At 36.2% G+C, this 72,089-nt stretch overlaps 2 protein-coding genes and 1 long non-coding RNA gene across 3 annotated transcripts; all 3 read right to left on the bottom strand.

Annotated features, from left to right (window-relative positions):
- Window positions 1–23,393: 23,393 nt before the first annotated feature.
- LOC145803061 (uncharacterized) lies at window positions 23,394–24,253 on the bottom strand. Its single transcript, XR_014345163.1, has 2 exons — window positions 24,122–24,253; window positions 23,394–23,976 (listed from the first exon to the last, which is right to left on the bottom strand). It is a non-coding gene; the product is annotated as an uncharacterized LOC145803061 (long non-coding RNA).
- A 9,625-nt stretch (window positions 24,254–33,878) lies between these two features.
- Window positions 33,879–37,396, bottom strand: LOC114303757 (putative pentatricopeptide repeat-containing protein At5g08310, mitochondrial). The gene has a single exon (XM_028248904.2). The coding sequence runs from the start codon at window positions 37,269–37,271 to the stop codon at window positions 34,716–34,718; it is 2,556 nt and encodes an 851-aa protein (XP_028104705.2). The 5' UTR covers window positions 37,272–37,396; the 3' UTR covers window positions 33,879–34,715.
- Window positions 37,397–38,942: 1,546 nt separating this feature from the next.
- LOC145801840 (pentatricopeptide repeat-containing protein At5g66520-like) lies at window positions 38,943–43,020 on the bottom strand. The gene is made up of 2 exons (XM_082893539.1): window positions 41,436–43,020; window positions 38,943–40,503 (listed from the first exon to the last, which is right to left on the bottom strand). Exons 1-2 carry the CDS (start codon window positions 43,004–43,006, stop codon window positions 39,996–39,998), a joined length of 2,079 nt encoding a protein of 692 aa, XP_082749665.1. The 5' UTR covers window positions 43,007–43,020; the 3' UTR covers window positions 38,943–39,995.
- Window positions 43,021–72,089: the final 29,069 nt, after the last annotated feature.

The following is a 72,089-nucleotide window of genomic DNA, read 5'->3' as shown; positions in this document are numbered from 1 at the left end:
AATTTTCGGATAACTATACCATAAAATCACATTAATTATGAGGATCATAAAACATCAATCAATTCCCGGTTCGGCCGCCGATAATGCCTCCAATTAGCAGTTTGAACATAAAACATGAACAAATCAAATAAACAATCAAACAGATAGAATACAAATTAACGTACATACTCAGTCAATTCAGTTCCAGTTTTCAGTCAGTCAGTTCAGTACTTTAATCAGTTCAAGTATCAGTTCAGTTCAATGGTAATCAGTGTCTATCGGTAGGCAGTGGTGAGGGTTATTACACAATTCCACATTTGGCCCAACCTGGCCTACTGATAGAATGTAGTCACTCGGACTGTATACCTCCTTAGCAAAACTCCCAGATTCCTTAGATTCTGACTCAATAATTCCATTCTCCCCTGAAATCTCCCCTGTTCTGTCTTCGGCGGTCACCACCATTGGTTCAGGTTGGGTTCTGGAGATGTCTAACATGCACAAGTCAGTGCAGTCAGGAAGGAGCACCTCCGGCTTGGGTAGGTGAGACGGGGTGATATATATGCTAGGATCGTAAGACACGACCCCAGTTTGGATAAAGTTGATACGTTTGGGGAGTGGAGCTTGGTTGTGCGGTGGGAGAGGGTTTTTTGTGACACTGGGTTTTTCTGGAGGCACAATCACCTGCTTGTCAATGAGATCTTGAATCTAATGACGCAATCTAAAACATTGGTCAGTGTCATGACCATGTTGTTGGTGATATGCGCAGTATTTTGCTGGGTTATGAGATGGAGGGAGTGGATTTGGCAATGGCCTCGACTCCAGGGGCTTTAAGTGCCCTTTCCTAATTAATACCCCCAGAGCCTTGGACAGGGGCATATATAATGGGGTGAAGGTTCTCTGGTCTCGAGGTTGGTATTTGGTGGTTTGTGTGTTGCTTCCGGACGCGCCGGAGAAAGGTGTAGCTGCCATGGGTCTTAGAGGGGGAATGGTGGTGACCATGCTTACTTCTGAAGCTCTAGCATTTGCGGCATTGATGGTGCCTATATTGTTGTTACGGTTGAAGGTTCTTCGAGGTTGCTCTCTGTCATTATCAATCAAGCCCTGCTTCAAGGCATCCTCAATCTGTACTCCCATCTCATATAAATCTGAAAAGGTAGGGAAAGGGAGCACGATCATTTTCTACATCAGCTTGGGCTGGAGATTGCGCACAATCATCCGGTTTTGATCTTTATCAGTAGGCCTTAGGGTCATCATTGAGGCCTTTGCCCTCCACCTGGCTACGAACTCTGAAAAGCTCTCCTTAGGCTCCTGCCTTGTTGTCTCAAGATCACGGGTTGTAATATCGATTTACGTGTTATAGGAGTACTGTGTAATGAAAGCCTCGGCCATCTCATCTCAGTTCCGCTTAACATCGTCTTCTAACTTTGTCTACCAGATAGTGGCCACACCCGACAGGGTCTGACCGAATAATGAAAGCTTCTGCGGTCTGGTGAGGCCCATCGGCCGTAGTATATTTGAGAACAACCGGAGATGCACCATGGGATCCCCAGATCCGTTAAAGCGGTCGATTTGTGGCATTTTGAACCTATCTGGCAGCGTCACAGCTATGTCAGTGTACCCATCCTCAATGTCTGGGATGGACTTTACCCCTTGGGATTTCTTGAACAACTTCTCAAGCTTGCTCAATTTCAATGCTGTAGGGTCGACCTCGAATTCGAAGGGAGAGTCCGGTAGGTTGGTAGCTGTTTTGGATAGCTGGGGTAAGATTAGGTGCGGAGCCGGCCCTATCGGAATGTCCGTACCCTCCTGGACATTTGGTGTTTCCCCGGGTGTCTGAACCCCTGGTGGTGGAGGAGCTTGATGCGAAGCAGATGCTCCGTTTTGCTGTTACAACTTGGTGATTAGCTCAGCCTGCTGGGCCATGATTGCAGCCTGTTGCTTGGCAAATTTCGTTTGGTGAACGGCGTCCTGCTGCATAAGTTTCATACTTTCTTGGAGTTGACGCATCATTGCCTCCATCCCTGACGTGTTCTGCTGATTCATTTGACCGACTGGTATATCTATCTCTATGGCAACAATTGAGACCTCAGCCCGACTGTCCACTGATGGGGTAGACCACTGCTTTGGCAACCTCTGCTCAGATACACTGCGTTTTCTCGGCCTCCGTCTGATAACCGGGGGTAGAGAGTGGAACACTAGTTGTCCGTCGACCAGATCCTCAGATCGATTGAGTCGGCGACCTCTTGTCCAGAGTGCTTAGGGAATATCTGCTTGGTCTGAAGCAATTGTGCTAAACTACCTAGCAAAAAGATAAATAAAGCAATAATAAGGAAATAAACAACCAGACAAACGGGCAGCATAACGGCTTTAAATAAATACACAACACACAGTCGATAAGCTGAAAATACTGTTCTCAAACACTGATCATTATCCCCAAATCACTGCTCCCAAAAACTGAATCTGATACCCGCAGATAATTGAATTCCAAAATACTGAATTGGTGCCCGCAGGTATGATGCCCAAACTTGCAAACTGATACATGCATTCCTGTAGAGACACACTCTAAAAGCACATAACAAGCAAGTGAGAGCCAAAAACACCCCTATATTGGGGTAGGGTTTCCCTGTCTTATTTTGTCAGGAGCTAAGGTTTCACTATGCACGCAACGGTTTCAAACAACCTATAATCGGGTAAGTAACCTGTCATAGCTTGGAATAGTCACTATGGATTCCGAATATGCACTAGGTTGAATGGTCAAAAAGGGTGCCCCAGTAAAACTGGGGTTTGTGTTCCCGTCATGCAGAGCCCGCAACTGGTCAGCCTTATCACACGCTTCGCAAAGCGAGCCTCCGGCAAACCGTTCAGGAATAGCATATGGCAAACACGGTGTCCTAGGCGCACCAATGCAAATGCAATGCAAAGAAACACATAAGTGTAATCAAAACAAGATATCATGAGTTCGAGTCAAGTTCTCTAATTCCCAACAGAGTCGCCAGAAACTGTAGACGTCCCCGAACGTCCCGGGAGGGAAATCCCGTTTTGTTCGTTGGGCTCACTACAGTTCGGACTCAAAAGTCACGGTCCTGTATCTAATCTCGCAGAGTGCAATACAAGACCGATGAATCATCAAAGAGTCCAAATCTGGCAAATCGTTTTGGAAAATAGATTTTTAGAAAGAAGTGCCAAACATGGACTGTTTTGCCAGATACAGAGTCGCCACCTAAATATTTTATTTCGGGGAAATTTCGGAAACCCTGACTCGTGCCGAAGGCCACGTGTCCGTCATCACCAAAGTTGCCTCGGCTCGGGAACTTGGGTACGATTGGGGAAGGTCACTTCGTGAGCACCCCCGCTCACCCGATCAAAGATCGGCCTCTACTAACCATGATATCGAGTTTTGAAAACATTATGCATTCTTATTCCGGTTATTAGCCTAGATTTATTACGTGATACGCGCAGCATACAAGTATAGATTGGATCGCCTAAATTGGAACAACACATCTCATGTTTGTTTATTTTGAAAATGGTTTGATGGTACTACCCGCAAGTAGTCTAAGACGTGGATTTTCCACCATCGGGTGGGCTTAGAAAACGTGATAGTTTGCCACTCTCAAGTGGGCTTAAAACTCACAGTCAATGCATTATTCCAATTCAGATAATCCAACCTTGACCCACAGGCATTCAGGCAGGTATATCACATAAGCAGATAGCCTCATGGTAAGCATGCTATCATGGCAGTCACTCACACACATGCAAGGATGCTAAAGCATAAACACTTACCGAGTACTCCAAGCCAAAACAGAAGCTATGTTAGAAATCCATACATGATCCTAACTATGCTGAAATGCCTAATGCAAAACATGTAGGAATGCAACTACGATAGGCTCGGCTATTCTAAAGATGGCATGTGAAATGCTATAACTAACAAGTATTTAACTCGGAATTGAAATACAATGCAGTTAACATGATGCGCCGAGCCTGGTGCGTGCAAGACAGATGAATGAATGCAAACATGCTATCATAAGTATGCTAATTGAAACATGCCCTAAACTAACCATCATAAGCTGGTAAATAAAAGGGAGAAAGACGTGGGGTTAGAAGACATACATCACACACACGCACACTTATTACAACAATTGGCCCTCTCTCGGAGAGTCTGAAAGAATATTACACAACCAAAATAAATAATGAATTATTACACAATACTAATTGCTTAACAAATGAATTAGGTAAGCAAAGTAAACTAGCATGCTATGCTACGTGCAATGGACTGCCTGAGCTCCGTTCCGAATGATGAAGGATGCATGCATACTCGGGTCGCCTTGTCGGGAAATTCCATCGCGACGCCTCGCCTCACCTTTGTTTGCAATTGACCTCAGAAACTTGCACAAAGCTCCAGAAGGCTGAAACTCCACCTTGGGAAGGCCACTGACTAGTTACTAGCATGGGAGACCACCTGCCGACCACCCTTTGTGGTGGAGACCAAAGAGGGTGGTCGGCCTACCAGAAAATCTGGTCGACCGACTAGTTTCCACCTCTGGTTTCTGGTTTTTCTGCAACAAAGGCAAGACAGAGAAAAGGCAATGTATTTTTAACAAATATGTGCATGACCATTCTCCCCGTCCTTGCACAAGCTCAAGGGAGTGTAACCCTTGATCCTTGTACCACTAATCACGTATCTCAATACATGATGGCCGAGAAGTCGAATTGCACGACTCGATGTGAAATAAATGCACATATAAGCAAGTAAAGCCAACAACTCTATCATGGACAGTCAAGAGTGTCGGCGATCGAGAATTGAGGCACGTTTTGTCACTTGGAGTACGAAACGTCCCTCATTTCCCGTGTTTGGACTAAACCCTATTCCAAACACAAAGCAATGAGATGGCATACACAATGCGACTAACATGCAACCTAGCATACGCAATGCTATGGCCTAAAATGGCATACACAATGCACGTGACATAACATGGCATACGCAATGCACTTACGAAGACTATCATGCGCACATGAACTAAATGGCATATACAAATGCAAGATGGACTTATACCAATATGAGTAGACCTCAGTCACACTCACATTAGTGGCCATATGATGGAAATGAGACAACCGAAATATATGCAAACATGCACGGATGCAAAGGACCGATCCTAAGGCACAACATGCAACTCTAACTAAGCATGGCAAAGGATGAAGTATGGCATGCAAAAACACATTTTTCAACTCTGAAACATAATGTACAATGGTCCCGAATCATGCAAATATGTCACACAATACATGCAAGATGGCTCGAATACCGAAACTAGTGAAGCGGGTTACACTAGAGGTACACAAAGCAATGTATAAATAGCAAAACCAGCCCCAAACAGACCCTAGGCAGGTCTGAAACAGTGGAAAAATGACCCAAAATGATTACTCAACATGCAAAGAAACGAAGCTCATGCAATGGTCCGAAAACGAGACATTTATGCACAACTCTCAAACATGTTTAAAGAGTGGAAATCATGGAAATATGGCATTCATATAAGCTCTGAAATATGATGTATAATGACCCCAAAGCATGAAAACACCTCAGTATATGCATGCAATAGACCTCAAATCTCAAAGCAAGGCATGGATATTGAACTACAAGCATGCAAAACAAGCATCATTCGACCATGAGACCCAAAAATAGAGTTAAGGAAGTCCAAAACATGCACAAAATCAGTTTAAGGCATGGCCAAAAAGTGCTAACATGAAGGGCCAAAACAACATGCAACATAAGCTAGTAAGCATGGTTTACACTGCATGTATATGAAGCACATGAGGGGCCACCAAACTAGCCAAAAACAGAAACATGGCATGCCAAAATATGACTAAAACTCAGTCAACACATGTTAGAATGAAGTATTCCTTTGAAAGGCCAATGAGAGGGTTGTTCTACACATGTATGATGGACGCACAAAATGGCCAAACTACCTCTGGACAGAGGTTATGAGGGCCCTAAAACTCACTGAAAAGGGCCTGAAATGAGTCTAAGAAGCATGTAAGTAAAGGCCCCTTTGGAAGGCCTTGAAGAGGATTACTCTACACATGCATAATAGACATTCAACATGGCAAAAAGGGCTCTGGACAGAGCCTATGTAGGTCACAAAACTCACAAAAAGTGGCCTGAAACATGGCTTTGAAACATGCAAATAGGGGTTCCTTTGTAAGGCCAACAAAGCTAGTAAACAAAAGAAGGGGTGAGAGGGTCCCCCCTCTCTGATTTTAAGGCTCAAAAACACATGTTAGCCACTGAAAATCCGTTGGATTTCAGTGGCTAAGAGGTCAAATGAAGGCCAATGCAAAGGCCTAGATGCATGGCTCACAACAAAGTCAAAACAAGCATGCAAGGGGGAAAATGACCCCCAACAGAAAAATGGTCTTAAACAAACTTCAAAAGGAGCTTAAAATAAGACTTTTTTTAGTTTATGACAAATCCCAAATATGCTTTCAAGTATAGCTAAAAGATGAAGCAAAATAAGGACCAAAAGAGAGAATAAGAGTGTTACCCTTGTAGCCAAGAACTCAAGCAGCTTCTGGACCAAAGATGCAACCCCTTAGCCTCTGAAAACAACCTCCAAGAACCTCCAAGCAATGGTGGAAGGGTTAGGCTATGGAGTTGTATGCAAAAAGGGCAAGAACTTCACACTTTAGGGCTCAAAGTAGAGAGATACAAAGAGAGATATGGTGTATGCCTCTCAACAATTTTTGAACCCTTGCAAAGGAAGGGAGGCCCTTCCTCTATAGAGAAGAGAGGCCAAAGCTTCTCTTGGAAGCTTAAAATCAAGATTAAACATCCTCCATACACGTGTATGGAGGATGCAGCAAATGCCTCTCAGCTGGCACAGTTAGAACACACTTACTGTGACAAATTTGCAGAGAGCTGGCCGACCAGTTCAAGTGGTCGGCCGACCACTCCCCCTGGTCGGCCGACTAGGTTCAAAAGGGTCATGCTTGAAAGGTGGTCGGCCAGCCCATATTGGTGGTCTCCCAGGTGAATGCAACTCAGTGGTGGTATGGGAGACCAGAAATTGTGGCTCAAAAGTGAGGGAGACCACTTACCTGTCAAGAAAAATCAGCCGACCGGGGAAAGGTGGTCTCCAAGGAGAGAAGGTGGTCTCTCACCCTACTACCACCTTCCTAACAATGAAACTAGGGTCCATGCCAAAGATGAACCCACACCGATGCGAAACGAAGGTTCAGGGGCCAATACGCACAGCGGGGGGCCCTGAAAACTGACTATTAAGCATCGAAAGTGGCGTGCGACCACGAAGGTGGTCTCCTGGGCCACAGTGTCCCTCTAAGGAGAGGAAACAAGGTGTGTACCAAAAATCGGAGCAAACGGAGGTAGTTAAGCGGTCCCGAACCGAGGCACACGACCGACGACTCCAAAAACCAAAAACTGGTCTCCAAACGGGAAAAATGGCCTACGACCACGAAACGTAGCCTACGGCCACTGAGAGATAGTCTACAAGACCTCTCCCTCCCTTCAGGAAGAGAAAATAGAGAAAATAGGACCTGTTTCGCAAACCGAGGCAAGGCACAAAAAGGTTCCGAAGCCCGGAGGCAAGGCTCTCAGCCGAGACTTTGCAACCTTAGAACGAGTACAATATGCAACATCACCAAGCGCTCAGTTGGTGACGTTTGAGTCTTAAGGTCGGTCAAAAATGGGGTGTCTACACCCTCTGATTAGTCACTTTGTGACCCTCTATTTTGTCATGAATGTACTGACACTCTGATTTCTAGTGTGGAACAAAGAGTTGTGCGGAGCTAAGTGCTACACTATTGTGGGAGCTACCTTTAGAGTTCGTACAAGCCACCTCTTGAGTCCATACATTTGTTCTGTTCCGTTCATTTTTGTACCGTGGTTATGATTATTTTGTTTATATGATTTCTGTATTATGTGTCAAATGATTTCCGTATTATATATTCTGTATCTTAATATCAAACTCTGTTTAGCCAATAATTATCCATGGTGAATTTTATGCCCTTGTGCTCTTAGTATAATATTTCTCACTCTACCACATGTTTATAGCTGTTTACCACTTTTCAGAAAATAATGCAATTCAGAAATAGCTTTTAGAGAGTCTTAGACGCGAGACTATGGAATAGACATACACAGCACTTTTATAGTATTTATAATTCTATTCTTCATATGTAAATATCGGCCTTTTTGGTCAATAAATTTTGTTATAAAAATAAGAGCTCCAATGATTATTTTGGTACCCTCACTTAAATATTTTTCCACTCGCATTTAGTAACTTGTTTAAGAATTGGCTGAAGGTAACTTCAGTTACTGGCCATCACGATATTTAACCCTTGGGTACGAGGAGCGAGTCGTGACAGCATGAGTCATCCTTGTCCATACTGAGAATAGGGACAACCTTTAACTTGTCATATAATCTCTGCACCTCCATTTTCCCAAGCTAGCAAATTTCTTCTAAACTATATCTGCTAATCCCTTGAAGAACCCCTTATATGATGATAAAATATAAGTGGACCATCTTTTTCTACAAATAAATAATACAATCTAGAGAACTCCTTCTTCAAGTAACTATTGTTAAGCCATTTGTCATTCCAAAATTGGATCTTTATGCCATCCCCTATTGTTAATTTAAACTTGCTCAAATAAAAATGAACCAAGGTAGGACAAGTTGAAGCTAACATCAAAACATCGTTTCACAATTTGGACATAACACCCTCATATGAAGATGGTGCCCAACTGCCTCCAACCTTGCCATACTTACTGCATACAACCTATTTCCACAAAGCTTTATCATCTCTCCTATATTTTCACCACATTTTAATAACAGACATTCATTTACTTCTCTTAAATTTCTCACTCCCAGCCTTTTTGGTTCCTTGTAACAACCTCGAACTCCGATTAACGCTAATTTATGATTAATTATGCCTAACAGTAATTAAGAAGGGATTCTGAATTAATTTGCATGAGTGTGTGTTACATTATCTGTGTTTGTATCTATTTAGCATAGAAAGATCTGTTCATATTTTAGTTTCGGTTTGCAAATTGAGGGCCTTATCGCCATCCAATTCAGAAATTGACTTGACTTATGTGTTAATTGAGAACTTTAGAATTTTATGGTAAGTTTAATTGAAATCTGATTTGGAACGATTAAATTAGATTAAATTTATGTCATTTGATTAGTTTTGTTTACCTATCACTTAATGCGCCTTTTTGACCCCATTAACTCATTTCCTTGCATTCAATCCCCACACTCTTGAGCTCTCACACATACAAACGTGAGAAAGAGAGAGTAGAGGGAAATTGAGCTCAAACAAAGATTTGGCTAGGAAATTGAAGACAATTTGAGGCCCTGGAATAGAATCACACTTGAATTCAACCTTAGGTGGGAACTATACTCTTAAACTTTGTATTTATGATAATAAGTATGTGAATTCAAGAGGGTTAGGTGTGCAATTAAGCTAAGATTAAAGAATTAAAGCTCAATACATACATGCATATGTAATTCATGGAATTTGAGGTTGTTTGTCCAAAGGATTCTTGCATGCATGTCATGATCCTAGCTTTGTTTTGGAAATCCTTCATGTTCTATGTCATTTTGTCATAGTTGATCATGTTTTAAGAAGCTTTGGTTCAAAGAATTGCATGTAAGACATGTTCATGTATTATTCTTGAGTCTCAAGTTGAAATTTTGCACAAATGGCAAGCCTTTGAGCTATGGTTCTTGAATTAATCTTTGAAACATGTTGTTTTATGAGTCTCTATGAGTTTTGTAAAGTTTTGGCCCATAAAAATTGCGTTTGATGTCTTGGAGGTTGAATTTGAACTTGTGGATCAAATTTGGAAATTCTAGAAATTTGATCCACGCTTGAGCGGGGGACTTCACGCTCGAGCGAGCACTCTGAGTGCGTGCACTTCCGCTCGAGCAACGTGAGTCACGCTCGAGCGTGAAATGCATGTACCCAAAAGTTCATGTGTTTTACAGTCCACTCGAGCGAGGGTCTGAGTCTCACGCTCGAGCGGGTATCAAGCGTCCGTCGACCGAGAAAAACATACATCCAGTACTTTTGTCAAGTTTGCAGTCCGCTCGAGCGAGTAAATCCACGCTCGAGCGAACCTTCACTTTCTGCATGTCCGCTCGAGCGTAAAAAGCCACGCTCGAGCGTGGACCCCATTTTCAACAAAAATTTGAGAAATGTTTTCAAGTGCATTATGGCATCCTCTTTCTATCCTAGGCATTCGTAGGCCATATTTAAGACACTATAATGAGGTTAAAGACTAGAAACACACCCAGAACAAATAAAACAAGTTACGCATAATTTGAGCGTGTGATTCAAGTGTGAATTTGTATGTAGGTTCGTGTAGGTCGCGTGCCTCGAACCATTTGATTAATCTGCTCTGTTTGTCTGCACCTAAAGCCAACTGTGAGTAATAACTCTGTAAAGTTATGTTCAATTACAAGTATTTTCTGATTAATATGATACAATCTGTTTTCCGAAATGCTATTTACGAATTACGAATGAATGTCCATTTTTCTGATATGTATTTATATTTATATTTATATTTATGACACCCATAGTTCATGTGGCCCTCGCCCGGGGATAACAATACCGTGGCCAATCTGCACATGGCCCTCGCCTAGGGGTAACAATACTGTGGCCTATGTTCATGTAGCCCTTGCCCGGGAGTAACAATACTGAGGCCTATATTCACGTGGCCCTTGGTTGAGGGTAACAATACCATGGCTACTTGTGCAAGATATAGACCTTTGTGGTCGTCGGTACCAACTATACATGTGGGTCGTAGGACCAAGTTGATATGACGGTTAATGGATGTACCACGCATGATCCTATGGAAAGTCTGAATATGAATATGAGTGTGTATCCGAATTCAACTCTGATTGACAATTGAAATATGCTTATGACTCTGTTTCCGGCATAAATACGTTGTGATATAAACTCTAAAATCTAACTTTCTGCTAGACATCATTCATTAAAACTCTTTACCTAGTTATTATTCACTAGGCTCTAGCTCACTGTATTATTTATATATATGTAGGTGAGCAGGCACATGACTAGGCCTAAGGTGCCGTCTAGTGAGTTTTGGTATCAGCCAGCTATCATGCCGCCCGTGGAGGTTCCCTTTTGAGATCTACCCGAGTTTATTGTCTATGGGATTTTTGTATTTCTGAAATGTTTATGTCTGGCCTGAACACGTAGTAATCTTGTATATGTGGCTTGGATGATGTAAGACTACTGTATTTAAATGCCTTATATGTATGTATGCAAACATATATATGAAAAGTTTCAAATATTCTGTCCCATATATGTCTGCACAACACTATGGACTATGTAACTTTGTATATTTGCTTCCTCAGCCCCTGTTATATATATTATTCTGTTTAGAGGCCTTCGGTAATCTAAGGATTACTGGCCGGTTACGATGCTGAACCCTTAGGGGCAGGTTTGGGTTGTGACATTCCTGTTCAAAGTTACCTCATCCTATTTCACCATAAGTACTTTTCTCTTTAGGTCAAAATCACGTCATAAGAAAGTAGCTTGCAACTTGTCTATCATCTTTGCCACACCCACAAGCATTTTAAAGATGGATAGAAAGTAAATTGGCAGACTTGACACCACGGATCTTATGAGTATTAATCTACCTACAAATGACAACAATTTCCTCTCCCATAAACCTAGTTTCTTCTTAACCTTACCCACCACTAGCTGCCATGTATTTACCTTTCTAGGATTTACTTCGGTAATAGAATTTTTTTTTTACTAAGATAATTGAGTTTAATAGCAAACTCCTTTAGTAAATCTTTTTGCACTCCAACGTCACACACCATACTCTTGTGAAAGTTTATCTTCAGCCTTGACATTACCTCGAAACATCTTAGAACTCTCTTAATGGTTGTAATTTCCTCTCAATCAGCTTCACAGAAGGTGATGGTATCATCTACAAACTATACATGAGAGAGTCACAATTCATTTTGACCAACAACAGCTCATTTTATCAGTCTAATCTCCTTAGCCCTTTTTAGTGGTAAATTCAATCCTTTAGCCACAATATTGAATAGGAAATGTGATAATGGATCACCTTGTCTTAGCCCTTTCTAAGGTGAGAACTCTGTCGTGGGAGATCCATTCACCAACACAGATACCTTAGTTGAAGATAGACATGATTTTATCCAGCACATCCATTTTTCTACAAAATCAAAGTTCATAATTGAAAGCAAGAATTCCCAATTAGGGGTGTGCACGGTGCAGTTCGGGCGGTGTGAGAGTAAAATTACAAACCGAATGGCGGGTTAGCGGATTGACGGATTGACAAATTGTAGTTTGGACGGTTTTTGGGGAATTGACAGATTGAAGAATATTCTAACTAATTATCATACATTTGCATAATATATAACACTAATTTGTATAATATTTTTTAGATATATAATACAAAGTAATTTTACATAATATGTTTCATATATATAACCACTAATTTGTAATAAATTTCATATTTTAAATCTTTTTCACACTCATTTTTACATTGATATTTCATTGAAAGTTAAAAAATTTATATGTATTAACTTTAGCGGAGCGGAGCGGTGCGGTGCGGTTCGGTTGGCGGATTATAAATTTTAAAGTTTAAACCGCGGTTAGCGGTTAGAGTGGTGCGGATTGATGTGGATCGGTGCGGTTTTAGTGGATTGGGTGGTATTTTGCACAGCCCTATTCCCAATTAAGTGAGTCATACGCTTTCTCAAAATCCAACTTAAGGATGGTTCTTTTTTTTTTTTTTTTTTTTTGTTGGTTCTTTTCCACCATTCTACTATTTTATTGGCAATTAACACCCCATCAAGTATGTACCTTCCACCCAAAAATGTTGTCTGTACTTCACTAATGATGGTGGGGTAGTATCTTCTTCAATCTTTTGGAAAGGACTTTGGCTAGTATCTTATAAGCTGAATTCACCAAGCTTATAAGGTCTATTATCAATTAACTCAATAGGGTTCTCTTTTTTTGGGATCAAAGTGATGAAGAAAGAATTAAGACCTTTGACTAAGATGGAAGAAGTGAGAAGAACACCTTAACTTTCAAATCATATGAGGTGGGTAATGGATGGTTGTATGAGAGTATAATAGTGAAACTCAAAGCATCATGTCCCTTAAATGATTTTAACAAGGAGTTTTTGATGAGAGACAAAGGAAGTGGTAGTTAGAGAAGGGGGAGGCAGAGTAGCTGTGATAACATTCCACCACCTTTTCTCACCATCTCCTCACTTAATCACTGATGTACCCATTACACAACCATCATAAACTACACAAACAAATCAAATTCTACCAACCCACAAATTTGCAAACATCAAACCTATATCCATCCACAAAATCATGAAAAATGAATTATACATATAAATCAAACTCACACCATAGATATAATCAAACTTAATTTTTTAAAGAACAAAGCAAGGCTAGTTGGAACATTTTATCAAACACCTTGTAAGCATTTTTGTAGTTGTAAAACTAGCTTCTCATCAAATTGAAAACCAATATCAATACCGAGCAACTCAATTATGGAAACATAAGAGAACCCATGATAATGATTCATGAATTATTCAACAAAGTAGGAATTTATGTTGAATTCAGAAATAGCGAAAACATTTAACTACAAATCATATTTCTTGAGGGGGAGAGGCATATTATAAAATTAAAAAAAAAAAGTACAAATAATCTGAACTATCACGTTGTAATATATACATATACACACACATTTATCCATTAGACATTTCGGGTTGTATTAGTGTAGCTCCCAATGTTTGAATTACTAATCTTTGTTTAGTGCTTCAATTTTTCTGGTAGAAAGCCATTTGTTATGATTACAAATGAAATTAAATCAAATCAAATAACAGGTTTTTTTTTATATTTCTTTATAGAACGAATTGCTTTGTGAATTATGTTTGGATTGAGTGACTTGGAGAGAAAAGAAAAGAAATGGAGAGATATGTATTTCTCTTACTTGTTTGGATAACTTAAGTGGAGAAAAATAGAGAGAAACAGAGAGAAACTCATTTCTCTTATAACCCTGATTTTCAATCTTTCCAAAAGTGGAGAGATTGAGAGAGGGAAAAAATCAATATTTTTATAATACCAATTTTGTCCTATAAAAATAAAAGAGATAAAATGATTGAAAATATAAAAAGGTTATTTTAATAATCTAATTTCAAATAATTTCTTTTCTTTTCTCTTATGAAATCTAACCAAACAAGAAGAAGAGAAATCATAATCATTTTTTTTTTCTTTTATTTCTTACTTATCCAAATAAGAATGAGAGAAATCACAATTATTTTTTTTCTCTTATAATTTAAGTAATCTTTTCTTTTTCTTTTTTCTCCTAGGTTCTGAAACATAGTGTACAAGTTCTACTTTAGTTGTTCAAATCAAATAATAGTTCCTTATAAAAATGGCCCAAAAAGAATTGATTGGCTACCTATTTTGCCTCTTCTTCTACATCAGTGAATCGGTTCAGTGGTATGGATGGTAGCTGGAATTTGATTGGGGTTGGTCCAGTCTGGGCTATTGTAGTGGCAGCGCTAATGGGTTGCGTTGGGAGGGATGGGTGTGTGGTGGATGGGTCATTGTGGTTGCGATAGTATGGTTGGATAGCTAAAACAGTGATGGTTGTTGATCACCGTTCTGTATGGGGAAAAAAAAGAAAAAAAGAAAAGAAAATGGAGATGAGAGAAAAGAAAGAAACAGAGAGAAAAATACTATTAAGCTATGTTTTGCATGTCGGTATGGATCTATTTTAGTCACAAAAAGATAGAATAGGTTAAAAAGTTAAAAAGATAAAATGTTATATTCAAATCATAATCTTTTTATTTTTTCTCTTACAAAAGTCAAAAAAATTAAAAAACTTATCTTAAATGAGATTTTTAACTCTAAATTAAAATAGTTAAAAAAATTAAAAAACTAACCCATATGCTAAACGAAGGCTTAATATAGAAATATATAATAGTATAAAATAACATGGGTATAGCAGTAATGTTGCCATGTCATATAACTTTGTCAACTGATACGGGGAAGTGAGTGTAATTGAGAGATTTAGGATGGCATCAATGTGATTTCATAAGGACAGAGGGGTGTCAGTGTAATTTACCCTTATAATTAAGACTTGTATTGTGGAATACGACATGAAAAATAAATAAATAATTTTTTTTGAAAAATGAATTCTAGTAAATCTTGCCGATTCATTTATTTCCTAGAGGCTATATTTGGCATGGTATTTATTATTATTATTATTATTATTATTATTTTAGTCATAAAAAGATAAAATAAGTTAAAAAGTTAAGAACACAAAGGCCTTGTTTGGTTTGTTTCTTAGAAAAATTTTTGAGAAAAATTCTCTACAAACAAATTTTTAAAAGTAATCAAACCAAACAAATTTTTTCAAAAAAAATCTCAAAATTTTGTTTGGTTACCTACTTTCCAAAATCATTCTCTCTCATATACATCAAATCAATCTTTTTTTTTTAAAACTCTCTTTCCAAAACAATTTTCCAAAACCATTTCTGAAAAAAAACAAACCAAACAAGTTTTCGTATTTTTTATCTCAAAAACTACTCTACAAACACAAACCAAACACACCCAAAATGTTACATTTAAATTATAATTATTTTATTTTTTTTTACAAAAATCAAAAAAGTTAAAAACTTATCCCAAATGAGATTTTTTAATCTCAGATTAAAATAATTAAAAAGTCAAAAAGTCAACTTACATTCCAAACGAAGGCTTAGTGGGTGCTTTGAAAGTTGGTTATTTTAGTTTTTGATTATTTTAGTAGGATAAAATAGTTATGTTTGGAAAAAAAATTAATTTTTTTTATAATTGGATATAATGTTTGTGAGAAAAAAAAAGTGAAATGATTATAGGTTAAATGTGATATTTTATTTTATTGACTATTTTGCCTGTAGTACTATGTTAGTCAAAAAATCAAAAAATTCATTTCCCAAACAAGGTAATTAATGAGAGGTAAGAGATTTAAGAGTATAATAGTTTAAGATCAGCTTATTATATGAATCCGGATCTTCGGTCGCCTTCCCCTGTCGCCTTCTCCTGTCGCCCCCAAAACGACGTCGTTTTGGGGGCGAATTTTCAAAAAAAAAAAAAACGCAGAAGAGGGAGAAAGGAGAGGAAGAGGGAGGGAGGAGGGAGGAGGAGGAGGAGGGCCGGCCGGACTGGAGGGGGCCATAAATACAGGGAAGGAGGAGGAGGAGGTGGAGACGGGTCGGAGGCGGAGCTCGACGGCGGTCGCAGGTGCTGCGACGAGGTGGAGCTGCTGCAACGGCTGCGACGGTGGCTGCAACGGCGACGAGGGACGACGGCGGCAGCCTCCTCCTCCTCCTCCTCCCTCCTTCCTCCCTCTCCCTCTTCCTCCCTCTCCCTCTTCCTCTCCTTCCTCCCTCTTCTCTGCGTCTCTTCTCTGCGTTTTTTTTGTTTTTGAAAATTCGCCCCCAAAACGATGTCGTTTTGGGGGCGACAGGGGAAGGCAACAGGGGAAGGCGACGGGTGATCCGGATTCCTTATTATATAGGGGCATTTCCCTAAATAAGTTAAATTATCAATTCAATTTTCAAATTAAGCCTAGTTTTGAAAGAATTTTCAAAATAGGCTAAAATGTGGTTCACAATCACGCTTTTAACGTTTGTGTGTCTGTCCCGTGTGAAAATTGAGAAATTTTAAAAATGTGGTTACAAATCACACTTTTAATTAAGAAAGTGTGGTTACAAATCACGCTTTTAATTTTTTTTTTCTTCTAAAAGCGTGATTGTGAACCACGCTTTTCACTGAAACTTTTTTTTTTTTTTTTTGAAAACGTGATTATGAACCAAGTTTTTAACCAAAACATAAAAACATGTTTTGAAAACACGTTTTCAACACAAAACCACGCTCAGCTTTCAATTCAACAAACACACTCTCTCCCTCCCTTTGACAACCCCACGCACAAACATCACTCACACTCAATATATATATATATATATATATTAATATATATTTGTAATTTAATATATATATAAATTTTATTTCATAAAATTGAAACTAATGTTAAATATATATAATAATAATTTATAATAATAAATAATAATCAATTATATAAAATAATTATTTTTTTATTTTAATTCTTAATTTTTTTTTTAATTTTACTATTTAGGAATAAAATTTATTTATTTTTATTTTAGGGTTTAAGATTTATAAAAAAAATAAATTTTAAGAATTAAATTCTAAACCCTGAATTCTAAACTCTAAAATAAAAATAAATAAATTTTAAGAATTAAACCCTAAACCTTAAAATAAAAAATAAATAAATTTTATCCCTAAATACTAAGGTAGCGTTTGGTAACATTTATGTTTTTTATTTATGTTTACAAAAATTTTATAAATTGGTTTCTGTTTATTTTTAGAAAAACATAAATTACAAACGTGTTTGGTTTGAACAAAATGTTTAAAAAAAATTTAAAACATAAACTAAAAATATGTTTGTTCAAGTCCAAAATATTTATATTTATACTTATTATTTATGACAGTGGGATCACACATATTATAATTGAAAAAAAACGTGGTTTGTAAAAATTAATTGGAAAAAACGTGGCTTGTAAAAATTATTAAAAAAAAATTGAAAAAAAAATTATTTGAAAAAAACGAAAAAAAATAATTAATTAAAAAAATAATTGAAAAAAAAATTAATTAAAAAAAATTATTTTTCAAAAAAATTTATTTGAAAATTTTTTTTGAAAACTGAAACCGTAAACTCATTTTTTGAGTTTATGTTTTTTCCTCAAATAATTTTTTTCAATTAAATTTTTTCCAATTAAATTTTTTGTCAATAATTTTTACAAACCACGTTTTTTCTAATTAATTTTTTTTTAATAATTTTTACAAACCACATTTTTTTCAATTAATTTTTTTTCAATTATTTTTTTAATTAATGTTTTTCAATTATAATATGTGTGATCCCACTGTCATAAATAATAAGTATAAATATAAATATTTTAGGCTTGAACAAACATATTTTTAGTTTATGTTTTAAATTTTTTTTAAACATTTTGTTCAAACCAAACACGTTTGTAATTTATGTTTTTCTAAAAATAAAAAGAAACCAGTTTATAAAATTTTTGTAAACATAAACCAAAAACGTAAATGTTACCAAACGCTACCTTAGTGTTTAGGAATAAAATTTTTATTTTTTTTATTTTAAGGTTTAGGGTTTAATTCTTAAAATTTATTTATTTTTATTTTAGAGTTTAGAATTTAGGGTTTAAAATTTAGAATTTAATTCTTAAAATTTATTTTTTTATAAATCCTAAACCCTAAAATAAAAATAAATAAATTTTAAGAATTAAACCTTAAACCTTAAAATAAAAAATAAAAAAATTTATCCCTGAATAGTAAAATTAAAAAAAATTAAGAATTAAAATGCAAAAATAATTATTATATATAGTTGATTATTTTTTATTATTATAAATTATTATTATTATATATATTTAACATTGATTTCAATTTTATGAAATAAAATTTATATATATATTAAATTATAAATATATATTAATATATATATATATATATATACTAGCGTATGCCCGTGCCTGAAGACACGGTACAATTAATTATGAGATTAAAATATAAACGAATGTATATTATAGAGGAATGTATTCAAATTTTTTGTTTATGGGATGAAAGTTTAAAAATCTGATGAAAGTTCAAATATTTAAACTGATAAAAAAAAATCTAAAACTAACCCAACACATTGAAAAATAATGGAAAGTTTGAAAAATTTTAAATCTAAAATCTGATGGAAGTTTAAGTATTCATGGGATGAAAGTGTTCATGGCAAAAATTTTATCAAATAAAAGTTTCTGCACCAAGTGCAGCAAGGAAGTGCAGCAAGGAAAAAACCCAAGTAAAACTATCAAATATTCCACAAATGGCATAGAAAACCTAAATAAAACTAACCCAAATAAAACTAACCCAACACATTGAAAATACAATGGAACGCAGCCATCATCAAATGCACAACCAATTTCCCCCACTTTCTTTCCAACCAAACAGGATATAATTTTTTTGGTACAAACTAGTTTATGGCTTGATAAAAATATGATGAAACTACTGATTTATGAGCCGATTTATGGTGGATTTTCAACATATTTATGGGATAAAAGTTTAAAAATCTAATGAAATTTTAAATATTTGAACTGATAAAGAAACCTAAAACTAACCCAACACATTGAAAAAACAATGGAAAGTTTGAAAAATCTAAAATCTAAAATCTGATGGAAGTTTAAGTATTCATGGGATGAAAGTATTCATGGCAGAATCTTTTATTCAATTTGGTCTGATTTTGATAACAAAAATACAACAATAATTTCATGACTTTTCATAAATATTCATAGAAAGCAAAATAAGAGAGAGACATAGAGAGAGCATACCATTTCTGCTCACAAATTCATATGTTTATAGATTCATATATCTATACACATTTCTAGGAGAGATAGAGAGAGTAAACTCACGGGGATGTGCCGGAAAGCACCGAAGCTAGAAAACTTGTTCCCGAGGATGATGTCTCAAGCGAAACGACTTCGAATTTCTGCGGATTTCTGCAAATAAAACCCATCAAATCCATTTCAAATTTCAGAAATCAAAACCCATCAAACTTTTTTGGTACAAACTACTAATTTATGGGTTGATAAAAATATGATGAAACTACTGATTTATGGGCCGATTTATGGTGGAATACTCGACATATTTATGGGATGAAAGTTAAAAAATCTGATGAAATTTTAAATATTTGAACTGATAAAGAAACCTAAAACTAACCTAACACATTGAAAAAACAACGGAAAGTTTGAAAAATCTAAAATCTAAAATCTAATGGAAGTTTAAGTATTCATGGCAGAATCTTTTGTTCAATTTGGTCTGATTTTGATAACAAAAATACAACAATAATTTCATGGCTTTTTATAGATATCCATAGAAAGCAAAATAAGAGAGAGCATACCATTTCTGCTCACAAATTCACATGTTTATATATTCATATATCTATAAACATTTCTAGGAGAGATAGAGAGAGTAAACTCATGGGGATGTGCCGGAAAGCGCCGAAGCCGGAAAACTTGTTCCCGGGGGTGATGTCTCAAGCAAAACGACTTCGAATTTCTACGGATTTCTGCAAATAAAACCCATCAAATCCATTTCAAATTTCAGAAATTAAAACCCATCAAACCCCAACAAATTAAAATAGTTTACACCAAAATCATGAACTTTATAGCAAAACCTGGAGAGTATTTGTGTATTTTTTCCTAATGTAAGAGTTTTGGTTATTCCTACACTCTTCTAACTCATTGAGGGTATTGTTCAATGGAAACCCAAAAAAAGGAATGTGAGACATGTATTTCATAGAAAAGAAAAGTTACATTATTAATTGGAACATGATTAAACAACGTTATAATGGATAAGAATTTTTTAAGATTGTAAACCGACACATAATTAAATTCAAAAAACAATCAAAGTTTACCTTGTGTTTAATATTCATTTTTGGATGAATATGTTGCTTTGAGTTCCCATCAAGAAAACAAACCAGTTGGAAACATTGTTAATTATAAAGGTTAAAAAATATAAAATAAATATAAATGATAAAAATAAAAATAAAAAAATAATATAATATTTTGATTCAGATCCAAAAATATACATGATCCCCTAGCCAGAAAATTCAAATCATATTAAATAAAACCTCCAACGAAGCTCAATAATTAAATCATGAATTTACCTTTATAACTATAACTCATGCCTCAATCTGGAAGAGTTCACACTGGCAAATAAAAAAATTACAAACTTCAATCAATGTGAATTTTTCCAAAGAAAATGAGCATCAAAACTAATATCCTAAAAAGCAATATATTAAGGACATGGAAAGAATTTCAAAACAACAAATATGAAGGTCGAAAGAGCTTAACAATTCAATAAATCCTAGTTCTGCTACATCAATGGAAAGAGTGTCTCGACTCCATACGATATAATATTAACACCTAAGCTCAATCCCGTTCAGTCAGTCAATTTTATTTACTTTTAACAAAAAAAATAAAATAAATAAAACAAAGAAGACCATGAATTACTCTACTCAAGAAAATAACATAACATCCACACAAAGATAAAGAATTACATGCCTAGAATCAAACCATGACAAATTGGACTTTCAGCATGTTTAACTAATAAAGACAAAAACACATTAGCATGTTTTGTAGACCAAAAGAGAAATAGTTGTATAACCTAATCAGCATAATCCACAAATCTAAAAGTAAATATTTGAAATCCAATACATAAACTGAAGGAAAAAAAGAAAAAGAAATCTCTCTTAAATTAGCAAAAACTTTAGTCTTCCCTGGGGATCGATTAGTGCCCTGTTGATTTCTTATAATTTATTTTTTAAACTCTTGCTAGACCTTTAATTCCACAACACTGTTCAGATTTCATAAAAAAAAAAAAAAAAAAGGAATATGATGCTTTATCGATCATGACTCACATCAACTTATAACTTTTGCGTATATCACTTGCATAAGAACTGAAGAACTGAAGAAATAAAATACCTCTCATATTGGGAGGGTGGGAGCCGAAGGAGGGTGGACAGTCACGGAGCTTGATGTTGATCAATGGCGAGACCACCGTTTCTGTTGCAGAGAAAAGGGAAAATTGGAAACCACAACCAGAATATAAAATTATTAAATCAAAATGTAATTTATTAAATTCATTGCTAAAAATTTGAGGTTAAAATATAATTGTTAGTTTCGATTTTTAAATGAATTTTGTAAAATTATTAGGCCATAAATGCACCCCAATAAAATTAAAGTAAAAACTGGAAAAGATAATTTATTGTAAGAATATGTCCCGTGGACTTTGTCACCGATATGGATAACAAAGTTTTGTTAAAAAAAAAAAAAATCCTTTTCCCAGTCTTTAAACAAATAAAATCACCCCTATTATCTCTCTTCTCTCTCTCTCTTTTTCACTTGCCTTGTGAAAAGATTACATTTAATAGTAAAATATAAACTACTTTGATTACTATTTTTTTTTTAATAGAACTCAATTCAAATTTTGAGTTTAAATTTGTCCACCAAAAAAAAAAAAAAACATTTCCAAAAAACAATTTCACATGCCCTTTGCCTCCAAATCCTTCCCTACTTTCTTTTTACCTTTCCTATACTAACTACAAAAACACATAAATATAGGGCATGCTATTCACTTTAAGAAGTCCCATAAAACCCATAAAAAAGAAGGACCAATTTTACACTTAAAAAGCCATCAACTCATACCATACACTTTCTTTAGGAAGTCCCCTTTTCAAGACACTCCTCCATCTACCCCCACTCACTTTATATAGAATAGAATGAATTTATATATAAATACTGGTAAAGATATAGAATACTGATAAATTAAATGTGACAATACAAATTTTTTTTATTTTTTGTTTTTAGCTCACCAACATATTCAAAATTACATCCCAACTAATCTTGAGATGTATGTATTTCGCATATACCAAGTAATTTCCGTCATTTTCATAAAATCTTAAAAAAAACTAACAACCATATATTGTAGTCAAATATTTTTCCAAATCATTTTTTTTAAGCTCTTTAATTTCTAAAAAAAATAAATCATAAAAATTGTAACAATATATTCAATAGAAATCAAAACCTAAATATTCAATAGAAGTAACCAAACACCAAATATATTCAAAAAAACATACATACAGATGTATGTATGTTTCTACAATTTAAGTAGTATTCAAAAGCATACCCACCTTCCCCCGCTCTCTCTCTCTCTCTCTCTCTCTCTCTCTCTCTCTCTCTCTCTCTCTCTCTCTCTCTCCATTTTCTTTTCTTCTTTTCTTAGGTTCTCAGAAATCCTATGATGATCAACCTTTCTCTATGGTGTTTGGTTACTTATATAGATTTAAAAAAGCTGTAAATAATATATCAAAACCCAAATATATTGTAGGTTATTAATAGCAACAAAGATACTATTTAACCACAAAAAAAAAAAAAAACAATTTCAGATGCCCTTTGTCTCCAAATCCTTCTCTACTTTCTTTTTACCTTTCCTATACTAACTACAAAAACACATAAATCTAGGGCATGCTCTTCACTTTAAGAAGACCCATAATACTCATAAAAAAGATGGACCAATTTCACAGTTAAAATGCCATCAACCCATACACTTTCTTTAGGAAGTCCCCTTCTCCAGACACTGCTCCATTTACCCCCACTCACTTTATATAGAATAGAATGAATATAAACCATTTGCCTACAGGAAATGGTAATGTTGAGACATGGTCAAAATGGAGCAAATTTGGCTGGGGATGTGTGGGTGATGAAAGAAAAGAGAACATATAATGTAGTTCTTCTATTAGTCTTTTATATACATATATATATCAATGTCAAGTTATCCACAAATTGAATAAACAAAGAAGTTTCATCTTGAAATTTGTTCAGTACTTGAACCTTTGAATTCCCTTTTTTCTATAAATTTAGTGCATATGCATAAGATATACTTGAAGATACAATCTTTTTGTTGCAACAAACCAAAAAGATCAAAATTGAGATTTAAAAATCACCTACTGAACAGGACACGAACCTTCTTGCACCCTGAAGATGGACTATCACCAGCTAAAATCTATGCTCATACCATAGAAGCCTCCTATGATGTTCGGCCACATGTTCAGGCTCATGTTTAGGCTCAAGAGGCAAATTATGTTCATCAGGCACATGTTTAGGCTCATGAGGCGCATTAAGCTCATCAGGCTCATCAGGCAAATTAAGCTCTGGTCCATGGTGCTAGGGAGGATGTTTCATGGGGCATGGCAACATTGTGTCTGCGAGCTTTATGGGAATACAGATGTTGGCAATGTAGTGTTGCCCAAATGTCAAGAGTAGGGAAATAAATCCAAGAACCATAAGCTCTGCAAAAATTAATCAAGAAGAAGATAGCTTACTAAGAATAAGAGAAACACACGAAAAAAATCAATTGCAAAAACCAACAACCCATATAACTTCATAACTATTTTAAAAGTATTATATCTTAGGATCAAGTGCTCATGTAGTTACCGGCTTTAATTTTCTCGAGCGCTTCCAGCATAGGTTTCTTGCGTCTTTGCCTAAACCACTGAAAAGAAACATTGTTTCTTATAGGAGAGAAACCAATGAAGAAACTAAAAATAGATGTGAAACATAAAAATTCCAAGCAGTAGAGATTTGATTTTTTTATTCTTTCATTGTTCAGTCCAGCATTAAGAAAAGCTTTCTGTGTGAATTGAGTTTTGAACCCAAAATTCATTGTATGGAAAAGAAGAACAACTCTTCAATCTGATCGTTTTCCTTAGCAATCCACCAACTTATGGATGTCATTTCCCAAAACAGAAACAAAACAGTTTTAGAGAAACAATGTGTTACCTTGAGTAGTTTTGTCAGAGAAGGTTTACATCCTTTTCTTTTCTCGTACTAAACAAAGGCCAGTGCTTACCAACACTGCATTGGCTTCGAATGGTGTGAAATCTCAAGAGTGCAATGGTAGTGATGCATCTAAAAGCCAAAAGGTAGCTCATTCAACAAAAACAGTGTCTACGAAACAAACTGTTGATCATTCTTTTGTAAAAGATAATTTGACCAGATCTAAGGTCAATAAAGTGCTTTTCGGTCCACAGGACAACTTGAGTGGCTTTGGAAATTCTGCTACCAAAAAGTTTCCTACAACTGTTAATGGAAAAATTGTTAATAAAAGTCAATCCAACGGAAAGAGTGGGGATCTGAAACCCTCAATTTCTATGGAGAAGGGTGAGAAGAATATGTCATCAGTAAATGGAAATGGTGTTACAAAAAGTAAAACAGTTGAAGCAATTGATGGTGAGAACAGCCATGCAATTCCTTCAGCAAATGGGAATAGTAAAAGCCAGAGTGCACCTGTTAAGTCTGCAGAAGCAGGCATGCCTGAAAATAGTCATGGAAGAAATGGGTTGACATCAGAAAGAGGAGCCAATAGGCATGAACTGCAGAATGGTGTTCACTGCCCCTCCAACATCTCAGGGTCAAAGAGAAAATCATTGGATGGAGATTCATGCATTTTGTTCGCCAAAGATATTCATTCTCAGGAAAAACTTAAAGAATTCAAAGAATCTATGTTCCTTGTCTCATATGCTTCTGAAATTTTATTTGATGAGATATGAATGGATATGAATTTACCCTCATTATATGTTTGAATTTGATTTAGATGGTATATGCTTATGGTTGCTTATTTCAACATGATTGTATCCAATACAGTTGTTTTGTTGAAGTAGTTTTTCCAGCTGGGAGTCATCAAATATGACCTGCTGGAGTGTTGCATCATTTATTGAATAAACAATGTGAATAATCTATTGAATAAATAATTTAAATAAACACAAAATAAAAAAAAAGGGTATTCTCAAGAAACCTCTTCTGATAATTTCTTTCTGTTTTTTTTTTTCTTTTTCTTTTCCCTTTTCTTTTTGTTTGAATTCAATTTCAACAGCCCCAAAAGGGAAAAAAACCAGAACTTCACGCCACCAAGAATTACAAATTTACAATCTGTCCAACATGCAGATTTTATATATATATATATATATAGCACACACTCTCTATAAATCTTGGAAGAAGATTGTTCACCACAACCAAAAACTAATAAAAATTGTGATAAGTTGATTCAGATTAGTTGATTCAAAAAATTACCTCTGTAAACTAATTCAGATCAGTGGATTCAAAAAATTGTGGGTTTTACTATGGAGCCCAATGTAATTGACCCATAAACAATTGAAGCCTCTGGAACTGAAGAGCTTACCTCTGTTGAACTAAAGAACGATGGGTTTGAATTGAAGCAACGATGGGGAGCCAAGCAACGAGGGATGGGTGCAGCCAGGAGGGTAGGTGTCGATCTTCAATGGCGGCGATGAGCGGAACTCAATCAATGATGAGTTTGAAGGGAGCAGGTGCAGGAGCGGGTGCGAGTGCGAGGAGGGTAGGTGTCGATGAGCCAAGTTTGATCTTTCCCTTCAATGGCAGCGATGAGCAAACGTGTAGAGAGAGAACGTGTAGAAAGGGCCAGATGTGTAAAGAGAGGCGTCTGTTTGGGCAGACGTGGGAGTGAGAGAGAGATGAAGGTTTGGACGGGAATCAAACACATCTCAACCATTGATATTTATTAGAATGGATCTAAACCCTTGATTTAAAATGTATCTCTCATACATTTTAGGATATTTTCAAAAAGCCTCTTGCCTTATTATATAGATATATATATTGAGTGTGAGTGATGTGTATTGAGTGTGAGTGATGTTTGTGCGTGGCGTTGTCAGAGGGAGAGAGAGTGTTTGTGTGTGTTTGATGAATTGAAAGTTGTGCGCGGTTTTGTGTTGAAAACGTGTTTTCAAAACACGTTTCTACATTTTGGCTAAAAGTGTGGTTGACAATCACATTTTCAAAAGAAAAAAAAAGTTTCAGTTAAAAGCGTAGTTCACAATCACGCTTTTAGAAAGAAAAAATAAATAAATTAAAAGCGTGATTTGTAACCACGCTTTTAAGATTTCTCAATTTTCACGCGGGACAGACACACAAACGTTGAAAGCGTGATTGTGAACCACGTTTTAGCCTATTCTGAGAATTCTTTCAAAACTAGGCTTAGTTTAGAAATTGAATTGATAATTTAACTTATTTAGGGAAATGCCCCTATTATATAAATAAATTAAATATAAACATATTTTAAAGTTTATTAAATTTTAATATTAAGTTTGAATAGCTTACTATTTAGATGGATTTAGTTATATATTTTATAATAATAATAAAAAAAAGTTACTCAAACTCGAATGTGATCAACTTAATTAAAGCTTATTTAGGATCGACTTAAAAAGTAGATAAATCAAACATAAAACATACTTTAAAACTAGTTAAAATTTCAAATCAAATTTAAATAATCTATTACTCCACCCGACTTTTCTACCTAATGTTTGCAAAAAAAAAAATATTGCGATGCGTAACAGGCGTATTGTAACAACTGTTGCAACTTCAATCGTGAATATTTTCATTTTTCTCACAACCACAAAAACTTATAGATACAAATGTTCTTATTTCAAAATCACATTCATTAAGATTTATAATGATTACTTGTAAGATTTAATATATTTTTTAAAACCCTTATAATATTAAATTTTACATTATTTTTAAATTGCTATGACGAGTGATTCTGACAATTTTTTCTTTCAACATTTAATTATTTCTTGTGTCATAAATTCATAATACACCACTTCACTGTTATTTATTTTGTTGAGCGAATTATATTAATATTTATTGTAATTTAAGACTGTGTCTCTTTGTTTTCTGGCTTTTCAATTGTGATATATTTGATCCTAAATTTTGAATCTCATTCCAAATAAAGACAATTGAGGACATTGTTTCCTATGCAAACGGAAAATGCTTCGCTTCAAGGACAAAGTAGTCAATTTGATAAAATATAAACTAATTTGACAAAAATAAATATGAAAATATATTTTTGAATTTTTAAAATTATTTGTACTCACCAAAAATAAAATTATATAAAAATAATATATCTTTTATGTTTTTTTACCAAATTAATTTTTAGTATGTGTTTGGTTGATGATCATATAATGGATGATTTTTTTTGTTTATGTTTTTTAATGGTTATCATTTAATGGACGGTTGTTTTTGTTATTAATAGATATTTTTTGATAGTTGTCATGTAATAAATGGTTATTAAGCTGAGTTATGTTAGGCGCTCCAAATATTTTACCAAACCTTTCACATGAGTGTCAAACCCATACACATGTGAATTTGTGTGAGTCCCACCCCATATAAGAAGTTTGGTAAAATATTTGGTAAAATATTTGGGATACATAGCATTTAGGCTTTTAATGTGTAAATTAATATGTTTAATATATGAAATGTTTTAAGTTTTGAATTTTTTGATTCAATGGATTGGCTTAATAATGACATCCAAATAATCGCCATGTTTGACTTGAGTTTTTGAGACTATTTAAAAAATATATTTCTGCTCTCTCAAAAGATAAAATTATATACAAATGATAAGCGTTTTAAAAACAATTTCACCAATTTAATTTTTATTTTCTTACAAATTTTTTTTGAAATAGATTATGAAAACCAAATCAAGCAGAACTTTATAACCAAGAAAGCGCGACCGTTATTCATTAAAAAACAAAAACTATTATATTTTAAACAATACACAAGTTAACCAATACAAAATAAATTATATGATGACTTTGTCCTTAAAATGGAGAATTTTTCCATTTGCAAAGGAAATAATATCTTTGATTATTATTTATTTGAATCGAGATTCAAAATTGATAATCAAATGTATATATGGACTCAAATATGAATGCATATCCAAGTATCAGACCTTCATAAACTTATTTTAAAATATTGGGATATATATATATATATCCAAAATAGGATATGGATATGGGAACTCGTTGTGGACACACACACATTTACATATATATATATATATATATATATATATATGTATTACATATTATATAATATTCTCAAATAAGATGTTGTAAATCATATAAAAATGCACTAGAAATTAAATAAGATTTAGCAAAAACGTGAAATTTTTATCTCTCATTTATGTTAGAGGTTATAAAATTTTATTTTCTAGCAAATGTGAATTTCTTATTCTCAAACATTGTTAAAAGTTGGAGGATCCAAGTGTTTAAATTGGGTACGGTTATCGGACACCCTTATTATCCGACGGGCATGATTATTTTGAGAAAAATAAAAGAGTGCAGGTAACATAGATCACAATGCAGAGGCACACCACCAGAGCAGGAAACAGCTCCAAAGACTAAAACCCCATACCAAGAAGAACCATGAAGCAAACCAAACAAGAACAGAAGAACAAAAGAAACCACAAAACAAAGGCACCGCCACCACAACCCAAGAAGGAAAAACTAAAAAAAGCAGAGCAAAGACAACACCCAAACCCCAAATAAGAAAAACAAAGCAGACCCAACAAAGCCAAAAGGAGGGACTCAAAACACACAAAAGACAACACAGAAGAGAAGCACAAGACACCCACCCAAATAGAAAAATAAGCAAACAACAACACAACGCATCAGACACACAAAAACCGAACAGAACCAGGACAAGCAGAAACAGGAACAAAAGGCACATAGACTTCAACGAAAAGGAACAAAAGAGACTAAAAGAAGGAATAAATAAATAAATAAAACAAACACTGAAAGAGAAGAAAATGAGCACAAAATTGACATTTAAATGTAGCAGATGCTGCCACTGTTATGTACCGGCCCGTTGCAGGCATTATGGAATGGCAATGGCAATGGCAATGGCAATGGCACTAAACCTATGAAATTGAATCACACAGCTATAGCAATCGTAAAATGTACCAGTGACTGCCCATACGATTATGTAATAGCATTACATAACAGTTGAGATACCACCTAACATTAGGCTCCATATGGTCCTAAAGGTCATTAGTAATGTAGCTCATGTTACATCTCCTTGAATGTACAATATTACTCACCTAAAAACTTCTCTTGTTGAAGGAGACTAATTACATTTTCATGTAAAATAATATATTCCAAAAACTTTCTTCTCCATATTAAAAATCTCACAAATTAACAGCATTCAAAATCACCATTAATAATACTGATAGAAACATTAACACTAGAACTAAGTTCTAACTGCTATTCCTCCAAACGTTCCATAACTACACATCATAACAAGAAAAATAATAGAATATTGTTGCTATGCTCATCCAGTTCCATATTAGCATCAGCACGAGGATCAAACAAGATCATAACTTCAAAAAGAAAGTTCCCTACAACCCAATGCCATCCTAAAGGCTTGTGCCCACAAAAGAAAAGTTTTATTGTTTAGTTTATGATGGGGGTTAAATCCATATATAGCTACAATATATCACAAAGATTGTGGACTTTAACATGTTTCTAATTTGACTATCATCATTTTCATCCAACTTCATTGATGAAATGGTAGTTGACTTTACTGTTCTTAATCTTCAGTTTTACACTCTGTTTGTTTCGGTTGAAAACATTTTCTAATAGAAAACTTTTTCTACAAATAACTTTTTCCTGAGAATGTTTTCCTATATTTGGTTGCAACCTTGAAACTATTGTACTAGTAGTGGTGTGGTGGTGATGGTAGTCGTCTGTGCTGGCAATGGAGATGGTGGTAGTGTGGTGGTATAGGTAAGACTTTAGTTCGGAAAATATTTTCAATTTTTTAAAAGTAGAAGACATTTTTTGCCCAAATAAGCTTGTTCTCTATTGACCACATAACTTTTTCTGTTGACTTCCGCTTTCTGTCGTTCCAAACAATAGAAAAATATGGAAAATGTTTTTCAGAAAATATTTTCAACAGGGAGCGTTAATATGCAACATGATGAATACTCCCTTGAATTTGAGTGACCAAATTATGTGAAAAAAGAAAAAAGGATTAACTAGACTAGCCACATTCACTTTTCACATAACATTCAGCATATAAAATATTATCTTGAATAGCACGATCAAGGAAGAGAAGTGCTCTGTATTTCTAGGTACGTACATTATCATTTTCAAAAAAGAATTTCAAACTTTGGGAAAAATATCTCTGACAACCAAAGGGGAAAGCAACCCCAACCATTTGGGCAAAGAAGCACATGAGTCCAAGCCAATGCACACAAGCATGAGTTAGAAGTACAGATTAGCTTCTGCAAAATCCTCAGGTAGTGAGACAATCTGAGTGTTGTGATATTGAAGGTTTTAATAATGGTAAAACGAAGTCAAATATCACGGCAAGGTCAAGTGTGAAAATCCTAAAAGACCTTTATTTCAGAATTCTGGTTGGGAAGCAAGCCCCCTTAAACCCCAAACATAAAGTTGGATCAGCAACCTAGCGTGAAGTTGGATGGGCAATCAAGTAGTTAGTATCCTGTACTCATTAGGATCCACAATATCCAACATATAGTCTCTTTTGAAGGGTTTAAAAGTGATGGAACTATGAGGATGTATTGGGATGATTAGGCTATTAATATATTGCAAACAGCTGAATGTGGCTATTAATATATTGCAAACAGTTGAATGTTTTGTTAGATAACAGAGGATACTAAATTTTATGGCTACCGTTTATAAGATTACTATTGAGGAACCTATGCCTTTCTACTTCACATGACAAAATTATAGGGACAAGCCCGTCAAGTTGATTATGCTCTCTTGTTCTCTTTCCCTATTATTTCTCCATTCCTTTCATCCCCTCTTCCATTTTACGACACAGTGTACCTTAGTTGCAGGAACCTCCTATTAAGGGTAACAAATCCGTTCCAAAACAGCAATTTCACAATTCAAAGCAAGAATCAAGTTTAAACCTCATTCCCATTAACAAAGAACTGTTTTCTCAACAGGGATGGAACCTCTCAAACATATGAATCCCCAGTAAACAAAAGAAAAAGCTACCAGGCAAAAGAAAATCTGTGGCAGCAATAAGATTATAGGGGGAAAAAAAAAAAACTCAAATTTATTCTAGTACTTCGTAATTACATAATATTTGTTTATAATTTACAAAATAAAATAAATTTGTAGTGGACAACAATCTTTGACTCTCCTATACTCTCCGATATTTATTCATATTTTAACATATATATCACAACTAAGAAAAAAAAATATAAAATATATAAATAAGCGTTTCAATACACTCCCAACCTTAGACTCTTCCATCATCTGTCCTTGCTCCCTGGCCCCAACCCTCACTTCCACTTCGAGCAACTAAGATTTCTACTATTTGAAGTTTGTTTGGATAAATGTGATAAATTAAAAGATCTTCAGCCAATGACTCTTAGGTTTATGAAGTTGTGTAGATATTGGATCATACTCAGAGGAACAGCCAAGGGAGGGACCAGATTTATCAATTATATTTTTGGTCACTAAATCATGCCATAGAAATGAGACTATAATTGTAAAATTATTTATTTTGCTTGGTACCTATATATCTATTTATATAGAAATATGAATTTTTTTTTTTCTTTTTTTTTTTGTTCCCCAAGCAAGATATACACAAACAGCATGAGCACACATAAAGAGATATATGCATTTGGACAGGTACCTACAGGCCAAGCACAGCAGATTTTACCCCAACTATAATCACCTAATATTAATATTATATTAAACACTTAGATAAAGCAAAGGACTTCTGTTAAATAATTTTGATCTTAATAGGAAAAAAAAAAAAAAAAGAGTATCACCTTAATTACCCTTTAAATCCACACACATGCACACACACACACACACACACAAAAAAGAAGAAAAAGGGTGAACGAATCGCTTTTCTTTCTATAAAATGCCTACCTCTGTTATTATGTTAATAGAATTGATATTTACATATTAAATATGTCTTTGGAGTTTTCATCTTCGCTTTTCTACATAACCCCGATGGGAGGGCAGCAAGAGACGAGGTTAAGAGACTTCCACCTATAAAATTATGACAGTAGACGCATTCATCAAGCTAAATATTTTAAATTGCTAACGCTTCTTTATGAATTGGGATATTAAACTTTCAAATTTGGAACTTCCCAGAATCTAGGGTGAATTACACTAACGGTCCCTATAGTTTAAGGCTTGTGTCATTTTGGTCCCTGACTTTTCAATTGTAACACATTTGACCATGAATTTTGAATTTTGTTCCAAATAAGGACAATTGAATATACTATTGGATTTTTCAAGGGTAAAATCGTCAATTTGATAAAATATAAATTATTTTGACAAAAATAAATGTTAAAAAATTATTTTTGAATTTTTAAAAATTATTTCTACCTATTAAAGATAAAATTATATAAAATTGATAAATCTTTTAGACATTTATTTCTTTTTTTTACCAAATTAATTTTTATTATGTATTTGGATGATGATTATGTAAGATTAATTTTTAAAAATTAATCATGTAATTTTTATTAATTTTTATCAATTTTACATAATTTTATTTTTGGTAGGTAGAAATAATTTTTAAAATTTTTTTTGATATTTATTTTTGTCAAATTAGTTTATATTTTATCAAATTGACGATTTTGCTCTTGAAATTAAGCAATGGTATGTTAATTGTCCTTATTTGGAATAAGATTCAAAATTCAGGGTCTCATGTGTCACAATTTAAAAGTCAGGGACTAAAGTAACACAAGCCGTAAACTATAGTGACTGATAGTGTAATTTACCCTAGAATCTATTACAATACACTGCTGCATTTCTATGGTGAGATCCAGCATCTCCGGCAGGAAGATTGCATAAGACACGGTTTACAAACACTCAAGAATCAGAGTACCATGACAAAGAAAACAACTATCCAGAGACTGATGATATTACAATAATATTATGACATGCTCAAGAAATTGTAACTTTTCTGAAAGAATGCCGCAAAATATATTTAACAATTAAATGAGAAAATTTAACAATTCTAAATCAAATTTCAATAATTAAACAAGAACATAAATTTTCGTACAACACTTTTTCATACAAGTGTGAAAGTGAAAAGCATAGGCTAAGTTAAACAGTTTAGATTTGATATTGAAACAAAAATTTATACGAACATATCCTGCCATTACCCAAATATTATTTTGCAAGGCTTTATCGTACGTATCATTGTATCTGTTTTCCATATTCGTTCGTATTCATGCTTCATAGTCCAAAGATCAATAAATCAAGAAATTAATTAAAAATAACATCACCAAATTAAGCATTTCAAAATTTACTAGCATATGGTAGCAATAACACATAATGAGCCACTCTTGTTCAACTGTGGTTCAACATCTATATGAATATGATTTTTATTTTATTTTTTAAGTTGGCATATAAAGATGAGGCATATATGAGGCATATATGGGAAAAAACTTATTTTGGAAACCAATTAGCAAGAATGAGCAATGGTTTAGTGGTAAATACCAAATAGTGTTTTATCCCATACAAAGTGTCTAGGTTTGGGTCTTAATAGGCTTGAAGTTGATTGATTTTTAAATAATAAATGGTTCACCTACAAGTTACTCTGGTTTTTATAAAAATCAACCGGTTCAAGCAGTTTGCACTGCTTCAATCCGGTTCAATGGGAAAAACGATCCAATTAAAGAGCAAGACTGGATCACCATCCATTTCCTGCCTCAACTGACAAGTTTGGTCAACTTCTGATTACTATGACGTGAAAACTATGAATTTTCTCACCAAGTTGCAGCACATCTATAGCTTGTGTACTTGAACATTTTTTGTACATTTCTATAAACCATCTTCTTTTCTTGATGTATTTGGATCTAATAGCATATATCATTCTTTCTTGCAAAAATTATATTGAAGTGATTAGAAAAAGGTATTCATAGCTAATTTTTTGGAAATGCAATAGATTGAGGCTTATAGGGCTTAACATCACATGCTGCTGAAGTGTCCATGATAAGCGTACCTCATTTAATGATTCCAGAGCTTGTAATGCTAGTTGTGGAACCATCAGGCGCTGATACAAGACTTCTGCCCTCTTTCGAAACAAATTAATAGCCCAATTGAATTGCTATTGGTTTCATTAACTCAAGTTCCTCAAATTTTGTATGGCAATCACTACAATTTCCATAAGTTCAAATATTCAATCCCACTGAGAATGGAAGACATAGGTCCTTTTATCAGGCAACAGGTTTGTGTCCATCTTCATTTCCAAGATCTGAGATACTAGGAATGATAGGAATGCTTCCCTCTGCAATAAGACTCTTAATGTCTGATGCAGTTCTGGCATCTCTAGATAGTTTAAATATAGCTTCTTTTATAGCTATGTAGTTCTTATCACTCGAGTCTGGAAGAATTCCTCTGTGGACCACCTTTTTTAATACGTCCAAAGCCAAGAGTGGGTTCGAGTTAGATAGGAAAGCATCTATTAAAGCAACATAGAGAAATGTATCAGGTTTCATCCCATTCTCTTCCATTTCCTGGAAATAGCCTAGAGCATCATCAGGTCTCAGACACTTGCAAAGCCCATGAACGAGAGCTGTAAAAGAAGTTCTGTTGGGAGAAGACCCCTCTCCCTTCATTTCATTCCAAAGATCAAGAGCATCATTTGGTTTTCCAGCATTGCATAGTCCATCAATTAAAGTTGTGTAAGTAATGACATTGGGCTCCCATTCTTTTTTTCCAACCATCGTGGACAGACAAAGCAGGGCTCGATCAATATCACCACTTTTACACCATCCATGAATGAGTGAGTTGTAGGTAACAACTGAGGGAACAAGCCCCTTCTCCAGCATCTCATTCAGAACATCCTCGGCTTCCGATACTCTTTTGGCCTTACACAGCCCATTTATTATAATGTTATATGCAACCACGTCAGCACAATACCCACGAGCAAGAATGTCTCTGAATAGCTGCAGAGCATGGTCCACTTCTTGGATCTTGACAAAGCCATCGATAGCCGCAGAATAGGGAATTATATCAAGCAGAAAACCTTCTTGAATCATGCTACCAAGAAAATTAGAAGCTTCAGCAACCCTACCATGTTTGCACAACTTTTTTATGAGCAATGTAGTATGTTTTATCCATGGCTCATGCCCATTAATACGCATCTCCCTCACCATGTCAATAGCTCCAGTGATATCTTCTCTTCTACATAAGCACCCAAAGATGGAATTGTATGTAAAATGTGTTGGTTGAAATCCCAATTCTTTCATCTCTCTCAGAAGTTTGTAACATTCCTCCACTCTATTTGAATTGCTCAAACTATCAATTAAATTATTATAAAGCAGTGTACTCCGTTTACAATTCATTCGATCCATCTCTCGAAAAAGGCCTAGGGCCATATCCAAGTTATCAGAACAGCACAAGCTGTTAATTACTACTTCAAAAGAATTGGAATCTGGGTGAACAAGTTTTTTAATCCTGCAGAGCTTGTCCACCTCAACATCACCATTAGATTCATCCCCCATCATTGACCGTAGCAGATAGTAAGCTTTATGGGCTGAACCTTTGTTAGCAAGGAAATTAAGAACAGAATTATACAGCAGGATCATATCTTCTTCACTACCCAGCTCTTCGGGACCTTCCTCAAGTAACTTTATCATTTCACTTTCCCCGGGCAATTGTGATATAAGCTTCGTGAGTATTCTAACATCAGGATAAATTCCCAACTCTTTCATTTCCGAATATAAGTACAAAGCTTTTTCAAGCTCTTTATTCTTGCAGAGCCCTTCTATTAGAACGTCGTACAAAGAAATGTTGGGAGCAAGACCCATTTTCTTCATTTTATCAAACAGCTGGAGGGCCTTATCCACTCTAGACTCTCTCACAAACCCATGTATCAAATTGCAAATTGTTGTCTCATTTAAGTTAATATTCAGATATTCCATCCTGTCAATCAGCTCAAAAGCCTTATCTACTTCGCCCCACTTGGTAAACGAAAGCACCAAGATAGCGAAAACGTGAGAATCCACCCAACCCCGCTCATTTATACTTTTGAAAACATCCAAAGCTTTTTCAAACATCCCTGCCTTGCAGTAACACTGCAAGAGCGGAGTCAACGTGTACTTATCAGGTTCCCAACCAGAACCGTGCATCTCTTTCAACCTTTTCTCAATTAAATCAACCGAACTAGACTTAGAGATGGCCTCCAACAGACAGTTATAGCTATAACTATTCGGAACACAAAGACCCATCTTTTTTACTTGATCAAATACCAAATTGGCTTCTTCAACCAATCCCTGACCACCCAAACACCTAATAAAGAACCCCAAACCACCCGGTGTCATCCAACACCGAGAATCCACCAATTCCACGGCCAGAACCCCCAGTGGAGCATTTTGACGAGCACGTGATAGGATCGAAGCCATGGCATTGTAAGTATAACAATTGTGCCTATACCCAGATTGATTTGAAGCCCAATTAAAGAACAAGTGAGCTATTTTCCAGCTCTTGAGAGATTTTAACACGGTTTCAACAATGGAAGTATTGATTTTCGAACCAAATTCCCTCATTTCAAGGCTGTCTGGGTAAAAGGGTCCCTTGGTGAAGATGGAAATGAGTCCATCAACGATTCTAGAATGATCTGAAGGAAGGAGAGAGTGATTGGTGTTTCGGGTCTTCGTACAAAAGGATCTTGAGGTTACTGAGCTATGTCTGTGCACACAAGATAAGAGTTGGATCAGATTGTATGGGTTGATTGGCATGATTGATTTGAGACGAAGATGCATATTCATGACAACTGTGTAAAGCCTTTTGATGAATTGACTCTGCTATGGAGGGTTCGTTGTTTAATCGAGAATTTGTGTGTGAGCCCCATGACATGCCACGTTTTGAAAAATGAAATGGGAGCATCGATGGAGATTGGGTCACATATAAAATGAAAGAATTGCTCACAATGGGGTCGTGGTTACTTTTTTTTTTTTTTTTTTTTATTTTTAATTTACATATTTTAATTAATTTCAAAATTTATACAAAGCGCTTGTCTACGTAGATCGGACAATTTTCCAAAAAAACTACCTTTACGTCGATGGAACAAATATGAAGAAATGGTTAATGTTGATAATATATATGTAAAAAAAAAAATAAAATTATTAAAATAAAAATATGTGATAATACATGAAATGTATTACATTATTTGATTTTTAATTGTTAGCCAAACACTAAGATCGTGTTTTTTTGAACAGAAATGATTATAAGATTAAATTAATAATCTACTAAAAATATATAATTTGATATTTAATTAAGAAAATTGAGGTCCGAATTAGGGGAGGTTCTATTTGCACACACCATACACTCTTTTCTCACACACTTAATGAGCAAATATGTTGGAGAGTTGTGTGTGGAAGATGTGTATAGAGAGAGGTGTGTGTGTGTAAATAGATGCTCCCCCGAATTAGTCCATTATGTTTAAAAAAATGATAAATTACAATTATATCCTCTAATATTTGATTAAATTCTAAATCGTTCCTGTGATTCTGGAAATTATATTCCACTCCTTGAGGCTTCTAATTTCATAACAAATCACAAATTTTATTAATAAATTATCAAGTCAATTAACGGTTTTTAATGATATTAGAAATATGTTTCAATTAATAATTTAAGTAATTTTATTATTGTATAAAAGATCAATTATAAATTTTATTTCTTTAGTTAATTCTATTAAATAAAATATTATAAAAAAGAGTATTTGTAATTTTTCAAATCACATAAGGCAATCTGTACTTTAAATAAATCTCAAGAAGTGTATTTGTAATTTACGCTTAAAAAAAAAAAAGGACTAATAGTCCATTTAGACATAGTAATCATCGCAAAGGATTATTGAATCTCAAGTGAGGGTGAGATACAAAATGAATGACTAAGCAAAGGTTTAGACTATTAATCTCACCTTCTAATCTTGAGTCAATCTAAATATGAAATATGATATACAATTTAAAGGGAATGATAATCTTAAAATTTTTATTTCTAAAAATGCTAATTATATCTAATTCAGTCTATCCAAAAAAACTTGACGTAAAATATGAAATGAAACCTTCGCCACCCGAGTTAACACATTCAAATTGATTTGTGCCTTTTGAAAGTTCAAAAACATAAGGTTTATAACACCTTATTTCTTATTGTTATAGTTTTAGTAAGATTTCACATTGGTTCTCTTGATTTTAATTTCATCAATATTAATTTCATAATTCTATTTGCGTTTCAATATAATTTCTATGCCATTATTCATTAATATTTCAGATGGACAATTAACACCTATTACTCATGTAGAAATTTAACAATTCTTGCTTAATAAAAGAAAATGAATAAATTATACCGACGCTCCCTATAATTTTATCCAAATTTCATTCTAATCTTGGTTTCACATGAAAATGAAAGTAGAATAAAATTGATAAAATTAAAACTACGAGTAACAAAGTGAAATCTTCTTAAAACTATAAAATTAAAGTTATATCTAACCTTGAAATAAAATAAGTAGAATCAGTGTCCCTTCTTGGGGGCAGCTTTAGCCAATTTATGTGTTGGCTCTACTCACTGTCTATTCACTTCAGATATTACAAACGACATTAGCAAAACTATTACATAAATATGTGAGATCACTGTTTGAACACTACATTCTACTTCGGCAATATTCTTTGATTGCAGCATTTTAACTCTTCGAAACATGGTTTCTTCTCTGTGATTAAGGCCGAAACAGAGTAGCAGAAAATACCCTCTTGAACAATCATGAATCATCATCATCGTCCCTTGATTGTCCAACAATGCCCAGGCTAAACCAGCATTCAAACTGTCTGAGTTCCAAGCTCCATTCCAACATGAAAATGTAGCATGGAAAGTTGGAAAATAGCACTGTGGTAATATGTTGCAAAACAGCGTGATCAGCAGTATTAGTCACATAATCATCCTGCAATTTCCTAACCTCCTTAGCCAACGCAAACTGGGAATGAATCTCCAAAGCAAAGAGGTCAAGGATTGTTGTCTTGGGGAGGAAAAGGATCAAAGGATGGGCAAGCAGGCTGTTTTTGGCTTTGGAGGGACTAAAGTTGAGCTTTCAAGCTTTTTAACTCAACTTCTTTCTGAGAGAAAGTGGTTTGTCCTTTCTCCTTTTCTGTGTAGAATCTTCCTTACAGTTTGATATCAACTTTTAACTGCATAAATCACGGTTTTTAGTAAAAGGCCAAATAATCCTGGGTCAAAACATTACCCACAATTTTGGGTCAAACCAGCCTGTTCTAGCATCAGATAGGGGAAAAGTCACCACAACATCATATGCAAAAGGCTGTTTTCTGGTTTTGGAGGGATTGCATTTGAGCCATCAAGCTTTTTGACTCGGCTTCATTCTGGGAGAAGGTGGTTGTGAAGGTTGATGCAGAATATGCCATTTGTAGAAGTTCATTATGTACAAGCATGATCTTCTGTTGGAGATCAGTCACTAGCAGTTTTAATGAAGAGACCCATAAATCCTACCAAAAATCTAGGCAAGAACACCCACCATCTCTGAAGTGGTGAAACCGGTTCCTGTCCCTCACGATTATTTCCCGACCATAAATCCTTGAAATCAGCTTTATAACATAATGACAGTCTCTGCAAACTCTAAGGTTTTTCACAATTCTAATGGCTTCCTCTGGACCCAAGTGAATAAACCCGTAAGCAATAGCAAGCTTTTCACTGTGAACAGACAATGTGTTCTCCTTCTCTTCTTCTTCTATATCAAGCAAAACTTGCTCTGTATCCGGTGAATAGCCGCTTGTAGTCTTTAGCCGTGTTGATATCTCCCACAACTTCTTATAAATATTATTTGACTCAGGGTGGGACCAATCACCAGCAACAAATCGGTGAATAATCCCCTTTAGTTCTATCACACTTACCCCTGGCACCTTAGAAACACCTTTAGCTTTCATTCGATTCCTCACTTTTCTTGCATCATCCCATCGCTTTGCAGCAGCATATATATTCGAGAGAAGGATATAACTGTATAAGAAATAAATGATTACATAAAATTTTCTAATGAATAGTCTACCTACCCCTTGGTAAAGTAAATGATAGTAAAATTTTCAAGCTTAACCACATGGCTTTGCATGCATTCAATGAGATATTAAATCAATGTGATAAAAATTTTAAAACATCTTTAAATAATTCAAAACCCTTAAAGATGTAAGCCCTTTAACCTGTTTGATTGCTTCACATTAGGGCACTAACAACAATAAGTAAGTGATAGCTAAGAATCTATCTAATCAAAAAAGTAAGTACATTGGGTTGTTTGACTTCATAAAGTTGAATGGGTCAATGAAAATGTAGGAAATGGTTGGAAAGAGAGATATTGAATCTAAAAGGGAAGAATGGAAGTTTGTCAAATGTACAGGTCAAGGTGTATGTGATCATCTCAATTTAGAATTGAAAATCTTCAATACAAAGCACATACCAAACTGAACAAACCCTTTTTTTCGAAACAAACATTCATTCCCTATTCAAGATCAGAAAACTGATACCAAAATAAAAAAGATGGTAGTGAGTGTTGCAAAAGATCTAAACTCATGCCATTCTTAGTTCAAAAATACTGGAGAGGTCACACAGTAGTTTAACTTTTAATATAATCCAAGTATAAGAGAGAGTTGTTTTAGTATGGTATAACAAACAAATATTGTACTAAGGCCCTGTTTGGGAACTTACTTTTTTAGCCAATTAGCAAAAAAGTTACTAAATTAGCTAAAAAGCCAACAACTCATACCAAAAAGTCAAAGATTCTCTTTTCTTTCTACTTTTTGCACATCTTTTCGTAATTAGCCAAAAAGTCATCCCAAACATACAAGTTTTTTTTACCTACCTTTTTAGCCAAATAGCCAAAAAGTTACTAAATTAGCTTGTTCCCAAACGAGGCCTAAGCATAAAATAAGAGTTGATACCGTCCACTATGTTGCGGTTGAAGATTGATCAAGTGTTTCCCCACTCTTTCACCCACCTGAGCATTCCCATAAATCCTGCATCCTCCGAGTATCGCTCCCCAAGCACTAGCATTGGGCTCCACAGGCATTGTCCCAATGAGCTCCATGGCCTCCTCCAATTGCCCAGCCCGAGCAAGAAGGTCAATGACACAACCATAATGCTCCACCCTGGGTGCAATCCCATAAGAGCTCCTCATGCAATCTAATATTCTCTGACCTTCCTCTATCATCCCAGCATGACGACAAGCACTAAGCACAGCTACAAAAGTTATATCATTTGGTGCCACACCATCATTTTGCATCTTGTCAAAAAGTTGTAGGGCGACTTTGGCGTTACCGTGCATAGCCATGCCGGTTATAATGGTGTTCCAAGCAAGAACATCTTTGAATTCAATTGAATAAAAAACTTCACAAGCACGAGAAATACTACCACATTTAGCATACATGTCTACCAAGGCAGTACCAACTATGGAATTGATTTCGATTTTGTAATAATTGATGAAAGAATGCAAACGCGACCCATGATCCAAAGCACCCAAATGACCACATGCTGATAGTAGGCTGACCATTGTGGCTTCAGTTGGCTTTACGGCCAACCCTTGCATTTCATCAAATAAAGCAAGAGCTTCGTTTGACTTCCCGCTATGTGCATAACACGCTAACATGGCATTCCAAGACACAACATCTCTATGAGGCATTTTAGAGAACAGATCAAAAGCATCTTCCACATTCCCACATTTAACATAACCCGCCAACATTGAGTTCCAAGACACCACATTCCTCTTGGGCATATCATCAAACAGTCTCTTTGCATCTTCTATTCTCCCAAGAATCCCATAACCATTGATCATAGTGTTCCAAGAAATCACATCTCGAACCGCCATCCGATCAAATACTGCTTGTGCAAGCTCCATCTCACCAGATTTTACATACCCATCAACCATTGCATTCCAAGAAACGAAGTCCAATTCGGAGCACATATCAAACAACTTTTTTGCAGCATTCAAATCTTTCCCACTTGCATATAAATGAATCAATGAACTTTGAATGTAAGAATCGGATTCTAATCCACTTTTCACAACATGGGTATGGACTAGAATTCCATATTTGATCATTGACGACTCAGTGCAAGCTTTGATCACAAATGGGTAAGTGAAATTATTGGGTTTCAAGCCACTACAGAGCATTTTCTGGTACAATAAAAGCGATTGAAGAGGGTGTTTGGTTGAAGAGAAACCTCTAATGAGAGAATTGTAGAGCTCAACAGATGGGTTTTGCTGCTGAGCAAAGATTGTTTTGGCATAGTCTAAGTTTCCATGGGGTGAAACAGCACAAAATGACACCAATTTTGAGACTTCAAGTGGAGTCTCAAAGTTGTCTTCTTGTTTTATGATCTGAGCATGGATTTGTTTGAGGACTCTCATGTTCTTGCATTTATCTAAAAGGTATATTATAAGATTATGAGGCTTTGAAGCTAGATTGATGATGGTGTTTGGGTTCTTGAGAGCCATCATAGCTGTGCATTTATTCATCACGTTTATATACTTTCCTAGTAGTATTCACTCGTGCTATGCACGGGGATAAATATTTTTTATCCATATATATTACTATTTTTTTTTTAATCATTTTGTTTCTCTTATATAAAATTTTTGATTTAACTCACTTTTTAGAAAATTAAGTTTTTATCTTTTAGTAATTTTTTTAATATTTTACATAGTTTTTAAAAATTTTCTAGATATACCTAATCTAGATACACTAAAAAAGTATAATATTTATATAATTTTTTTTATAAAAAAATTCACCAAAAAATAAATAAATAAATAAAAAATAAGAAAATTCAATACATTTTCGTATTTTGTTGTATTCAATAAATCTTTTAAAGATTTTTGTACAAATTTTATACCTTTTAAGTATATCAAAATTAAGTGGATCTAAAAATATAAAAATACGAATTGAAAACTCAAAAAACTGTTTTTGAAAATTTCAAACCAAATAGAATATTATTTGTAAATTTAAAAGTTGTGTAAAATTATAAAAAAAAAATTCAAAATTATGAGTTTAATGCACAAATAACTTAATACTTGTTATGATTTTATAATATACATAAAATTAATTAATTTCCCCTTACTCCACCCAAAATAAATTTAGTTGTATTATGTGTAAAATTATTGATTTTATTTTTCATAACATAAAATAAAATTAACATGTATCGTTAATATAATGGTAAACTTGCATTATCTTATTGGTGGAACACTACAAATACCTATCAAAATATACTTTTAACCATCCTAAACTTTATTTTTTATTGAATTATTTATCCACTAAAATTATAAACAAAATAAAGTATTAAATTTAATATATTCTTGCAATCTAAGAAATTAAAGAAGTAATGAAAATAATTAAATTTTAATCTTAAATTAAAAACTATAAAGAAAAACAAAAGAATTGAAACCATATTTAATATGATAGAATTTTCATTTCAAAACATAATATTTCCAATTTTCAAGCCAAGTATGTACATATATATTTTGGATTTTGTAAAACAAAATAAAACATGAAAGATTAAATTTGGAGATTACAATTTTCTGCAATCTTTGTAGTCAAAATACAAAATCTCAAATGTTTGGAACAAAAAATAAATTATTAAAGAAAAAAAAAAAAGAAAAACCGAGACTTGCATTCGATGGCGGATTGTGGACTGCTGGCATTCACTGCTGATGAAGGAAGTTGATGAAGTATATGTATTTGCAGTAGTGGATTGTTAGAAGTAATGGTTTAAGGGGATATGAATAGATGGGTTGTTTTTTTTATATATATCAATCTGTTGTAGGATAGTGAGAGAGTGGGATTGAAAGTGTTTGAGGGTAAGAGAGATTTGTTTGAAGTAGGAGAGTAACAGATTTGTTTGGATAGGTTTTTTTTTTTTTTTTTTTTTTTTGTTGACAACTTTTTATGGATAGGAGTTGTGGATAGTGGAAGAGTTGGAGTGAAAGTCATTGAGGGTGAGGGACAAACGTACGGTAGGAGAGAAAGGTAGAGGGATAGGAGTTTTTATTGTTATGAAAGTCTTTGGGAGGGAAGAAAAAGAGCTATAAACTCAAAAGAGAGATGCCATGTATTTTATGAGAATTTTAGAATGGCATTTTGAAGCCATTTAAAACAACACTACATTCTATTATATATATAGTATAGATGGACTATTTGCCACGGAAACAAATTGCAAATATATATATATATATATATAGGTTCAATTACATTATGCCCCTTCAATTATTTGTGAATATAATCTTACCCCTAATTTATGGATCATACATTTTGACAATTTAGAATATCCCTTCAACTATGAAAATGCACCACTTTCACCCCTTTAGACCATTTCTTTTAAAAGGGATGTCATTGTATGAATTTTATAATTGAGAGTAGGGTTAAGCAGCGGATATATCGATCCGTCCAAACCGACCGAACCGAATCGATCTGCTGCATTTTGGATGGATTCATGATGACGAACGGACAATTGCAGATCATTATTTTTTTCAATTCACCTAGTTTTGGACAGATGACGAATTTTAGGTTCTTTTGGTCGCAACTGAACCGCTAAACTGTGAGCACCCTTAGTAATTTGTAAAATTTTGTGTTTTCAATTCGTTTAGATATTCTATTTGTGTTTTCAATTGAAAAAGAGTTTAAATATTCTGTTAAAAAAAATTTCAACTTGAATATATTTTTTGAATTGAAAAAAAATAAATGTATTATTTATCTATAATTTTTGGATTTTAAATATGTGACAACCCTCACCTCTAATTTGTGCTAATCTATGATTAAGCATGATAAGTAATTGATCGGACTGAAATTCAGAATTGGTTGCATAAGTGTATTACCTTAATTGCATTTCTATCTGTTTGTCATTTGATTGATCTGTTCATGTTTTAAGTTTCGAACTGTAAATTGAAGGCCTTATCGGCGGCCGAATCTGAAATTAATTGATATTTTATGCTAATTAGAATTTATATGATTTTATGGTAGATTTAATTGAAATGCAATTTGGTATGATTAAATTAGATTAAATAAAGTTAAATTACATTAGTTCAAGTTTACTACAATTTTTCCATTGAGTGGCCAGTTCCTACAAAACTTGTTTGGGACTTAATTTATGTAATTGAGGCAACATTTCTTCAGCCATTCCCTTAGGCCAACCGAGTGAGAAAGGGAGAGTGAGAGAAATTGAGTTCTTCAACAAGAATTGACTTGAATTTTAGAAGAATTGAAGGGATTTTGCAAAATTGAACTAGCACACTTGAGATTCAAGACCAAGGTAAGGAATTCATCCTCTCAATTGTGAGTTTAAGTTGTATCTTGCATGGTTCATGGTAAATTGGTGATCTAATGTCAAGAATTAATTTAAGAGTTGAATTTAAGAGTGAATTCATGCATGCATGTACATATTCTTGCATTTTGAGGTTGTTCTTCATGAATTTCCACATGCATGTTCATATTTTGAATGTAGTCCATGAATTCACCATGTTCTTGAGCTAAAACTTGCATTTAGTCATAATTTGAAACATTAGAGTTCATGAGAACTCATGCATGTATAATTTTTGCATTGTTCTTCATGTTCTTGAATTTTGAGTTGAGATTGTATTCAATTGTCTCACTTTTGGGGCTTGATTTTATCAATTGATCTTCAAAACATGTCATATTGTTGGTTTTCAAGTGTTTTCCAGAAAATGGGCCCAAGAAGTTGAGTTTTGAGGTGTTGAATGCTTGGTTTGAGCTTGGGAGGCAAATCTGAAAATTTTAGATTTTGGCTTGCACGCTCGAGCGACCGTATTTTGTTCAGAGACCCGCTCGAGCGAAGGAATGCTCGCTCAAGCATAGATTGCAAGCTCTCAGATTTTTGGTGCGCGCAGATGCACGCTCGAGCGACGAGACCTACGCTCGGGCGAATGATGTGTCTCACGCTCGAGCGAGCATCGAGCGAGCGTCGAACGGAAATTTTCAACATCCAGCACTTTTTGCATTTTTACAGACCGCTCGAGCGAGGAAGTCCACGCTCGAGCGACCCCTCTGTTTTGGAAAGGTCGCTCAAGCGTGGACCGTAGAAAACCACACTTGAGCGAGACCCCTGTTTTCTGAAAAATTCTGAAAAGTGTTTTAAAGTGCATCTTTGCATCCTCATTCCATCCTAGGCATTCTTAGACCTAGTTTAAGGCATCTTAATGAGGATATTGATATAGGACCACACCGAGTCAAGATAGGGACTAAGTTGTTGATTCCCAAGTATGTAACTTAGTGTGTATTCGTTCTGTAACTGTGTAGGGTTGGCATCCGAGGACGCTCATTAGCTGTTTATAGCCCAGTGCTCTGTGAGTAACAATGTTGTAAAGACATGTTCAATGATGATTATTTCCTGAACAATTAACTGTACTGTTTTCTGAAGTGATACTGTTTACTGAATGAATGATGTCCTACTTATGAACTGTATTCGTGGCATCCATAGCAATTTAATGTACTGTTACTGTACTGTTACTGTCACAGAGATCTCTGTTGATTCCAATACTTGGAACCAATACTGTATACTGTTATGATGGATATCAACTGACTGCTCGGTCTGTTAAGACCTACTGTACTGTTTGCTATTGGATGTACCACATGTAACTACTATAGTTTCTAAAGGACTGATATGACTGCTTAATGACTGAAAGGACATTTATTCTTAACCTCTTTACGCATTTGTTATTCACTGGGCTTTAGCTTACTGTTTATATTTATATGTAGGTGTTCAGGCACCGGATCGATGCTAGGAGTGTCGGGTTAGCTCTTGCTTTGTCAAGCCAACCATTGTGCCTCACTGTGAGGTTCCAAGTTGTCTCAAGCTAAGGCTGTTTTGGGGTGTCCCAGTTTCACCCTTTTGTCTCTGTTTGTAATAAACGTTGTGGACTTGTACTGTACAGTTATGGTGAAGGGATTAGGTTCCTAACCTAAAGGTTTTTATGTATCTGATTGTATATATGTTTTTGATTATGAATGTGGCTTGTTTATAAAAATCTTTTCGTATTCAGACTGTCACAGCTCATTGGACACCTCTTAATTACTGTTTTGGCTTCCGCTAGCCCCTTTATTCTGTACTACTGTCATTACTGTTAAGCAGGCCTTTGGTAATCACGGATTACTGGCCAGTTGCGATGCTTAAACCCATAGGGGCGGGTTTGGGTCGTGATAGAGTGGTATCAAAGTGATATCAACGCACGAGTTATACCACACACACGTGTCCAAGTGAGCTATAAGATGTCCTAGAAAAGTAAATAGAGCACTGCATGAGCATGAAAGTATGTGTGGCCATGACATGAATATATGTGCTAATGTGTTTAAGTAAGCAATTCCTATGTTTATTATTACTGTATTGCATATAGTGAAATGGACAATGCAAGGAATGCCGATGAAACAGAATCATCTGATGCCAGAATGACAAGATTAGAAAGAACAGTTGAACTGTTGACTGAGGCCTTGAGGCTATAACAGAACCAACAGCTCCCACCTCCTCCAGTTCAACCCGAGCAGAATGTTAATGATGATATAATTGCTCTAACACAGAAGTTCAGTAAAATGAAACCACCATCCTTTTAGGGAGGCCTTGAACCGTTAAAGGCCGAAGCATGGGTTCTAGAAACAGAGAAATTATTTGAAGTGTTTCCGTGTTCCGAAGCACACAAGGTATTACTGGCTACCCTTACTTTACAAGAAGAGGCCAGAAGGTAGTGGATGCTTGTTCGCGACACCAATACTGTCATGACTTGGGCTCAATTTAAGGAGTCCTTCTTTGAAAAGTATTTCCCTCAGTGTGTCAGGGATCGGAAAGTGACTGAGTTTGAACAGTTGAAACAGGGTACCATGTCGGTAGCAGAGTATGAATCAAAGTTTACTGAACTCGCCAGATATGCACCACACATGGTGGACACTGATTACAAAAAGACCAAAAAATTTGAAGGCAGCCTTAATGTAGAGATACTTGACAGAATCAATGTGCTGAAGTTACTGAAATATGTGGATGTTCTTGACTGGGCAATAATAACTGAGTCGAACATCGAGGCATTAAAACAGACCGAAACACCAACGACTGAATGGTGTGGTAAGAGACGGGGTTTTAAGTTTAAGAAAGGTCGAAATAACTCATCGAATAAGAAACAAAATACAGGGTCAACGACCAGTTCAAGCCAAGGAAGTGGTTCCATACCACCCTGCTCCAAATGTGGGAAAAGACATAAAGGGGTTTGTTATAAAATTTCTGGTGCTTGTTACAGGTGTGGCAAGGTAGGCCACATGGTTAAAGATTGCCCTTCCACATCTCAAGGCAATAGTAAAGCTGCAGCTAACGTCGCAACGTCAATTGCTCCACCGAAACCCAACCCCAAAACTACCGAAAATGAGCCTCTAAGGCAAGGCCGAGTGTTCGCACTTGTACCAGGAGATGTGCAGAATACCGAGACCGTTGCGTCAGGTATACTCTCATTCTGTACTTAAAATGCTTATGTTCTAATTGATTCAGGGTCTACACATTCATATGTCTCGCATGCTTTTTCGCGAAAACTAAATAGACCACTGGAACCCATGAATTATTTGTTAGCTGTATCTTCACCTATTGGGGGATCCATGACTTATTCTTATATGTACCCTGCATGTGAAATTATTGTTGGGATGTGTATTTGTATATTGATTTATTGCCATTGAATATCGATCATTTCGATGTGATATTGGGAATGGACTGGTTAACAAAGTATCATGCTACCATAGACTGTGTAACAAAACAAGTTATTTTCCGTCCACCTGGATTGCTTGAATTTGTATTTAACGAAGTGTAGACACCCCATTTTTGACCTTCCTCAAGACTCGGACGTCATCGTTTGAACACTTGGTGATCATCCATGTTCGTGTTCATTTTGAGATCTCGAAGGACTCGGCTATGCGCCTTGCCTTAGGATCTCTCGACTTGACTGTTTTGTGCTTGGTTATGGACCAAGGACTTGTGGTTTTTGCACCTAAGGGTAGGAAGTGGCTTGTTAGCCATCCCTTAAATCCACCGGCCGTGGCATGAAGCCACCGACCTTGCTTTTTGTCTACCGACCAATTGTTGGTCGGTCGGCACGGATATCTGGTCGTTCGGCCATTTATTTAGCTGATTGTCTCTTTTTTTGGCCAGTACCTCCTTTTTGCCTTTTTCAGGCATTGTGCATGCCAGTTGTGCCAGCTAGAGTGCATAGACCAATCCTCCATACACGTATATGGAGGATTTGCACCCTTTGCTCTAGCTTCTTGAGGAAGCTTGACCCTTTGTCATAGCTTCCTCAAGAAGCTTGGACCTTTGTCTTGGCTTCCTCAAGAAGCCTTGACCCCTTTGCTTTAGCTTCTTCAAGAAGCTTGCCCCCCTTGACCCCTTTTGTTTAGCTTCTCTAAGAAGCTTAAGCCTTTGTCTTGCTTTATAAAAGAAGGCCTATCTTCTCCTTTGAAGAGGTTCAGCAAATCAGAGATATATATGGCATATACACCACTCTTTCTCTATATCTCCCTTTCTCTCTACATTTGTGTGTGTTAAAGTGTCCAAAAGTGAGTTTTGTTCTTAGTTTTACACTAAGACACCCAGTGTTATACCATACCTTGGTTATTGAGGTGTTGAGAGGCTGTTCTTGGAGCTTTTGAGTTGGTTTTGATCAGAAAAGGGGGCTGGAGTTTTGGTTCTTGAAGTGTTCTTCAAGAGTGAGCATTATTGCTTTATATTTTCTATTCTTGCACTAGCTTTTAACCTACTTTGCATGCTGTTTTGAGCTTTGTGTATAACTAATAAAAGTTTTAATTTTTCATGTTTAAGATGTTTCATTAAGGTCATTTTTGTGTTTGGGGTCGACCTCCCCCTCTTAGGCCTTGTTTGGCCTCTTTTGTGCCTTCTTTGTTGAGCTTTGGGAACTTTCGTGTATTGGCCTTCCCGCCACTGAAATCCAGAGGATTTTCAGTGGTGGTGAAGGGGTTTTGAGGTCTTGCATAGGGGAGGGACACCCCTCTCCGTTTGTGTCTCATTTGCTTGTGTTTTGGCTCATAAGGGAAGCATGCATGCCTAGCTTTGTTTGGCTTTATTTCAGAGGCTGTTTGGTGTTTATCTAGCATGTTTTATCTCTGTTCCATGTTGGTTCGTCGACCCCTTGCATGCACCCTACACTTGCCTTACATTCCTCTATTTTACCTAGAGATGCATCTTGCATTTGGATCACCATGCTTGCATGTTTTGGCTTAGCTTTGTGAAGTTTTTGGTCATGTTTTATCATGTTCAAGCTCTGTTGGGTGTTGATTAGGTCATGCTTTCCATACTTTGTATAGCCTCTTTGCATTTTAACTTGTTAGCTTCGGGTGTGTGAGTCTTTAGCATGCATTACTTAGGCTATTTCAGTGATTTGGAATCACTTATCATGCCATTTCAATCCATGTTTTATGCTTACATGCTTGCATTTGATTACCCTTTCAATGCCTTGAAGAGTTGTGGTCCTATGCTCCATGTTTGAGTCCTTGGTGTATGTCTTTTTGTTCAAGTCCTTGGACTGCCATATCAGTGGGTTTTGGGGTGTATTTTGACGCATTAAAACTCTGTTTTTGGTTGCATAATCCATGCCATGTGTGGTCATGATAGTTGTAGTGGAATGCTCCCTTTTATGCCTTAGTTTTAGGCCCATTGGTGTGCATATTTGCATGAGCATTTGTCCATCATTTCCGTCACTTTTGGCCACTGTTTATGGCAAGGCTGAGGTCTGCCCTTTGCGGTTTAAGTCCACCATTGCATGTTCGTCACACGTTTGTTACGTATTTGGTTCATTATGTGTTGGCACATGCTAGTTCCATTGCATATTTTTCCATGTTTGCTACATTGCATTTTGCATGCTTGGCATATTGCATATTTGCATGTATAGGTTGCATTGCATTTGGTATGTTTTGCTACGTAGCCTCATATTGCATACTTGATGTCATTCTGTACACTTGAGCCATATTGCATACATACATTGCATTATGTTTGGTTTGGGGTGTCAAACCAAACATGGAGAATGAGGTGTGCTTGTACTTAAAGTGACGAAACACGTCTCAATCCTCAGTCGCCGACGCCCTTGATCTCAACATGATAGGGCATGAAGCATTCACTCGTTTGTTGCATTCATTTACATTGATTTGCAAGCTTGGTGCCTTTGGCCATCATGCATCGAAATGCGTGGTTGGTGGCCCGAGGACTGAGGGCCACACTCCCTTAAGTCTATTGAATGATAGGAAAAATGGCCATGCACACATTGCTTTGAAATTTCCTTGCCATGCACTGTCTATCCTCTGTTGCTGTCAAAATAGGATTCTGCAAGAAGATTTGGCCGACCGACTACATACAGTGCCGATCGATCAAAAATATCTAGCCGATGGCTTCACAACTGGTCGATGACCATTTATCAATGGCCGGTGGATCTTTTACCATGACTCCATCTTGACGTCCAGAAGATGATCGACCTCCTTCGGCGTTCGAGTGTTGGTTTTGAATCTGGTGACGAAGGCTTTCGCTAGTTGCTGCCACCCCTCTATACTCCCTTCTGGAAGCCTTTCGAACCACTTCAGGCTCAGTTCTCCCAAGCTTGCTGGGAATATAAGGCACATCAAGGCGTCATTGCGCCGGTGGCCAGCCATTACTTGCCGGTAATGACTCACGTGCATGTACGGATCTGTTTTGCCGTCGTACAAGGTGAACTTAGGCTGGTGGAATCCGGCAGGGAGTAGTGTACTCTCGATCTCCGGAGACAACGGCGTGGCTATAAGTCTCGCCAGCTCTTTGTCCATTGGCGCATGGGCCATCACTCTGGGCGCTGACATCGCTACTTCTTCGCTACAGTGAACGGGGGCGCTCAATCTCTGCCACGCCAGCACTCTCTAAGCCTCTCAACGGTGCGCCCTCTCCTCCAATACATCCCTCAGGTCTCTGGAATGGGTGGAGAAAAAGTATCGTGACGTCGGAGAATGGCATGAGGGACGGTATGTTCTGTCTCGAGTGAGGGATCTGCCCTCCCTTCGGTCAGAATCTCCAACCCCATAGTTCCTGGTGATGGAGAGAGAGTGGGTCCTCTCCTGGCGGCGACTGCTAAAACGAGGGGACGGGGTGCGCTCACTGAGGTTGCCCTCTCCAGCAACACCCTTTCCCTTAATCTGACGTTTCAGCATCTCCATCTCCGCCGTCATCCTGCAAATGAGGGCATCTTGGTCTTTGAGTTTGTGCTCTAGGTGCTGCGCACGGGAATCCCCCCGCCGCGGACGGCCCTCTGGACTCTTCGAGCGATCAGTACTCCTTCCGCGTTTGTCTCGCGCACCTCGCGAAGAGGTTTCTAGGCCCGCCATGGCTGGAACATTCGGGGGGCCTTCTCTCCGTCGGACAGACTCTGGTGTGACGCCATCGACGACGGACAGTGGAGTTTCGTCGTTGTTGGCCATGGAGATGGTTCAAGAAGCTTGAAAAACAAGGTTTAAGTATCAAAGAACTTCCCGCAGACGGCGCCAATTGTACGGGGGCGAAATATCCTTTGATTTCCATACTCCTTGGAGTTCAAGCTTCACGTGACGGCGCCTAACTTGACAACACAGAGAACGGTGAGCTGTCAGGCGGTAGTGTGCCTGATAGACCCTCCGACGATCAAGTCAAATCACTTGAGGAAGAAGGAGGCTATTCGAGAGAGAGAGAGAATGTTTCAGATAGCGCAAGTTGCTTACCCCTAACGTTCCTCTGCCACTCCTATTTCTAGGCTGGCCATGCAACCTCAAGATTGCGCGCGCACTACCTCTGCTGTCTTTCCCTGGACAGGTGGCAGTGCTCGCCTCTCACCACCTTACGCGTGTAAAGGCCTAGTCCTCCAACCAGTACACGCAGAACTGCCCAATGGTATTGACGCGTGCTTGGAGCAGATGTCCTCCCCCTCACACCATTGGCCCAGGTGGCACACTTAACCGGAGTACCATGACCGGCCTGTTGCCCGAGAAAAATTGCCACCACAAGCAACATATCCAAGCTACGTCTCGCCGACCTATCCGAAGGTCTGATTTTCATGCCCGAGCTGCGCGTGACCGACCCATCCTGGCTGACTGGCCGTGAGGCTTGCCGGCCTTCACCTCGTCCTCAGTCTAGCCCAGGCTACCCATAGCTCGGTCTTTCCACTCGACTGCGTGCCCTGCCGAATCTCTACAAGTCACAGCTCGGCCAGGCCTTAGTTCATGCCTGGTCGGTCAATCTCTTTGGTCGTACAGGTCAGGCCGACGGGCCATGTCAGGAGAGAAGTCAACTCGACGCCTAGCGGTCCGTCGCGACCCACGTTATCGTAGATCGGCCGTACTAGCCGGTGCAAATCTTCCCTCTCAGTACCCAAGTTCCCGAGCCGAGGCAACTTTGGTGATGACGGACATGTGGCCTTAGACAACGAGTCAGGGTTTCCTAAATTCCCACAAAACAAAATATTTAGGTGGCGACTCTGTATCTAGTAAAGCAGTCCATGTTTGATACTTCTTTCTAAAAATCTGTTTTCAAAACGATTTGCCTGATTTGGACTCTTTGATGATTCATCGGTCTTTCATTACACTCTGCGGATTAGATACAGGACCGTGACATTGAGTCTTGAACTGTAGTGAGCCCAAACGAACACAACGGGATTTCCCTCCCAGGACGTTCGGGGACGTCTACACAGAGTTGGAGTAGTACCTCCCTGTACCTGATTTCATCCATGAAAGCATTTAAACTAATTAGAAAGGGGTGTAAAGGGTATCTATGTTGTATATTGACTGTACCTACTGATGCTAAAGCTAATGTGGACAGTATTCCTATAGTCAGAGAATTTCCTGATGTTTTTCTAGATGATTTGCCAGGGGATTTGATTGACAGGGATATTGAGTTCACCATTGATGTGATTCTGGGTACACAGCCAGTTTCCAAGGCTCCGTACAGAATGGCACCTACCGAACTGAAAGAATTAAAAATTCAGCTGCAGAACTGTTGGATAAGAAGTTCATCAGGCCTAGTACTTTGCCATGGGGTGCTCCAGTTTTGTTTGTGAAAAAGAAAGACGGCTCATTAAGACTCTGTATTGACTACCGTGAACTGAACAAGGTAACAGTGAAAAACAAATACCCATTGCCTCGTATTGATGATTTATTTGACCAGGTGCTCAAGTCTTTTCAAAAATTGACCTTAGATCCGGATACCACCAGCTGAAAGTCAAACCAGAGGACATTGAAAAGACTGATTTTCAAACGAGGTATGGACATTACGAATTCCTTGTTATGCCTTTCGGAGTTACTAATACACCTGCTGCATTTATGGACCTTATAAATGAATTTTCAAACCATTCCTCGATGAATTTGTAGTTGTTTTCATAGATGACATTTTGATTTATTCCAAAAGCACGGAAGAACATGAACATCATTTGAATATTGCCTTACAGACCTTAAGAGAACATAAACTGTATGCAAAACTAACGAAGTGTGAATTTTGGCTAGACAATGTAATGTTTTTGGGACATGTGATCAGTAAGGATGGCATTTCAGTTGACCCACAGAAGATTGAAGCAGTAGTGAATTGGCCCAGACCGTCTAATGTTACTAAAGTCCGAAATTTCTTAGGCTTAGCTGGATACTACAGAAGATTTGTGAAGGACTTCTCCAAAATTACCCTACTGATGACTTAGTTGGCTCAAAAAAGGATATCATTTGACTGGACCGACCAGAGAGAATCAGCTTTTCAAGAGTTAAAGACTCGACTTGTGACTGCACCGATTTTTACCCAACCCTCAGGTACGGACGGATTTACCATATTTAGTGATGCTTTTTATAAGGGTTTGGGATGTGTCTTAATGCAGAATGGTAAAGTTATTGCATATGCTTCCCGACAACTGAGACCGCATGAGAAAAATTATCTGACCCACGACTTGGAACTTGCTGCAGTAGTGTTTGCATTGAAAATTTGGCGTCACTATCTTTATGAGGCAACATGTGAGGTGTACACAGACCACAAGAGTTTGAAATACTTCTTCACACAGAAAGAATTGAATATGAGACAGCGGAGATAGTTAGAACTGATAAAAGATTATGACTTGCAAATTTTGTACCATCTGGAGAAAGCTAACACCGTTGTTGATGCACTGAGTCGGAAATCAGTTGGAAATTTAGCCTGTTTACTCATCGGGCAGAAAGAATTGCTATGTGACCTTGAAAAATTTGAAGTTGAGATTGTTTTGCGGGAATAATGTGGAACCTTAGCCGCTATTTTTGCTCAACCGGCACTGATTGAGGAGATTAAAGAGAAACAGCAACAGGATGACTTTTTGAAAAAGGTCATTGATGAACGGGAGTCCAAACCGAGACCGGACTTTAAATTTGAAAACAATGTGTTAAAATTTCAGGGAAGGTTGTGTGTACCGAATGATTCTGAACTGAAAAGACGAATTCTGCAAGAGGGCCACAATTCGAAACTGTCTATCCATCCAGGAAATACGAAAATGTACCAAGACTTGAAACTGAATTTCTAGTGGTCGAGAATGAAGAAAAAGATTGCTGACTTTGTATCGAAATGTTTTCATTGCCAACAATTTAAAACTGAACATCAACGACCCGCAGGCTTACTGCAGCCCTTACCAATACCGGAGTAGAAATGGGAACATATCACTATGGATTTCATGGTTGGTTTACCTCGCTCCAGTAAAGGTATGGACTCAATTTGGGTTATTGTTGATAGATTGACTAAATCTGCTCACTTCTTACCTGTCAAAACAATCTATAATGCGGACAAATTGGCTACAATTTATATTAATGAGATTATTAGATTGCATGGAGTACCCGTATCTATTGTTTCTGACAGGGACTCGAAGTTTACATCGAGATTTTGGCAAAGTCTGCAAACTGCATTGGGTACTGAACTGAGACTGAGTAGTGCATATCATCCTTAGACAGATGGTCAATCAGAAAGAACCATTCAAACTCTAGAAGATTTACCGCAGATGTGTGTTCTTGATTTCCAAGGAAATTGGGAAAGCCATTTACCTTTAGCTGAGTTTGCCTACAACAACAGTTTTCACTCGAGCATTGGTATGGCGCCATTCGAGGCTTTGTATGGCAGAAAATGCCGATCTCCTATTTGCTGGGCAGAAGTTGGAGATGGGCCTTTGCTTGGGCCCGAAATTGTACATGAGACTACTGAAAAAGTGAAACTGATTCAACAGAAATTGAAAACCGCGCAAAGCCGACAGAAAAGTTATGCAGATGTCCGAAGGCGAGACAGGGAATATGAAGTGGATGATCATGTTTTTGTTAAAGTGACACCAATGAAAGGGCAGACTCGTTTTGGAGTCAAGTGTAAGCTAGCGCTGAGATATGTCGGACCGTATGAAATCATTAAGAAGATTAATCCAGTGGCGTATCAAGTAGTGTTTCCTCCTGAAATGGAGCATATGCATAATGTCTTCTATATTTCAATGTTGAGGGATTATCTTCGGGATCCCTTCCATGTTATTGAGCCTACCCGTGTAGTGCTAAGTGATGACTACACTTATGAAGAACGGCTTATTCAGATTGTAAATCGACGAATCAAGAAGTTGAGAAATAAAGAGATTCCGTTAGTGAAAGTGGACTGGCAAAACCATGGTGGCGTTTATGCCACTTGGGAAAGGGAAGATGATATGTTGAAGAGATATCCTGAACTGTTCCCTCTGGATCCAATATTCTTCCAGAATGAAGGTAATCTGAGTTTAGAGGACCAAACTCTTTTTAAGGAGGGAAGACTGTGACAACCCTCACTTCTAATTTGTGCTAATCTATGATTAAGCATGATAAGTAATTGATCAGACTGAAATTCAGAATTGATTGCATAAGTGTATTACCTTAATTGCATTTCTATCTATTTGTCATTTGATTGATCTGTTCATGTTTTAAGTTTCGAACTGTAAATTGAAGGCCTTATCGGCGGCCGAATCTGAAATTGATTGGTATTTTATGCTAATTAGAATTTATGTGATTTTATGGTAGATTTAATTGAAATGCGATTTGGTATGATTAAATTAGATTAAATAAAGTTAAATTACATTAGTTCAAGTTTACTACAATTTTGCCATTCAGTGGCCATTTCCTACAAAACTTGTTTGGGACTTAATTTATGTAATTGAGGCAACATTCCTTCAGCCATTCCCTTAGGCCAACCGAGTGAGAAAGGGAGAGTGAGAGAAATTGAGTTCTTCAACAAGAATTAACTTGAATTTTAGAAGAATTGAAGGGATTTTGCAAAATTGAACTAGCACACTTGAGATTCAAGACCTAGGTAAGGAATTCATCCTCTCAATTGTGAGTTTAAGTTGTATCTTGCATGGTTCATGGTAAATTGGTGATCTAATGTCAAGAATTAATTTAAGAGTTGAATTTGAGAGTGAATTCATGCATGCATGTACATATTCTTGCATGTTAAGGTTGTTCTTCATGAATTTCCACATGCATGTTCATATTTTGAATGTAGACCATGAATTCACCATGTTCTTGAGCTAAAACTTGCATATGGCCATAATTTGAAACATTAGAGTTCATGAGAACTCATGCATGTATAATTTGTGCATTGTTCTTCATGTTCTTGAATTTTGAGTTGAAATTGTATTCAATTGTCTCAATTTTGGGGCTTGATTTTATCAATTGATCTTCAAAACATGTCATATTGTTGGTTTTCCAGTGTTTTCCAGAAAATGGGCCCAAGAAGTTGAGTTTTGAGGTGTTGAATGCTTAGTTTGAGCTTGGCAGGCAAATATGGAAATTCTAGATTTTGGCTTCCACGCTCGAGTGAAAGATTCCACGCTCGAGTGACCGTATTTTGTTTAGAGATCCGCTCGAGCGAAGGAATGCTCGCTCGAGTGTAGATTGCAAGCTCTCAGATTTTTGGTGCGCGCAGACGCACGCTCGAGCGACGAGACCTACGCTCAGGCGAATGATGTGTCTCACGCTCGAGTGAGCATCGAGTGAGTGTCGAGCGGAGATTTTCAACATCCAGCACTTTTTGCATTTTTACAAACTGCTCGAGCGAGGAAGTCCACGCTCGAGCGACCCCTTTGTTTTGGAAAGGTCGCTCGAGCGTAGAAAGCCATGCTCGAGCAAGACCCCTGTTTTCTAAAAAATTCTGAAAAGTGTTTAAAGTGCATCTTTGCATCCTCATTCCATCCTAAGCATTCCTAGACCTAGTTTAAGGCATCTTAATGAGGATATTGATATAGAACAACACCGAGTCAAGATAAGGACTAAGTTGTTGATTCTCAAGTGTGTAACTTAGTGTGTGTTCGTTCTGTAACTGTGTAGGGTTGGCATTCGAGGACGCTCATTAGCTGCTTATAGCCCAGTGCTCTGTGAGTAACAATGTTGTAAAGATATATTTAATGATGATTATTTCTTGAACAATTAACTATACTATTTTCTAAAGTGATACTGTTTACTGAATGAATGATGTCCTACTTATGAACTGTATTCGTGGCATCCGTAGCAATTTACTGTACTGTTACTGTACTGCTACTGTCACAGAGATCTCTGTCGATTCCAATACTTGGAACCAATACTGTATACTGTTATGATGGCCATCAACTGGCTGTCCGGTCTGTTAAGACCTACTGTACTGTTTGCTATTGGATGTACCACATATAACTGCTATAGTTTCTAAAGGATTGATATGATTGCTTAATGACTGAAAGGACATTCATTCTTAACCTCTTTACGCATTTGTTATTCACTGGGCTTTAGCTTACTGTTTATATTTATATGTAGGTGTTCAGGCACCGGATCGATGCTAGGAGCGTCGGGTTAGCTCTCGCTTTGTCAAGCCAACCATTGTGCCTCACTGTGAGGTTCCAAGTTGTCTCAAGCTAAGGCTGTTTTAGGGTGTCCCAGTTTCACCCTTTTGTCTCTGTTTGTAATAAACGTTGTGGACTTTCACTATACAGTTATGGTGAAGGGATTAGGTCCCCAACTTAAAGATTTTTATGTATCTGATTGTATATATGTTTTTGATTATGAATGTGGCTTGTTTATAAAAATCTTTTCGTATTCAGACTGTCACAGCTCATTGGACACCTCTTAATTACTGTTTTGGCTTCCACCAGCCCTTTACTCTATATTACTGTCATTACTGTTAAGCAGGCCTTCGGTAATCACGGATTACTGGCCGGTTGCGATGCTTAAACCCATAGGGGCGGGTTTGGGTCGTGACAAAATCTAAATCTAAAAATAATAAAGGACGAATTACACTAAAGGTCCTATAGTTTAGGACTTGTGTCACTTTGGTCCCTGACTTTTCAATTATGACACATTTGACCCTGAATTTTGATTTTTATTTCAAATAAGGACAATTGAATATAACATTACTCAATTTCAAGGGCAAAATCGTCAATTTGATAAAATATAAACTAATTTGACAAAAATAAATGTCAAAAAATATTTTTAAGTTTTTAAAAATTATTTCTACCCACCCCACCAATGATAAATTATGTAAAATTGATAAATATTTTATACATCTATTTATTTATTTTTCTACCAAATTAATTTGTATTATATGTTTAGATGATGATCATGTAATGCGTGATTGTTTTTATTTTCATTAATTTAGTTTCTATTTTTTCAAAAATTAAATATGGCGACAACTTTGATATCATTATTAAATCAATCCATTAAATCAAAAAATTCAAAACTAAAAATATTTCATAAATTAAATATATTGATTACACATTAAAAGACTAGCAACCACCCATTACATGATCATCATCCAAACACAAAATAAAAATTAATTTGGTAAAAAAAAATGTGTAAAAGATTTATCAATTTTACATAATTTTATTTTTGGTGAGTAGAAATAATTTTTAAAAATTCAAAAATATGTTTTTGACATTTATTTTTGTTAAATTAGTTTATATTTTATCAAATTGATGACTTTGCCATTGAAATTGAGCAATGGTATCTTCAATTGTCCTTATTTGGAACAAGATTCAAAATTTAGAGGTACATGTGTCATAATTGAAAAGTCAAGAACCAAAGTGATACAAGTCCTAAACTATAGGATCTGTTAGTGTAATTCACCCAATAATAAATAAAAAAGATGATATATGCTGGTTGGTTTTTGTTTTCAAAAATAGATATAGATGTAACAATACAGAAGTATACAATCTCTACTACTGCTTTGTTCATGGTTTGGTGGTTTGAATTATTTTTATATTTTAAGAATCACAGATTGTAATACTTTATGTGGATGATGCATGTTGTGATTGTAATATGTGAATGAGGCATGCAGTGATTGTAATATTCTAAAATTTTAAACTTTATTTCTTTAGATGAGACATGCAGTGATTATAATACTTTTTTAAATTATTAACTGTAATACTTTTTTTTTTGTTGAGGAAGTGCACAAGTTGAATTATGTTGAAAATTTATAAAATTTTAAAAGGCTAAACTGATTCGTATCCATCCGTCAATCCGCTCAATCCACATCCGCCAGATTGGCGGATAGATACGGATTGATTTTTTTCAATTTGCCAATCTGGCGAACGGATGGCAGATTAGAACTTCTATGGCCGTAATCAACCCGCTCCCACCCTTAATTGAGAGGTCATTCATCACCCAAAATTTTTGATTTGGTTTTCTGAAATTTTTTTGTAACGCCCCAAAAATTGGGCAATGTATTTCTATTTATGCTTCAAAACCCACCTGATAGACAAACACATATATATAGCTAACTATTCCATATATCCATTTACATTAAATTCCAAATACCAAATACATGTTATTCACATCTCAATGCCCTAGTTCTAATCCCAAACATATATTTTACAACAAGTATGAAATAGAAGCCGAACAGATAATAAGTGCTCTATAGGCTTACAAATTTATCCAAGAACATTCTTAGTTACAGAAAATGGAGTTTCAACTTAACGCAAATACAGCCCTGGGCTTACATTCAACAAATAACAATAAAACAAAAATAAAACCTCAGCTCCGAGTCATCCCAAGTCAATGCCTTGGCGGAGGCATAGCACTTATACCTGAAATGGTTTCTCTTATAGGGTGAGCCACAACCCAGTAGAGATATACTACACAACATATGGACCATAACAAGACTAAGGAGGAGTATGCTCATGCCATGCTCATGATAAAACAGTTTATCTCTCTTTTTGTAAAGCATGCAATGCTGAGATGTAACAACAGATATAAAACTACTTCCATTTTAAACCATATCTGTTACATGAATACAGGCTCTGTGAATCTCTATGTGAGTGTCTGCAAGTAGGCCCTAATGCACTACTATTGTCATTTTTACCAATAAACTGGAAGGCTCGACACCTAACTGCGCGGTTCTATACCCCCTACCTAGATTCACCAAGTATTCATCTTTTCGCAAACAGACACATTTCCAAACATTTCTCAAAAATAGATACATTTCCAATGAAATGAATGTAATGCAATGTCTAATGCAACAAATGAGAAATGTGGTTCAATTTACCTAAGTCTCGTGCATTTCTACAACAATCATGGCTATCTTCCACTGATAGCCCAAAACAGATATTTCTAAACAGATATTTAAACAATTAAATTCCAAAAATTTTGATAAATACAATCTATTTCACATCTCATTAAATAGGAACAACTACACTAGTTTTGATATCACAATCATGCCCGGTAACCTCTCAAGGTCCATTTTTAACCGTGTCGGTTTTATTCCAACAGATACATTAAGCAACATAATACTGTTAATGCCCAAGAAAACATCATTTTCTTTCCAAACTCATTCTCCAAGAATTATTTGACTATGACATCCTATTTTGGTCAAAAGCCCCAAAATTTAAATATAATTCCTTTATTTTCTTTAAAAATGCTCTTTTGGTCGCAAACCGGTAAAAATTTCAAAACCGATCGAGTCGAAATCTGTTTTTGTTCAATTTAAAATGTAGCTCTTTCATAATCTCACAAACATGTTTCAAGTTTACACTTTCGCAATTTGGGCATCAACTTTTTATTTTTCTCAAAATTTCCATTTTAAGCAAATAAATCACAATTTTTTCAAAAATTCTAATTATATTATATACAACTCTAAACTCCATATAATCAAGTAAAAGTACATAAAGAAGTGTAGGAAAAATCCCGACCTCGAGCCAAGAAGCTTTCAAATTTTTTTGGCAAAAAGGAGATGCAGAAGAGTAGATCTGGAAGACACATTTTATCCAATCATGAATTCGAGACTACCATTGCGAAGATCACAATGAGCTCTCTAACTTTCATTTACAACACTTTTGTAAAATCTCAATCTAAAGACTCCCACTTTAAGCTTAAAGCTTGAGCAACCATGAAAAATAAATAAAGAGGGGTAAATTACATTTACCTCCCCTGAGGTTTCTGACAAATACAGGGACCTCCCCTGTGGTTTGAATAATTACAATAACCTCCCCTACTTTACCTGATAATATCAAGATTCCCCCAAACCATGACTGCTATTAAAAGATCTAACAGAGAGTGCTGATGTCACTGATTATAAATTATGAAATGTCAAAAATACCCTCACTACCTTCTAATTCATCCAAGTTCTACAGCTTCACTGCCTTCTAATTCACCTTCTGCTCCTGCAGCACCATTGCCATTCACCATTGCAGCACCTCCCACAAAATCAGAAATATACATAAAGGTATATATATGCAAGATATTTATGTATATATATATGTGTGTCATATATATTAATTCAATTCTCAATTTTTTTTTCATTCAAACAAACATATATATATATGTGTGTGTATGTGTGTGCGCGCGCGCGTGTGTGTGAGATATATATTGATTCAATTCTTTGTTTTTTTGTTTTTTTTTTCATTGAAACAAACATATATATGTGTGTGTGTGTGTGTGTGTGTGTGTGTGTGTGTGTGTGTAAGATATATATTGATTCAATTCTCTATTTTATGTTTGATATATATACATATATATTGATTCAATTCTCTGTTATTTTTTTATTTATTATTATTTAATCAAACATATATAAATACATAAAGATATATATATGTAAGATATTTATGTATATATATGTGTGTGTGATATATATATATATTAATTCAATTCTCTGTTTTTTTTTATTCAATCAAACATATATATATATATATATATATTACGTAAATGACCAAACCCACCACACAAATCTGTTAAACAACTCACCCTTTTTTTGTCCTCCTCTTTCTCTTACTCCTCTTCTTCTTCTTTTTTCTGATTGAAACCCATATATATATTGTTGGAAAAATAGTTTAATATAGGCATATTTTTTAGCCCAAATTTGAGTGGGCCCCAAACGTCTTTTGGGGTGGGTCCGAAGAGGTGAAGTGTTCCTTGCCGCGTGGCAAGTCACACGGTGAAGACGGAACGTCAAAAATATTTATGAGTGAATGGGAAGTTGACGTCATTTTTGGGTCTAACATTAATTTTTTCAACAAAGTTCATTTGAATTTTTTCAATAAAAATTATTGTGAGAATTTAATTTAATATTAAACTCAAATTTTAGGTTCTTGAGTGGTTTTCTAAAATTTGTAATTATGAAAATTTAATTTAATTCTAAATTCAGATTTTAGGTTCCTAAGTGGTTTCCTAAAGTTTGTACCTCTTCCTTTATTTATTAAACTATTTTAATAGTTTAATATATATATCAAATGGTTTAATAATAAAGGTCCAACAATTACTTTAACTGCTCTCCAACGAATCACTTTTCAAATTGGTTGAAAATTTGTTCTTACCAACGGTACCTTTTTTCAAACATTTTGAAAAAGAGTTCAAGCAACGGTTCAAATTTATTGTGCACCTTTTTACTACTTTTTGGAACCTGTTCGGGGCAGAGTTTTTTGCCTATATATAGCCTTAAATCCCGCAATCCCGGGACTCCGAAATTCAGTCTGATTATTGTCTTTTTGCTGTCTTAAATTCTGTATTTTTTGCATTATTCTTCATATTAGTTTTAGTATAAATTTCAGAGAGTTAGAACACAGGTTTGGTTCGCCGAACAAATTGTTTGGAGTACTACTACAATTTGTGAAGATCATTGTATGCTGGGAGATAGACGCCATTCAACCGTAAGTACCGTAGCGGGGCGAATCTGTCTTAAGGACAGAGTGTCACACACTCGACTTGGTCTTTGAATTATTAATTCGGTTCTACAAAATAAATACTGTAAGTTTTATTTTATTTTGTTTGAATTGTTTCAAATTATTTTATTTACACAGAAGATTGTTCCAACAATCTTAAGATAGATTCGAATTATTCTGTTTACAAAATTTTTCATTTGTTTCCTTTTCTCTTTCTTCTTTTAAGAAAATTATTTTCTGTGGATTTACAAAATAATATTCTGATTGAAAAAATAAATAGTGATTATATGCTATTTGATAGATAGTAGTAATATACTGTTTATTTTCTTTGACAACTAGTAGTATGATACTGGTGCCATTAATAATTCAGAATATATTTTTGTGGAATTTTTTCAGAAATTAATTTTGGGTTTTTAGAAATTATTTTCTGAGTTTTCATTAATTAAAATTCTGTTTTAGTATTTTAATTATTGAAGTGTTACAGAAATTAATTTTCTCTGTGGAATTAATTTGGTTAAATAAAATTTTATTTTATTTCCAAATTAATTAGAATATAAAAGTCACATTTTTGTTTCTTTTATTTTTACATAATTTAATTCTATGAATTTGAATTAGTTTTCTGTGTGAAATTAATTTGGTTAAATAGATTTTTAGTTTATTTTATTTCCAAATTAATTGAAAATAAAAGTTACATTTTGTTTTGTTTCTTTTATTTTAACAAAATTTATTTCTGTAGTTTTGGTTTAATTTGGTTAAATAAAATTTTATTTTATTTTCAAATTAATTGGAAATAAAAGTTACAATTCTTGTTTCTTTTATTTTTACAGAATTTAAAATTCTGTGGTTTTTTGTTTTAATTTTCTGTGTAGTGTAAATTCTAATTACAATTTTGTTTTATAAATTAGAATTGATGGCTATTGAAACAAATGCCCAAACAAGTACTACGGTGGTGGCTGCAATTGCACCAACCCCCTCTCCTGTGGTGACAGTACCAATAAATCATGGAGAGAAGCTAGAGAAGTTCTCAGGAACTGACTTTAAAAGATGGCAACAGAAAATGTTGTTCTATCTTACAACTCTGAACCTGGCTCGTTTCGTCCGTGAAGATGCTCCTATCTTGAAAGAGGATGAAACCGACTGGCAAGTGATTGCTACGGTTGATGCATGGAAACATACCGATTTCCTTTGCCGGAACTACATCTTGAACGGACTTGACAACACATTATACAACGTCTACAGTCCTATCAAGACAGCAAAGGAACTTTGGGAGTCTTTGGAGAAAAAATGCATAACGGAAGATGCCGGCTCAAAGAAATTTGTGGTAGGCAGATTCTTGGATTTTGTAATGGTTGATTCAAAAACTGTGATCAGCCAAGCTCAAGATTTCCAACTCATTCTGCATGACATTCACGTAGAAGGCATGTCTCGCAATGAATCTTTCCAAGTTGCAGCCTTAATTGAAAAATTACCAAAATGCTGGAAGGAATTCAAAAACTACCTCAAACACAAGCGCAAAGAAATTTCTATGGAAGAATTAATTGTGCGTTTGAGGATTGAAGAGGACAACCGCAATTCTGAAAAATGGGTTGGTAAGCATCCTATGGAGTCTAAAGCAAATGTGGTGGAACATACTTCAAAAACCAAGAAACGAAAGTCTTCTGGATAAAGTTCATCACAAGGCTCTAAAGGGGGAGAAAATAAAAAGTACAAGTTTAATAGCAAATGTTACATCTGTGACAAAGAGGGACATCGGGCCAAAGATTGCCGTAATAAAGGCAAAAGTAAAAGCAAAAGAAGAACAAGCAAGAAGCCTGCTCAAGCCCATATGACCGAAGTGGACAATATTTCCTATGGTATAGATGATATCAATCTTTTTGCAGTTGTTTCCGAGGCAAATCTTGTCGAAAATCCTAAAGAATGGTGGGTGGACACTGGTGCTACTCGCCATATTTGTGCCGACAAAAAGATGTTCACATCTAATTCTACAGTAGACAATGGTGAACAACTTTTTATGGACAACTCCTCAACTTCCAAAGTTGAAGGATAAGGAAAGATTGTACTCAAGATGACATCTGGAAAGGAACTCACTCTCAACAATGTATTGCATGTACCGGATATTCGCAAGAATCTTGTTTCCGGATCTCTGTTGAGTAAGAATGGGTTTAGGCTAGTATTTGAGAGTGATAAATTTGAACTTACTAAGAATGAGATGTATGTAGGAAAATGTTACATGTCTGATGGCCTTTTCAAGTTAAATGTAATGACCGTTGTACCCTCAGTTATTAGTAACAATACATCTTCTTCTTACTTGCTTGAGTCTTCAAATTTATGGCAAGGTAGACTAGGACATGTTAATTATAGATCTTTGCGTAGATTAATTAATATGGAATGTTTACCTAAATTTGACATTGATTCAAATCATAAATGGGAAGTTTGCGTTGAGGCAAAATTATCTAAAACTCCTTTTCATTCAATTGAAAGAAGTACGAAACCACTTGAATTAATTCATAGTGACATTTGTGATTTTAAATCAATTCAAACTAGAGGTGGGAAAAAGTATTTTATCACTTTTATAGATGACTATACTAGATATAGTTATGTTTATTTAATTCGAACCAAGAATGAAACTTATGCAGTAAGTAAATTAAGTAGATATACGAGTAACTGAGGAGTAGAACACTAGAAAGCAATTATAAGGGTTCTAAGATTTCTTCGATTTACTCGTAACATTGGGTTAAATTTTACTAGATATCCAGCAGTACTTAAAGGATACTGTGATGCAAATTGGATATCGGATACTAAAGACTCAAAGTCCACCAGTGGGTATGCCTTTACTCTTGGTCTTGGAAATCTTCTAAACAGACTTGCATTGCTAGGTCTACTATGGAATCAGAATTCATAGCTTCAGACAAAGCAGGGGAAGAGGCAGAATGACTTCGCTACTTTCTTGAAGATATTCCAATATGGCCAAAACCGGTGCCTGCTATATGCATACATTGTGATAGTCAATCAGCTATAGGTAGAGCACAGAGTCATATGTATAACGGTAAGTCAAGACACATTCGTCGTCGACATAACACCGTGAGACAACTACTTTTTAATGGAATTATTTCTATAGAATATGTTAAGTCTAAAGACAACATAAAAGATTGTAGACACCCCATTTTTGACCGACTTTAAGACTCAGACGTCATCGATTGAGCGCTCAGTGATTGTGCATGTTGTGCTTGTTCTGAAGTTACGGAGTCTCGGCTGAGAGCCTTGCCTCCGGACTTTGGGACTCTTTTGTGTTTTGCCTCGATTTGCGAACCAGATCTTGTTTTCTCTTTCCGAAGGGAAGGAGAGGTCTCGTAGACCATCTCTCAGTGGCCGTAGGCTACTTTTCGTGGTCGTAGGCCACTTTTTCCGATTGGAGACCAGTCTCTGGTTTTCGGAGCCGTCGGCTGCACGCCTCGGTTCGGGACCGCTTAACATTCTCCGTTTGGCACGGTTTTTGGCACACACCTTGTTTCCTCTGTCTAGAGGGACACTGTGGCCTAGGAGACCACCTTTGTGGTCACACACCACTTTCGTTGCTTAACAGCCTGTTTTCGGGGCACCCCGCTGCGCGTTTTGACCCCCGAACCCTCGTTTTGCATCCGTCTTGGTTCATTTTTGGCATGGACCCTATTTTCATTATTTGGAAGGTGGTACAAGGGTGGGAGACCACCTTTCTCTTTGCCATCCGATTTTCCTGATAGGAAGTTGGTCTCCTTGGTTTTTGGGCTACATTTACTGGTCTCCCACCATACCACTTGCTTGCATTTCATGTGGAGACCACCCTGGGAGGCTGCTAACCACTTGAACCTTTTGACCCTGGTTGGCCGACCAGGGCAAGTGGTCGACCGACCACTTGAACTGGTCGGCCAGCTCCCATCAATTCTGTCTCAGTGAGTTGATTCCAGCTGTGCCAATTGGGAGGCACAGACTGCATCCTCCACACACGTGTATGGAGGATGTTTGCCCTTGGTTTGAAGCTTCTAGAAGAAGCTTTAGTCCCTCTTGTCTATAAAGGAAGAGCTCCCCTTCCTTGTAGAGGATTCAAAAAAAATTGTCTAAGGCATACAAGACTTCTCCCTCTATATCTCTACATCCAAGCTCAAAAAGTGCATGGTTCTTGCACCTTTGCATACCATCTCCCAACCTAACCCCTCCACCATCACTCTAAGAATCTTGGAGGCCATTTTCAGAGGTTGAGAGGTTGTCTTTGTGGTCCAGAGGTTGCTGGTCCTTTTGTGCTACAAGAGTAGCACACTTTCTCCCTTTTAAGGCTTTATTTTGCTTCATCTTTTAGCTATACTTTCAAACATATTTGAGCTTTGGTATAAACTGAAAAAAGTCTTATTTTGAGGCTCTTAACATGTTTGTTTAAGATCATTTTTTCGTTGGGGGTCATCTACCCCCTTGCATGCTTCATTTTACCTTGTTTTGAGCCATGCCTTAGAGTATTTGTGTTGGCTTTTGTTTGGCCTTTTAGCCACTGAAATCCAGTAGATTTTTAGTGGCTAGAATGTTATTTTGAGTTCCAAAATCAGAGAGGGGTGACCCTCTCTCTCCTTGTTTTGTTTTCTAGCATTTTTGGCCTTACAAAGGAGCCCTTATTTACATGCTTCCAAGCCATGTTTCAAGCCATTTTTGATGAGTTTTAGGGCTTGCATAGGCTCTGTCCAGAGCTTGTTTTGCCATATTGGATGTCCATCTTGCATGTGTAGAATAACCCTCTTCATAGCATATCAAAGGAGCATCTCATTCTTGCATGCATTAACCATGTTTCAGTTGGTTTTTGGGCTTTATTTGGCATGTCATACCTCTGAATTTTGCTGGTTTAGTGGCCACTTGATTGTCTCACTTGCTTGAAGTGCAAATCCTCTTTACTAGCTTACATTGCATGCTATTTTGGCCTTTGATTCTAGCACTTTTTGGTCATGCCTTAAACTGATTTTGTGCATTTTTTGGACTGCCTTAGCTCTATTTTTGGGCCTCATGGTCGAATGATGTTTTCTATGCATGGTTGAAGTTCAATACCCTTGCCTAGCTTTGAGTTTTGAAGCCTATTGCATGCGTATTTTGAGGTGTTTCCATGTTTTGGCATCATTGTGAATCATATTTCAGAGCTTATATGTATGCCATATTCCCATGTTTTCTACTCTTTAAATGCGTTTGAGAGTTATGCATGAATACCTCATTTTTGGACCATTGCATGAGCTTTATTTCCATGCTTTGCGAGCCATCATTTTAGTCCATATTTGCTACTTTTTTGGCCTGCATAGGGACTTTTTGGGGCTAGTTTGGCCATTTGAGTATTGCTTTGCATGCCTATAGTGTAATCCACTTCACTAGTTTCGGTATTTGGGCCATCTAGCATGCATTGTGTGAGATGTTTGCATGATTCAGGACCATCTTGCATGTGATTTCAGAGCTAGAAAATATGTGATTGTATGCCATATTTCATGCTTACCATGCTTTGGTGGATTTGCACTTTGTGCCTTAGGTTTGGTCCCTTGCATTTGTGCATGTTTGCATGTGTGTTGTTGCTTCATTTTCATCATGTTTGACCACTGATTTGGGTGTGGCCGAGGCCCATCCATCTTGGTTTAAGTCCATCTTGCATTGTGTATGCCATATAATCCATGTTGCATGTTCAATCATTGCATTGAGTATGCCTCGTTCATAATATCGCGTATGTTAGTGCATTGTGTATGCATGCCATATAATCCATGTGCATTGAGTATGCCATTGATTAGTTCATAGCATTGTGTATGCCATTTGCATGCTTGCATGTCATCATTTGCATGTTTACATCACTTAGTCGCATTACATTTAGGATTGCATACTAGAGTTACATTTTGTACATGCCATGCCATTCTGTTTGTTGCATTGTGTTTGGAGTAGGGTTTAGTCCAAACACGGAAAACAAGGAATGTTTCATACTCCAAGTGATCAAACGTGCCTCGATTCCCGATCACCGACACTCTTGACCATCCATGATGGAGTTATTGGTTTTAGTTGTTTATATGTGCATTCATGTCCCATTGAGTCGTGCAATCCGACTCCTCGGCCATCATCCATCGAGATGCGTGATTGGTGGAACAAGGATAGAGGACTACACTCCCTGGAGCTTGTGCAATGATGGGGAGAATGGTCATGCACACATATGTTGAAAATACTTTGCCATGCCCCTTTCTCGCTTTTTGTTGTAGCAAACCAGAAACCAGCAGCAAAAACTGGTCAGCAGCCTTCTAGAGCTTTGTACAGTGTTCTGGGACCAGTTGCAAACAAAGGCAAATCGGGGCATCGCGATGGATTTCCCGACAAGGCGACTTGAGCATGCATGCATCCCTATCATTCGGAACAGAGCTGAGGCAGTCCATTTTGTTTAATTTGCATGCTAGTTTCCTTACTTACTTAGTTAATTTGTTAATTAATTAATGTTGTGTAATAATTAGTTTAATTAGCTTAGATTAGCTAGTTTATTCTGTACTATTCATTCGGACTCTCCAAGGAGGGCAATGTTGTAATAAGTGTGCGTGTGTGTGTGATGCATGCCTTCCAACCCCACGTCTTTCTCCCTTTTATTTACCAGCTTATGATGGTTAGTTTAGGGCACGTTTTAATTAGCATACTTATGCTCGCATGTTTGCATCCATTTATCTGTCTTGCATGCACCGGGTTCGGCACATCATACTAACTGCATTGTATTTCAATTTTGAGTTGAATACGTGTATCAGTTGTTGCATTTTATATGCCATTTTAGAATAGCTGAGCCTATCTTAGTTGTATTTTTGCATGTGTTGCATTAGGCATTTCAGCATAGTTAGGATTCATGCATGATTTCTAATTAGCTTCTTTCTTTGACTTGGAGTACTCGGTAAGTATTTATGCTTTAGCATCCTTGCATGCGTGTGAGTGACTGCCATGATAGCATGCTTACCATGAGGCTATTTGCTTATGTGATATAACTGCCTGAATGCCTGTAGGTGAAGGTTGGGTTATTTGAATTGGAACAATTCACCAATTGAGAGTTTTAAGCCCACTTGAGAGTGGCAAAATCATGTTTTCTTAAGCCCACTTGAGGGTGGCAAATCCACGTCTTAGCCTACTTGCGAGTAGCACCATCAAACCATCTTTCAAATAAACAAACATGGAATGTTTTGTTCTAACTCAAACGATCCAGTCTATACTTGTATGTTGTGTGCATCATATAGTAATTCTAGGCTAATAACCGGAATAAGAGCACATAATGTTTTTAAAACTCGATATCATGGTTAGTAGAGGCTGATCTTTGATCGGGCGAGCGGGGGTGCTCACGAAGTGACCTTCCCCAATCGTACCCAAGTTCCCGAGCCGAGGTAACTTTGGTAATGACGGACACGTGGCCTTAGGCACGAGTCAGGGTTTCCTAAATTCTCCCAAAATAAAA

The sequence above is a fragment of the Camellia sinensis genome, chromosome 11 (genome assembly GCF_055761805.1).
Source record: "Camellia sinensis isolate YWXY chromosome 11, ASM5576180v1, whole genome shotgun sequence".
Lineage (NCBI taxonomy): Eukaryota > Viridiplantae > Streptophyta > Magnoliopsida > Ericales > Theaceae > Camellia > Camellia sinensis.
Note: the sequence above shows the minus strand (reverse complement) of the source record. Positions and strands in the feature narration are given on the sequence as shown.

Coding starts and splice junctions, on each gene's coding strand:
- LOC114303757 (XM_028248904.2), bottom strand. CDS start 37,271: ATGAATATGCATCTTCGTCTCAAATCAATCATGCCAATCAACCCATAC.
- LOC145801840 (XM_082893539.1), bottom strand. CDS start 43,006: ATGAATAAATGCACAGCTATGATGGCTCTCAAGAACCCAAACACCATC. Junction 40,504..41,435: donor CAACCGCAACATAGTGGACG/GTATCAACTCTT, acceptor TTTCTTATACAG/TTATATCCTTCTCTCGAATA.